Genomic DNA, 72,089 nt, shown 5'->3' with positions numbered 1-72,089 from the left:
AGCTTTGATAAAGGACTAGGGTGCACTTACTTTTCCTCTATGGAAGTTCTTTTTCCCTAACTGTGGTATAGTACATTCATTCTCTGGGAGGTTCTTGGGGAAGGAAAGCACCCTGTTGCCAAAGAGTATGTTAATTATAATATATCATATTTATCTTTTTCATAGTCATGATGTACATTAGCCTCTAAAAGACTCAGAAATTCTATATAAAAAAACTTGCTTAACTTTGTTTATTCCAGAAATTCCCCAAATTATTTAACTAAGGAATGTTCTTTTATTTTGTTCTAATCTAATTTATTAGCAGACCACAGAAACAATGTTTCCCAGAGATAAGTTTGGGAAACACTTTCCTGGGAGAAGTAATCCTTCATTCAATGAATGAATGAAATAGTGGGCTCATAGAAAGGCCCATTTCAATACACACACAAACACGCACACAAATACATTCTTAGGTATAAGTGTTCTTAATTTCTGTACAGTGTGTACCCCCTCAGAAAGCCTAAACTGGCCAGAAAAAAACAGGGTTTCCTATGACTGGTGTCAAATGCATTTACCGGACCACCATTAATCAGGGCAAGAGGTCCCAAGGAAGCTGGAAGAGTCAGACCCACATGTTTCTCCTGACAGTGCAGTCAGTGCTAATGGGATAAACATGACAAGTGTGAGCCATCGTGAGAAAGTTGGTGCTTCGTGCATGCTATTCTGCAGTCCAGGAAAATTGGGAATATTTGATTTAGGACACCAGTGAATAGGTACCAGCTATTTGTTTATATCAGCGGTAATTAATTGGTTCATATTCAAAGAAGAAGACAAGTTCCAGGGTGCCCTGTGGTCTCTGCAACATGAAAACCAGGCAGGATTGGAACGTCTCTGTGGGGCCAGGTGCCTCAGAAAGCTGTTGCCTCCTGTGCTCTTTGAGACCTTTCTCCCTGCAAAGCTTCAGGATCAGGGTCTCCTGAACACAATGCCTCCCTCTGTTCCTCTCTCCATGATCACAAAAGCCTGAGTGGAGCCATGTGTGTCATAAAAACAACAGCCACAACAATCTGTGTGTGTGCTTGTGTGCTTATGTGTGTGTACGTGTGTGTGTGCATGCACACTAGTCTGTTTATGCAGGCGTTCAACAAATATTTGCAAATATTGAACAAATATGTGTCAAGCACTGGGGATACAGAGGGCACAATTCGGACAGCCCTCTTGTCCTGAAGGAGAAGCATCTTAGCATAACAGTAAGAGCACTGCTTTTGAAACCAGATAGGCATGGCTTCCATTGTCAGCCCTGCTTATTTATCTCAGCTGAGTGACTTCCATCCTTTACTCCCCATGCCTTGCTTTTCTTAAAAAATGAGGATAGATTTCAGAGTTTTGTAAATACTGGTGATAATGTAGGCAGGTTCCAAAACCGTAGCAGGCGCTTATTCAAGAGTGTGTATTTGTCATTATAATATCAATTGTTATTTAGTGTTAGCAGGAATGGGAACTTCTGAAAGAACTCCTATATAGCAAGCAGCAACATTTCCTTTTAAAATGATGAACTAGATATCAGAAAAGGTAGTGTTAGACAGTGTCATCAAGGTGGTGTGTGTATATGTTTGTGAGTGCACATGCCTGTGTTATGTTTTAAAGCATAAAGCTTTAAAGATAATTAAAGAAAAAGAGTTGCAAATAGCACCTACAAGTGACTCTGACTAAAAATAGGCAACATGATGTGTGGAATCAAATAGAAAAATCTTCCCAATTGCTGTATGTTACATTCTTTCAGGTTACATTATCTTGAACTGCCTTAAGTGAAAGATTCCATTGGGAAAGAAGGAGAAAAAGAAAGAAAAGAATCTTCTAAGAAAAGGATAGAAACTAATTTTCAACTCCCTCAAAATACCATGTGTGGGTCACAAAACTGGGTGACCATTGGGTGAAAATGTCATTGTGGCTTTCACATGTGCACACAAGCGCTCACACACTCACACCTGCTCACTAAACATGCTGCAGGCAGTTCTCAAAGGTCTTCATGTGGATCATCTCATTTAACACTCAAATCAACTCAATAATTTACTGTTAATATGCCCATTTTACAGATCAGGAAAACTGAGATATATGAAATTTCAGTAACTTGTGCAGTTGGGGTTCTAAACCACCCGAGCAGTCTGACAATTAAGCTTGGATTCATAGCTCCTGGTTCCACTGGCTCAGTGGACGCTGACAAACTTTATAACCCACAAAGGAGGCAGAAGAGAACTCTGAGGAAAAGGTGACCCTAGGGTTGAAGAGCCTGGCTTCCATTCTGGCAGTGCCCCACCAGCTGTGTGACTCCCAGGGAGTCCAGGGTCTTACCTGACCAAGGGGCCAGTTCTATCCCCATGGTAATAATAAGAACTGAAAGTGGGGCTGTACTTTGAGCTACACAGCCAGATCCAGAGTGGGGGATGGTTTATTTTCTATCCTTTCTTTTCCTCTGACCAAAGCACCCCATGCTTGAACATGAGGTCCTGGTTTTACTTTCTTTGGCTTAAGAGCAGCGTTTGAGAGAAGTCCACGATCCGGAGACATGGGAGACAGCCAGGCAGAGGAAGACAAACAGAACTGACACAGAGCAAAAATGCAAAGGTATTCAAAATGTGGGCTCTCATTTCCACTCCCCTGCCTGAAGCCTGCCAGACACTGGGCTTCAAGAAAGAAAAAAAAAATCTAATTTGTACTGAAAGGGGCCAAAAACAACCTTGCTTTCTCCTGCAGAAGAAAACAGAAAACTCTGCGGTTTTCTCCCTTTTGGATTTCCTTTTTCCTTGGCTGTGGTTGGCAGGGTGAGCCTGGGCTCTGGGCTCAGGCCTGGATGGAAACAATAGGCCAAAACAGTGAGGGGTGACAAGCGGGATGGAAGGGGACAAGGCTGAGGTGGGGCCAACGCTGATTTAAATCCCCGTGTTTGACGAGGGACAGGCTGGCTCCAGGAAGAGACAGCCATAGGGAAAAGAAGACTTCACTTGCGTATGCTAATTGCAAATCATTTCTAATCAGGAATAGGCCTGTTTTCCTGTCCCTCTAAAATATCTTGCATGTTTCTGCTTTGCATCCCCACTGCCCTGATGTGTTTCTGACTATTTTGCCAAATTCTCCTCCCTGGACTCCTGGCTTCTAGGCTATTTCTATCTTTTTCACGTTTTCTAAAATACAACTCTAATGTCCCTCCCTGTTCAAAAGCTTCTGGTGAGGCTCCATCAGCCACAGATAACTGTCCACATTACATCTCAAGCTGCATATTTTTCTCTCTCCCTGAAATCTCACTCATCTTTCTGAGTTTGCAAACCTTTCTCCAACCTCTTGCTTTGGTCAATAATCACTCACCTCTCCTCTCGGCATCCCAGCCCCCAATCCGTCCTTCATGGCAGAGCTCTTTTCTCCTCCACAATGTCCTCCTCAGCTCCGGGTGGTTCGTCTACTCTAAAGGAAGGGCTCTTTTCACAAATGCTTTCTCACGGAGTTGTCACATTGGCCCTGAAGACTGACTGCAAGTTCCCCCAGCTTGCTGATGAGAAACCCAGGGTTCAGAGAGGAGAGAGAACCTGCTCAGTGTCACAGACCTCATAGATGTTGGAGCTGATGTACCTTTGACTCCTGGACTAGATACCTTTGTGACTGGCAGCTGCCAAAACCACACTGGAGTTTCTCTCACATTCCAGAAACTCCTAAATTTCATGCCATGCTATTTCTCTGAAATAATTAAGCACAATTTTAGGGAGTCACTGGTGCTGGAGACAGACAGTCAATGTTGTTGCCCTGGATGTTTTTGGCCTCAAGTTTCTCCACAATGGGGAGAATGTATTTTTAGCTCAGAAATCCAGCAGGGTGTGATAATTCCTGCCTTTTTTTTTCTTCAAATGCATACCCTATTGTTAAGCACAGAGGAAAACACTGATCAGGCCAAAGAGGACTCAAACATTGACATGCACGACCCAGGAGAGAGAAAGAGGCTCCACAGGGAGTGTGTCTTAGTTTTCAGGAGGGAGCTGGACCTATGTTGAAAATGCTTTGATGGTGAAGACTGTGGAGTGACTGTGACCATTTCCAATGCTGAGTCTCCGCTGGGTGACCATTTGTGTAAATTACAACCCTGACCCCACAGAGGAGGAGCCCCTGCTTCTAGACTCTTCTGCTAACCTCTTTGATCATAGTTCTCCCCAGACTCACTCATGAGGAAGGGCTGTCCATGAGAGCTGCAACAGCCCCTAGACTTGATGTCCATTCAGAGATCCAGCAAATTGTTGTTGGTCTCCTTTCAGAGACAGATTTGGACTTAGTGGTTCCCAGTAATCCCCAAGGAGTCTTTGTGAATTCATGAGATAAACTCCAGGGCATGTTATAGAACAGTGGTTTTGAAAATGTCAGGCTACCAGCATGAGCTTCACTGGAGAACTTGTTATATATGCAAATTCTCAGTCCCCATCCTGGACCTGGTGAGTCAGAAATGGGAAGAGGGGTATCATCTGTGTTTCGACAAACCTTGCAGCTGATTCTGATGCAAGTTTGAGAACCACTGTTATGGACAGACATGAACAGGGCAGGAGGCACTCTCAGTAGGAGTCCACATTATATTCCATTTCTACTTCCAAAGGCAATACCAAGTAGGCAGTGACCCACATCCCCTTCCACAGCGCTATTTTAAGAGGTTCATCTAATCGCTGATGTGCTGCAGTCTCAGCTTCTATAGCAGCTTCAACATCCTCAGCCTAGGCTGATGGCCTCTCCCATCAAAGCTGTGCTGTAGAAGACTGAACAGGTCCTTCTCAACTGGACAGTGAGTGCCTTGTGTGGGCCATGCATTGTGTTAACCTCTAGAGACATTGAGTAAAACAAGAATAACAGTGTCTGTCTTTGTGGAACTGAGAGGCTGGCAAAAATAATATACATTAAACAAACTGTGATGTGTGAAGTTGGCGCCCCAGTAGAGACGGAGAGGGAGAACTGTCAGTCCATAGCAGAAAGACCCACCTGACTCAGTTCACCATTATAAAGAGAAGGGGAGAGGAGAAGAAAGGGTGAGAGAGAGGGAGGAAGAAAGGGAAGAAAGGAAGGAAAGAAAAAGGAAGGTGGGAGTGAGGAAGGGAGGCAGAAGGAAGAAAGAAAAGGAGGTAGAAAGGAGGGAGGAAGGAGAGAAGAAAAGGGGAAGAAAGGAAGGAAGGAACAAAGGGAGGAGGGAGTGGAGAAGAGAGGAAGAAGGAAGAAAGAAAAGGAGGTAGAAAGGAAGAAAAGGAGGGAAATTATCTGGTTAAATTTTGATCCCCAAAAACAATCTGTATCTAAGTGTTTTACACTTGCCTTAGATAAATGCCTTAGAAAAGGTTTTGAAATAGAATAACTTGGCGATTTATTCTTCTTTCTGCCCAGTGAACTCCTCTGAGATGAAAAAGCCATCCTCCTCCTGCCATGTAGCAACAGTTCCCAAAATACAACAGGAATTCCTATGATTTGAGAACACTTTGTAATCACTCCCTTGCTAGCACAAAACCCAGAACCTTGGAGGCTTGTGCATAGAAAGAGGATTTTCTCAAAAAGCAGTGTGGCCAAAAGGAAACTCTACCTGACATGTAAGCTCCCCATGGAATAGTCATTTCCCCATGCCTGGCTATCCCATACTTCGTTTTGCCCATGCCTAACTATGGGAGACTGGGGAGCCACACCCTTCTTCCTTGCCAACATGACCCAAGTGTTGGTCATTGTCTGGCACCCTGTGCCCCAGGAGTGGCTGTACTCATCTTAGGCCCAGCAGGTGAATCTAAATTAGTCTTGGCCAGTGCTTGTCTGTCCAGATTGCACATAAGAATCATCCAGAGGGCTTTAAAATATATCCCCACTGGGATGACTTTTTCGGGATTCGCTTCTGTTCAATGAGATATGAAGGTAGTTGTACTAAAAGGCTTTCTTATTTTTTATAAGAGACCCATGGAGGAAAGAAAAAGTGACTGATTTCTGCCTCAAGACATCGCCCTCTGCTTTTAATGCCTGGGATTGCAGCAGCCATTATGGGACAGGCTAACCCACTGGGGATGGTGAAGCAGAAAGGTGGAAAGAGCTTAGGTCATTGAGGATGTAAGTGAGCCTCAAAGTTAACCAACTCTGAACCCTGTACTTCTGTATTTAGCAGTCATGTGGCTTTGGAAATACCAACCATGCTCTGTTTTCTTTATTTGAAAAATGAGGATAAAAACACTCATCTCATACTGCGGTTGTGCAGATTGATCAGATTAGGAATCAATACATCTGAAACGCTTGGCAGAGTGCCTGACTCTAAAAAGAATGGTAAATGATGACAATAAGTTGGTTAATATTAAAAATAATACTACTGATGATTATTGCTTATCCTAAGAAGAGTAGAGTGCGGTCATTACCTCCCATATCCATGCTTTAGATAATCTGCCTTTCTTAATGTAACTTTGAGATTATGTTAGGGTTTAGCTTGTTTTTTTATTCATCTTCTAAAGTTTTAAAAATTATTGTCATAATCTAAATATATATATATTTTTCTAATGGATGATGTCATGATTTATTCCTGGGGTAGACTCAAGATAGGTTTTTATCACATAGACTTCTTTTGAGCCAGCTCTACTTTCTGCTTTCTCAGTGAATTTGCGAACAGCGTCAGGACTGGACACCACGTGCTAGTGGTCCAGACTGGGTGGATTGGGTTGGGCACCATAATGAACGTTGACCCTCGGAGGTTGGCAGCCTCATCCCTTCCCATGTCATGTTAACCAGACACACCAGTGTTCGTTTATCATATGCACGACAATTAGAGATGAACCTCAATGGGACAGTCTCAGGACAACTTCCCATCAGAGCTATTTTCAATTTCTTCTGGCCTCTTCTCTGTGATGGACTCAGCCAGCTAGGCTGGGGTGTTAGTGCTCCCTCTTTTCTATGTGCTCTGGGGCATCTCAGGGCAGACTTTTCAGCATGGCCTCAAAGGTGAGAGATAACCTGGCATTGTGGTTTCCAAAGGAGACTCCAGAGTCAAATTCTCTGGGTTGAGTTTGTCCATCTATGTTTGTGTGATCTTAGGTGAGTTACTTACCAACCCAAGGATTGTTTCTGCACTTTTAAAATGAAGCAGTTGGACTTCTCAGCTGCAAGATTCTCAGATTAAAAAACTATCAGAGAAATCTATTTCTCATGCAGGCATATATTAATTTATTGATTTTTACAGAAAGCAGTTTCTCTCAGGGTGAAGTTTCTTAGTGCTTGAATAAAATAAGTTCTCTTCAAGTGCGTCGCATGTTTTTATAATATTCAATTGTCTTCTCATCTGGATGAAAAGACCCTAAATTTTACACAGTAAAGTTCGCATCAATCTTTTATTTCCACCAGATAGATAGCTCAAGGTTATGATGTTCTCTTGTCTTTGAAAGAAAACAAGGCCAGACAGAGCAGAATATATGAATTAGGCTCAGCTTTCCCCTTGGAGGAACAGGAGGGCGACGCTACTGCTCCTTTTTTTGTTGTTCATAATTTATTATTATAGACAGTTATAAAGGGCCTTTTCTTAAGCACTTCACAAAGCAGATTGGAACAGAAAAGCAATGTAGTTAAACGTACTAAATTGCTGATATAGGGGAAAAGTTGAGCTGGGTTTAAGGAACCCAATGTGACCAATAATATTATTCCTAGAGACAATTACTAAGACCCTGTTCCCTGGGGTACCTAATGCTTCTACTCTGAGCACCAGGAACAGAAATAGGGGAGAAGTGTGGGTCTCTCTGAACCCTCCATCCTGTTCAATTGCTGCCTTTTTTAGGATTCTTTAAATGGGAGCATCTCAATGCCAGCCACTATTGCCTTTGCTAACTTTCTAGAGCATTCTCCCCAACTCATTTTAGACTCTTCCAATGCCATTATCTTCATATTGTATTCTTTCTAGAAAGCCTCCTTTGACCAGCCTTGTCGCACAGGTTAGGAGCCCTTCTTCTTAGGCGTCCCCACAGTGTTCTGAACTTGCCCTAATGGCTCCTGTAGGAATCATCTATTGACTTGTTTGAATCTCTCACTAGCTTGGGAGCTCTGGGCGGGGGAAAGCCACGTCTCCCCTTGCTCATTACCTTATAATCAGCATTTGTGTAAGATTTGCTTGCTATGCTTTGCAGATGCTGAATAAATAGCTCTCAACTGAACAAGTGGAGTCCTGAATTCACACCTTCATCCTGCTGAGGATTCAGACTACACTGGCTTTTCCCCATGTGTGAGCTTAACTCAAGTCTACATTTTCCACGAGATGCTCACTCCGTTCATGTACAGCCCTTACTAGCTCTACCTCATGCTAAGCTCCCCCTTCTCTGAAGTCATAACTGTGCACTCCACAGTGTAGGGTTCAAGATTATGGATTTTAGAGTGAAACTTTCTGAGTTCAACTGTAACATCCCCCCAAACACTACTTGTGGGATCTTGGGCAAATGACTTAAATGCTGAAATCTTCTCTCCTAATTTGTCAGATGAAAATGCTAGAATTTATTCCTCCATGTTATTGTGAGGATTGATTATATGAATAAATATTTGCAAAGCCCTTGGCATAGTGTCTGAGCCAATTCAAATGTTTACCAAAAAGAAATAAAACACCAGCACCTTCAGTATAATTTGGAGTTTCTAGAATGTTCAAACCCTGCTGCTGAGGAGGATCTGGGGCTCTCTGGAAGCATCAGAGAGCATACGGCTTTCTCAAATACCAGATATCTGGACCACCATCCTGGAGGCAGTCTTCCCAATACCCTTCCATACACAGCCATTAAGCCTTTGTTGACTTACATTGTATGGTGTTAGGAGGTCTTTCTCACCACTAGGGCAAAAGTTCTTCCAAACCAGGAATCACAACATTTTATTTGTGTGTCCCAACACTTTGCATAGTATTTGGCTTAAAGCCAGTGCCCCATAGATGTTTGTTGAATGAGTTAGTGAGAATGGTAGACACACAACCCACTGAAGATTGGTACCCGTTGCCCCTTGAGTGAGCTCTGATCATCATGTACCTTCCCCTATTCTAAGACACTTCCTTTTAACTCTAGAATCATCCACACAACTGGCTTATCCTTAGGAGTCTGCCTCAGGTCCCCAACCATGTGCCAAATCCAAGCCCACAAAACTGATACACTCTTTGTGCCCTGACATTGACTGCATCTTCTCTCCATCCACAGTTTGGCAAATGTTTCTACAAATCTAGTGTTCTAGAGTCTGTCCTCGGCACTATGGAGATAACCAAGAATGAAAAAGGGCTTTGTCCTGGTTGAGCTCACACTCTATTATGGGTTATGTCCTGCCATAGTTGGGAAGACCGTATGCTCTTATTCCTGCCTCCTGCCTGAGACAGGCTTCAAGCCACTCTGGCACTAGCTGCATCTTAAGTGTAACCATTCCCTGAATTCCACTGTCATGAGAATAGCCCTTGGATATTTACATTAGGATAAGACTAAATTTCAGTGTTGCATGCCCCCATAACACAGACATCTTCCAAAGTGAGTTCCCTTAACTTGACCCAGCCAAGTTCCATCTCCCTTCACCTTCTTTTCTGTATCTGGCAGCCAACATTCATCATGTTCTGGACCCTGAGTCTCCTATCATCTCTCAGGAAATAAAACAAAGAAGCACTCAAGTTAGCCTTCCAAATTCTTCCGCTTACATGGTGCTTGTTACATACTTGGCTAAAGGGACTTTCTAGATTTAAACATCTTTCACTCCCCATACTTCCCTAAAATAATTTTCCCTTAAATTCAAACAGTGCAATGTGATAACTATAGCCATCCCCCCAACAACAAAAAAAGATTAATATGGTCAAACCGGTTATAAATTTTGCACTCATTTCCTCCATATTTACGAACATTCATAAAAAATTGAGAAATCTCATGAGCTATATGGATGGGTCACTGTATAATTGCCTACAAAGAGAGAAAAAAGGATTGAGGATATAGAAGTGAAAGAATAATGTATAATTCATAATATGAAGATGAAAGGTGGGTGAAGTTGAAGCAGCTCTTCCGTTGAAAATGTTTAATCATTTTTTAATATCAACACACCTTATTATAAAGACAACATGGCTTATCCAAATACAATCAGTAAAGTACTACCGTCTTTAATCAAGATATTATGCAATTCTCAAATAGTTCTTAGAATAGAGCATTTTATGAATATGGTTCAAATATGAGTTAAATACAGATTTCTTAATAGTTGAGCCATTATGTAATTAAATAATATTTATATAATGACAATTGCGTACTCCATAAGTGAAAGTTAGATTTAATGAGACATTTATTGGCTCAAATGATTAATAATAAAGCTCTCTGTGCTGAAGGTAATTTATACACACACGATATGACCAAGAAAAAAAACTCATCTTAGTGCTTACCTTGTGTTCAATGTTGGTTATCTCCTATCCAATTCAAATCAATTCCTGGTTTAAAAACATCAGCCCAAGACTTAAGGGCAATCATCATTAGGAGCGAAACAAAGAACAAAGGTTCCTTTTTAAACATGTCGAGGTTACAGAAAATTTTTGCAAAGATTTACATTTTATTTTACTAGTAAATTGATCTTTTTTTTCTAATAATTTATGGAAATGTCTCAGGAACCAGAAAAAGAAAATAATTTATTTCTCTCTCCCCTCCCTCCCTCCCTCCCTCCCTTCTTCCCTTCTTTCTTTCTTTCTTTCTTTCTTTCTTTCTTTCTTTCTTTCTTTCTTTCTTTCTTTCTTTTTCTTTCTCTCTTTCTTTTTCTTTCTCTCTTTCTTTCTCTTTCTTCTTTCTTCTTTCTCTTTCCTCCTTTCTACTTGACAAATAGGTAATTTGGTAATCATGGGGTCAATAAGTGCAAGGATATATGATTTATACTGAGTACCTGTCAAATACCAAGCACAGATTGAGAGACTTTAATGCACAATTTCAGAGGCAAGAAAACATAGGCTTTTAATGGACTTATAAATGGAAGAAAATCTTGACAGATGACTGTCATCATGATCCTCCATGCAAGTAGTATAACCCTTATGATAGGAAAGTAATATCGGTTAGGATGATCTTAGAGTATTCTAGGATATGTCTAAATGACCACTTGTAACTCCTTACAATGCCTTTGTCTACATTATAAATCACAAACTTATGTTTGAGTCCTGGATTTACTACTGTCTTCATCTATTTTGTGCTGCTTGTGGAGGAAAAGTTAAATATTAAATTTGAACTCAATTGAACATGGATACAAACAATGGTCACCAAGTCTCAGAACAAGTAGTGTGGGCCCCTTGAGGTGTTCATCCATTCCTGTGTCAGAGTAATGTCTATTTCAATCTATTCCTATATATTAGTTATTGAAAACAACAGACAATTGCAAAAACAAGTTGACCTTTTTGTGTTCCTTGAGCCCAGTTGTGAAGGACCCTCATGACTGGGCCTCATGTCAAACAACTTATTACAAAAAGAGCTAGGGTCCTAGACTGCACTGAAGCTTCATGAGACCTCTCCTCATCTGTGCATGGACGAGTGGCCAACTCTGGTGCCCAGGCTGTTGCTTCCCAGTCTGGTGGTGAATCCTCCATACTCTGGTGAGTGTAAATATCTTTTTCCTTCTCTCCTTCCCATCACAATTTGCTTATTATATCAATCTGCTTGTTATATCATTTGCTTATAGTATCTGCATTGCTATTTACATGGGATAAATATTGTTTACCCTTAGAGGTATTGTGTGTGTCTTTTCTTCTCCCCTCGCGTGTTTCCCACACAGAACACTGCTGTAACAAAGTACCTGAGACAGGTAATTTATAAAGAACAGAAACTTCTTTCTCATCGTTCTGCAGTCTGGAAAGTCCAAGATTAGGACGCCGGTGGTTTGGTTGTCTGCTGAGAGCTGCTCTCTGCTTCCAAGATGCTGCCTGTATCTGCATCCTCCAAACCCTGCATCTTTGGGAGCAGAAGGTGAAAAGGGGAGAAAGCTGAAGGCTGTATGAAGCATCTTTTATAAGGGCCTACATTCCATTCGTGATGGTGGATCCTTCATGGCCTAATTACCTCTTAAAGGTCCCCCTTCCTCTTAATGCGATCACATTGGCCATTAAGTTTCAGCACCTTGATTTTGGAGGAGACACACTCAAACCATAGCAACTAGTTTCTACCTTTGCTTTGCCCTCAGTAAGACACTAAATGCCTTACAGCCTCAGTTTCCTTCTTGGCAAAATGGTGATATTGATGTGCCCCTTTTACCTCCCACGCCTAAGAGGAACAAATACAACATTAACAATCAAGGACTGTGTTCCCATTGCTCACTTCCCAGATTCCAGATGGAAGGTATAGCACGAGGTACAATTTTATCTGTGTCTCATCCTTCATGCCTGTCATGGTACTTTGTGCAAAAAACACATCAATTAAGATTGGAGGCATTCATGGACGTATGTATTGAATTCTATCTAAAGTGCTTCTCAATGATCTCTGGCAAGTCAGAAAGAAGCAGCATCACAATGTTTGGAGACAGTGCTCAGAGCATCCAGTTTGCTGTGACATTGTTCTCTTCCAGAGAACTGTCACATCACTAGCACATTCTTATTGGCCACACTACTGGTTCTGAAGTTGGTCTATTATAAGCAGCAGCAGCTCTGATTTTGTAGTTGCCAAAATTGTTATTTTGCAGTGAAAAGTAGACTTTCCAATAAAAACAAAGTCTGGACTTAACGCTGAGGTTGGTTTGGCTTCTGTAAGTCCAAAGTTAGAGAAGATATTGAGGGTTATTCAGAAGCAGAAAGGACTGGCCAGAGTTAGTAATTTTGTAAGAAAACTTTCTGAAGATGAGGTATGGGGAATGGAATGGTTAAAAAATAATATATTATTTGTTCCAATTTTTGCTAAAATTTCATCCATGGTTGTAGTTGGGTAAAGGACTATTGATTTTTGTTTATTCTGCTTTATTCTAAATTTTCAGGCAGTAATATATAATGTTTACAAATGAGTTACATGCATTTTAGAAAGCAATATTTTTCCTGCAATACAAATTCCTTGAAGATGCTTGGGAAAGTGTACTGTTAAGTCTGGCTCCCATATTGGATTTTTGGGGTTTCAGTCCTATCTCCACCACTTAGTCGCTATATAACTTAGGGGAAAATCCCTAATGCCTCTCAGTGTTGGTTTACTCACCTTTAAAATAGAGATGATTATAATAACAACCCAATATGGTTGCTGAGCTCAGAATTTCAACTCTGTTCTTAATAAAGAGAAAATAAATTCAGCTCCTGTAACTCTAATCTAGGGCTATTCTAGGACATAGATAAAGGGGATAAGTTCTCATTTGCTATGCCTCAACATCACCTCTTCCAAAGCCTTTTGGATACACACACACACACACACACACACACACACACACACACACAGCGTATACCTGAAATTAAGGAATTTTTCCAAGAACTAAAGTTACTTATTTGCCTAGGAGGAAGCCCATTTCTTGAACATCACTGAGTTTTGGACCTTATATTTCCTGAAGTAAAAAGGTGATCTGGATACATATTATCCAGGAAGTCCAAACATCAACACTTGTGGAATTCCAGATCACTAGGTCCAACAGACCCAGCTCCTTTGTGTCAGTTGAAAAGTGGAAAAGATGATCTCATCGAGACAGATAAGGGCGGGCTGCATTCCGTGCACCAGATAGGGAATGCCATCTGTGGGTACCTTCCCATGGCCCTGTCTTTTCTAAACGAGTCTTGAAAAGTATGGGAGAGACCTCTCAGTCTTTACAAGAAGACCCTGTTTCCTTTTCTGCCTGGGAACACAGCCGGACCTTGTTTCTCAGGCTCTTCCGTGTGTAAATGGAGCTTGGGGCTGAGTTATGACTAATGCATGTGAGCGAAACCAGCAAACCTCCAGACCCAGCCTGAACGACCTCCTTCGCCACCTGAGAGGCTCTTCCCATCTGTTGGAAAGAGGCACTGCATCCAACAAGGATTCTGAGACCCGAGAGGACTGAGGAGCCACCAGACTGAAGAGGTCTTTGTCTCTGAATCAGAACTGTGGAAGACCCCATGTCAAACATCCATTTCTACTTTACTTGAGCCAGAAATAATATACTTTTAGTATGTTAAGCCACTGAGGTTCTAGGCCTATTTGTTACAGCACTCAGCTCCACCATAAGACAAAAGACAAACTTGGATTCCATCAAATGATGACAGGTGATAGACAATTTGGCAAATTCCTCCCAGTGTTAAGTACATTTACAAATGAAAACAGAGTTCACTGAGAATTGTAGGTACAGGTCTTTTTTTTTAAATTAATTAATTTGTTATTATACTTTAGGTTTTAGGGTACATGTGCGCAAAGTGCAGGTTAGTTACATATGTATACATGAGCCATGCTGGTGTGCTGCACCCACTAACTCATCTTCTAGCATTAGGTATATCTCCCAGTGCTATCCCTCCCTCCTTCCCCCACCCCACAACAGTCCCCAGAGTGTGATGATCCCCTTCCTGTGTCCATGTGTTCTCATTGTTCAATTCCCACCTATGAGTGAGAATATGCGGTGTTTGGTTTTTTGTTCTTGCAATAGTTTACTGACAATGATGATTTCCAATTTCATCCATGTCCCTACAAAGGACATGAACTCATCATTTTTTATGGCTGCATAGTATTCCATGGTGTATATGTGCCACATTTTCTTAATCCAGTCTATCATTGTTGGACATTTGGGTTGGTTCCAAGTCTTTGCTATTGTGAATAATGACGCAATAAACATACATGTGCGTGTGTCTTTATAGCAGCATGATTTCTAGTCCTTTGGGTATATACCCAGTAATGGGATGGCTGGGTCAAATGGAATTTCTAGTTCTAGATCCCTGAGGAATCGCCACACTGACTTCCACAAGGGTTGAACTAGTTTACAGTCCCACCAACAGTGTAAAAGTGTTCCTATTTCTCCACATCCTCTCCAGCACCTGTTGTTTCCTGACTTTTTAATGATTGCCATTCTAACTGGTGTGAGATGGTATCTCATTGTGGTTTTGATTTGAATTTCTCTGATGGCCAGTGATGATGAGCATTTTTTCATGTGTTTTTTGGCTGCATAGATGTCTTCTTTTGAGAAGTGTCTGTTCATGTCCTTCGCCTACTTTTTGATGGGGTTGTTTGTTTTTTTCTTGTAAATTTATTTGAGTTAATTGTAGATTCTGGATATTAGCCCTTTGTCAGATGAGTAGGTTGCGAAAATTTTCTCCCATTTTGTAGGTTGCCTGTTCACTCTGATGGCAGTTTCTGTTGCTGTGCAGAAGCTCTTTAGTTTAATTAGATCCCATTTGTCAATTTTGGCTTTTGTTGCCATTGCTTTTGGTGTTTTAGACATGAAGTCCTTGCCCACGCCTATGTCCTGAATGGTAATGCCTAGGTTTTCTTCTAGGGTTTTTATGGTTTTAGGTCTAACGTTTAAGTCTTTAATCCATCTTGAATTGATTTTTGTATAAGGTGTAAGGAAAGGATCCAGTTTCAGCTTTCTACATATGGCTAGCCAGTTTTCCCAGCACCATTTATTAAATAGGGAATCCTTTCCCCATTGCTTTTTTTTCTCAGGTTTGTCAAAGATCAGATAGTTGTAGATATGCGGCCTTATTGAAAGACAGAAGCAGAGTTCAGAACTCACAGGCTCTGTGAGGCAGCCACTCCTGAACAAGACTCCTCGGCCCCCCTGGAGGCTGACAAAGCCTTGGCAGGCAGGAAACTTCCTGGGCCAAGCCCCGTGCTGCCCTAATCACTGCTTCTGGAAAATGAGAGCACCTCCGCAAAGAGTATTTTTAGATCAGCCTAATTTTTAGAACAAACCACATCTGAGTGCTCACACTCCATGTGTACACTGTTACTGATGCATCTGCTATTTAATTTCCATTATTAATATTTACTACAATATGATTAGTCTGGTTCTGAGCCTCTGAGTTAGAGGTTATTATAACTTTCCTAAGTATCAAGCCCATAAAGCAAATACATTTATTCTACTTTCTCTCAACAGTTCTACGGAATCTTGGTGTGGAAGCCTTCTTCTCTTGGGGTGTGTGCCTTTTGGGATGAGGTTTTGGGATCTCTTCCCTTACTGATCTCCTTTTAGGTGGGTGAAGTACTTTTTCCTCAGATCTCATAAAATCCAATGCTAATGAGTGACATTAATTTCAATGAGAGTATACTATGAATATTTCAATTTGCTTCTCCTACAATACGAGCCTCTTAAGGACGGTGATTAAATCATAATAGTTTTATTTCCAGTGCTGGAGACACAGCTTGATGTATCATTTTATTTGTATTGGAGAAAGATTCATTGAGCACCTGCTATGTGCTGGGTATTGAGGTGGGCACCAGGAAATCGACGAACAACAAAAAATAGCCAGGAACCTTGTTCTCATGAAACTAATAGCCTAAAGAGAAAGGCAGACAGTTATTGAAGATTTGCAGTAATAAACACATAATCACGGATGGGTTTAGTGATCTGGAAGAAGTGAGCATTTTCTGTGGAAATGTCTTACTTTATCTTTCCCCTAATAGGCCCTTAGACATGGGTGTGAGTACAAATGTTTATTTGGGAGGTGATTTCAGGGAGCACAATGAGGGAGTGGAGAAGTGAGACAGGGAATTGAGGAAAGCCAATGAAAGTTATGTTATAGAGATAATTAATGCTGTGGACAACAGAGACTCAGCCCTGCTGGGTTCCTAAGACTATACGGGACACACCTGAGAATTGCCTCACTGTGGGCAAGGCCCAGCCCTCATGGCTCATTGATTGAGAAGTGCTTCGGTTTATTGACTCCCTAACACTCCCAGCCTGTCGTGTGTGTGTCAAGCATTTCCCCACAGCCAGAGAGACATCAGGGGGAGAGATGTAGTGGGGGCTGGCTATGAGCTGCCTCTGGGCTAGTTTATAGGGATATGGACTATTGACAGCATCTTCTAGGTGGACAAAACAAAGGCACTCCCTGATCCCCAGATGAGGAAATCAGGGAAGAGTGTCCTGATGAAAGACATGCTGAGAGCTAATGAAGGAGAAAAGGGCTGGGAATGGTGGCTCACGCCTGTAATCCCAGCACTTTGGGAGGCCAAGGTGGGAGCCCAGGAGTTCGGGACCAGCCTGGGCAACACAGAAAGGCAAGGCTTCATCTCTACAAATAATAAAAAATAGTCAGGTGTGGTGGTACATATCTTTGGTCCCAGCTACTTGGGAGGCTGAGGTGGGAGGATCACTTGAGCCTGGGAAGTTGAGACTGCACTGAGCCAAAATCTTGCCACTTCACTCCAGCCTGGTGACAGAGTGAGACCCTGTCTCTAAAAAAAAAAAAAAAAGGGAGTGGGGGAGAAAAGATGAATGTACTTGGTCTTTGGGGGATGGCATGGCAGAGCTTTTTTTTTAGCAAGAGGAAATATATCGTATTTGTTAGCATGAATATGGTTGGTGTGATGGGAACATGCAGGGCTAGGTAGGGAGGGTACGAACAAAAAGAGATGAGGGAGATACTCTGGGCCAGCTCATGTTAGCGTTGTAGCCTTTGCCTCACCCTCAAGAGCAATGGGAGGGAAGTCACAAAAAGTTCTCAAGCATAAGGTGGGTCACCTGGTGAGATCTGTGTTTGAAAACAATGTTATTAAGACATATTTGGAGCAGCCCAAGCAGATGCAATTTAATAAACATTGTCCAAGTGAAAGATGATGGAAGTTGGACTACGGTGATGATGCTAGGATGGGAAAAACATTGAAGATGTAAAATATGATGGATTGATGGTTGTGAAGGAAGGTGGAAGGCAAGACTGATCCCTATGTTTTTGGTGTAGAAACAGAGTCATTGGTGAGTGAATAAATCCTGGAAGAGAGTGAATTGGACTGACGATCAAGGGTTCATCTTAACCATTCTGAGAAATCCAGTTTTGAATTAGCAAGTAGGAAATATGTCAAGGTAGGCAGTTTCGATGATCTGTGTGGCGTGCACCAAACAGGTCTGGCCTGGAGAAATATGTATGTGAGATCATTGTATCCAGGTGTCAGCTGACGTGATAAGGAGGTCTAGCCAGGCATGTGGAATCCTGACATACAGTGAATGAGTAGAGAAGGAGGAACCTTTTCCATTCTTCTTGGCTGTCTGCTTTACTTCTAATTTGATAGGGACCCTCAGTGCTAGGCTATGAATTCTCAGATTCCCCATCCCTGTAGATCCCGGGGTAGCTAAGTTGAGTCTTAAGAAAAGATCAGATGCCTAGAAATGCAAATGGATGGATGGATGGATGGGTGAATAGATGATGGGTGGATGGATGGATGGATCCTGAATGCCAGGGTCTAACTGAAGGACTGAAGAAGGCAATGAACAAGAAAATAAAGATTGAAGGAAGAATGAATCATTGATGGATGCATGACAGAATTCAGTGGCCTCAGCAAGTGATGTTTTATTGTTGCCCAGGCAATGTGACTACATTGGGAACTGCATGGGAATATAAATGTATTAATCGCATGTAGAGGGATGTGTAGACTTTGGCTGAGCTTTCTTATGTACGCAGATGGACCTTTGAAGAAATTTCAAGTTTATTTAAAACCAACTACATTCAGTTTAATGGTGCTGTGTCCCATATACCTGCAATGGTCTGGAAATGGGATCTGTGGTTGTAACACAACTTTCCTAGAAGTCCTTTATTCATCCTAGAGGTGCAAACATGGTCTGTAGATAGAGGCATATTGGCAAGTGAAGAAAGGAACACAGTCAACCTCATGGGGCTATCTGGATAGAGCAGAAGAATGAGCTGTTGACACGGATGTGAACATTTAAATATTTACTTTATATTCTGGAACTGCTCATATACATATATTAAACAACTATGCATTTATTTTTATTCACTCAGGTATTTGCCCACTTAATACATATTTATTGAGCACATATTATGTACTAGATGCTGGGAACCCCGTGATAAGCAAGAGACGCCATCATTCCTTCTGAGATTTTCCTAGTGGAGGCTACAGATGTTCAGTATATACATAGAATTATTATACGCAAAGAAGGGAATAGTACAGAATGCCATAAGATGGCACATATGGGTGCTTACTTGACACTGGAAAGAAAAAGCATCATTGAAGAAGGGGTGGATGACCACGGAGTAGCAAGTAAAAATGAAGGCAGGCGAGAAGTGTCTAACCAGGGGGAAAGGTCCATGCCAAGACCACCATGAAAGAGGTGAAAGACTAAGTTCTGTTCCAAGATGAGGCAAGATCCTGGGGAGGAAGGAGCACAGGAAGGAAGTGACAACAGGGAAGGAGGCCAGGCTGAAGAAATGAGTAGGGGACAGATACATAATGTTTCCTGTATATGGTATTTTTCATTTTTCAAAACCTACTTATGGGCAGTTGATTAAGTAGATTTTATAAATTAAATACCTGAGAACTCTTGTATGGGAATAGAAGGCACCTTGAGGAATTTCCTAGCCTCTGCATTTAGTTACTTCGGCCGCACATAGTTATGGAGTATCTAGGAATGTGCTCGGTCATGGGTGGGCACTGGGATGAGAAGGGGAGGATGGGTAGATGAATGCTAGGGTCCAGAGGCAGGGCACGGAAGCTCCTGCATCCCAGCCTGAGCATTCACAGGGCCTTGAAGATCAGAGCAGCCATCAGTCTCCTCCTCATAACCCTTTGGTCTGCAATAGGAGCCAGCATGGGATTTTGAGTAAGACCCACCTTGACTGTCACCCCATTACACACCATCAATGTGGCCTCCGTCCTAAACCATTGAGCCTTGCTAATCTCCACCTGATAAAATCTATATGTGGGAGAGTGGGTTGAGGAGGGCATTGGCCCAGTCGCAGGTGCTTGGTAAGTGTTAATTAGTGTAAATATAGAAAATGGGTTTTTCTATGAGACTGCAGAGCACATGAAAAGGACTGGACTCTACAAGCTACAGAAAAGTCTCTTGATATGACACGAGAAGACTGTTCTCAAGAGTCACGCTTGTCTGAGAGTGGTATTGGCTGCTTTTAAGACTACGGAGACTTCTAGACCTGCAAATATTCAAGCAGAAATTGAATTCCAAGCCACTCAGTGGGCTTGGAAGGATAGGAGGCTTATCAGCATTTTACAAATGTTCTTTATATATAAGTCAAGAAAACTTTTGACCGAAGGACTTGGCTTGCAATATCCTAATATAAAAAAAGAGAAAAACACAGCTCTTCTGGTCACTGGGGAAGGGTGCCGGACCCCCGTGTGTCCCTCAACGTTTCCCCCACCACCGCTACCTCTGCAGCCTTCGTATCTCCTCACTTCAGCCATAATGGACATTCTAGAAAACCTCTGGATCCACGATCTGAAGTTTTCACTTCAGATTCCAAGCCCTGGAATTCTTGGATCTTCAAATACCCCCATCCTACTCACCTAAGTCTAGGCCACAAGTAGCCTGTACCAGCTGTGGTGGGTTGGGCATGGGTGATTCCCTGCAGTGGTTCCAGCTGCAGCTTCAGACAGGGATCTACCTCCTGTGAAGCAGACCTTCCTGCTTCCTGCTGTGCTGAGGACACAGGTCCATTTTCCTTACACCCTCTGTATCCCCAGGCCCTGCTTCCAATGCTGTGGAGCACAAATTCTGATGCCTCTGACCATCAGGGTATCTCAGCCCAGCAGAGGATCTGGAAGTGGGGCCCTGTCTCCCATAGTGAGATTTCCTGGATGGCAGCCATGTAGATCTCAGAACATTTTGCATTCTGCAGGGAATTTCAGGTTAGACTGTTTCCCTGGGTATTTTTCTGACTTAAAATCTGTCAGGTTTATCCAGGCATGATGGAGTTGATGAAAATGGTGTCTGTGTCTCTCTTTCCTCTCTTCTGAGAGGGTGTGGAGCTCCCCTGTCAGGGCAGAGAGCCCAAAGCACTCTCAGGAGTGGCTGCTGCCCCCATGCCTGCCTTGCTAACCTCTTGCCAGGTTTCTCAGAGGGAGGCATCTTATCAGCATTTACGTCTTCGAATGTTCATCTGATAAATGTTGCCCCCCAGAAATGACAGAGCTGTGGCAACAAAAGCCACTGGTTTGGGGACATTTTCTTTAGGAGTAGTTGGCAGTAGCAGATGTGAGAAGGTGAAGGCTGTTACTGCATGCATTTTCTCAGGTAACTCAAGAGTGGAAAACCAAATATCTTAGGTTCTCACTTATAAGTGGGAGCTAAGCTATGAGGATGCAAAGGCATAAGAATGATACAATGGACTTCGGAGGCTTGGGGGGTGAGGGATAGAAGACTACATATTGTGTACAGTGTACACTGCTCTCGTGACAGGTGCACCAAAATCTCAGAAATCATCACTCTAGAACTTGTCCATGTAACCAAAACCCACTAGTACCCACACAACTATTGACATAAAAATACAAAAAAGAGGAAAAATTAAAATAAAAAATAAAAATACCTTTTACTGCTTTTTTCTGTATTCTAAGAGTAATACATACTCCTTGTAGAAAATTTGGAAAATATAGGCTGGGCGCAGTGGATCACGCTTGTAATCCTAGCACTTCGGGAGGCTGACAGGCGGATCACGAGATCAGGAGATTGAGACCATCCTGGCTAACATAGTGAAACCCCGTATCTACTAAAAATAAAAAAATTAGCAGGGCGTGGTGGCGGGCGCCTGTAATACCAGCTAGTCAGGCGGCTGAGGCAGGAGAATCGCTTGAACCGGGGAGGCAGAGGTTTCAGTGAGCCGAGATTGTGCCAATGCACTCCACTCCAGCCTGGGCGACAGCGTGAGACTCCGTCTCAAACAAAAACAAAAACAAAAAACCAAAAAGGAAAAAATTTGGAAAATATAAAAATGTCAATGAAATAAAATACCTTTTTTTAAAAGGGGGGGGCCTTGGAAATGTTAAAATATTTGGGGTGTTTTCTTGCATTTGAATTAAAATTTCAGCTTAGATGAAACTATTAATACCTGTGTTAGTGTTAGTTAATCACTTTGGTCTTCTGTTTCTTCAACTGTAAAATAGGAATGATATTTTAGCTCCCAGCATGAAGGAGAAATAAATAAAAACAACTTGTTCAAAATATTTGATGCATGATTAGGCACTCCATAAAATGTAAACTTCCTTCCTATTCTTTTACCTTTTGCTTGAATTTAGAATGTGTGCAGATCTGTTTTGATGGTTCATTCATTCATTCATCAAACATCATTTTATAGCTTCAAGATACTGAACCCTCATGCTGAGAACAAGAAGTGGAAAGGCAGCTTGCTGGCCCTGCCCTGGGCCTCAAGTCTACTGTATACCTGAGCATTTGGTGATGAATAAAGTCTCAGGTGTCAGGCAAAGTTCAGAGACTTTATTTCCTCTCGTAGCTTTATGACTTTCAGACTATTCCCTCAAAATTGTGCTTAATTTTAACTTCATTAACTTCCTGCTCTGTCACAACAGTTGAACAAGAATTTCTCCATGAGCAGTATTCAAATCAGCTTTTAATGAGCTATTTAATTAAAGGCTAATTGAGGTGAATTCATTAAAGATTTCTAAATTATGCTTATCAGGGTAGCTGTGTTTTAAGATGAGTTTTAAATATTTGTTTTATATTGCGTTGTTTGATCATAAAAGTATGTATAAAATCACTTTTAAAAATAACTAATTAGAATGTGGGTGCATTTTTCTTCCTTAATACTTGAGTGGGACGGTTAGTAATCAACTTAATATATGGTTAATGTTGGGCTGAGACAATAAAAGTTTACCAGAGACTATGCCTGAGGTTGTGTTTGGTCCATAAAAAATTTCCAGGTCTCTTGAGTTATTGTGGAACTATCTTGCATCTGGTATTTTAACCACATAGTAAATCATAATGGCATAGATGCAGGGTTTTTACCAAGCCTTGATGACTTTTAGGTTTCAGGTTGACTCTGCAGAAAGGGTTGTGTCTTCACTGTGCACAACATCACTCGGGAAAGGAATACATGAAACATGATTTGGCCTCCCCAAATATACCAGTGCAGCCTCGTCGGTGAGATAAAAGTTTAGCTCAACAAACATGCACTGATGGTCTCCTGCATTCTACATAAAGTCCTGGACAATGAGGATTAACCTGTGTTTATGGTTTCAGCAGGGAGAGACATGGGTCACCAGACAGGTACCCTACGTCATGATATATTTGTCTATCAAGGCAGGGACACAGCCTCATGAGAGCCTGGTGGAGAAGAGTGGTGTGTTAGGCTGGCACCCCTGAGCCCCATGAGATGTGACTCTAAACCTTAATAGACAAGTAGGTGTCACCCCAGCAAAGAAGGAGGGAGGGTTGTGACTGGCTGAAGCATCAGCATGAACAAGTCAGACGAAAGGAAGAATATGATGAGGTTGAGGATGAATACGAGATTCCAAAAAATGCAGTCCCTGGGGAGGGACAGGAGATGGGATGAGAGAGAGAATCAGGGGATAGCTCATGTAGGGCAGAAGAGAAATGTGAAGTTTGACATTGGGCTTTAGGTGTTTCAGAGCTACTGAAAACCTTTCCCCTTTCTCCCCCAGCACACCACACATTGAAAGGCTTTAGGGAAGGGAAGTCAGGGCAAATTCATATTCCACAATTGGCAGTTTTTGGGACAGTGTTAGAGGTAACTGTCAGGGCAAATGTAAAAGGGCTGGATACAAAGGTTATATTTTACTTGGAGATTTTTGTACTCTTTAGTCGAGAGAAAGGACAGCTAATAGATTGTTGTAAATGGGAGTAAAGAAGAAGAAAAAAGGCAAGAGAAAACTAAGGGATAAATCCCACAATGTTGTGTGACTTGGATGTAGAAGGAGAAGGAAAAGGAACATCAGACCAAATTCTGGTTTTGGGTGTCTGTGTGGGTGGACAGGTTCTTGGTCACTCCATGCCTGATGCCCTCTATTCAATATTCACACTTCATTTTAAGAAAGACAATGGCCAACTTGGACCCTCAGAGAGAGAAACATCCAGGCTGGTAATGTGCTGAAATCATCTCCCATGTGCATCTACTCAAGGCTGTGGAGCTATTTAACAGGAAGCTACCAGCCTGTGAATGGCAGCCACACAGAAAGAAGAGGAGAGCCTTGTGAGTATGGGAAGACCAACTCAATTTTTTCTTTGTATCTAACCTGATCATTTAAATGGATTAGCAGTGAGACAGAGGAGAGTGCTGTGAAGTGGTGAGCAACTGGTTCCACAGAAGGTACAGGAGGAAGTTGAGGCACTTTTCTAACAAATATTCGTGTCATGGTTGAAGGTGGTTGGTGGACTCAAATGCCACGAAGGCTCCATCAGCACTGCAATTGAACGGCTCTGTGAATTCCTGATTGCACTAATTAATCAATCTTGTGGACCTCTCTGGCAAGAAATGGCCCCCTTGTCCTGGTTCTGTGTGTGAACGTGTGAGGTGAATGAAGAAAATTTACATTACAAATACTGTGGAGAATGGTGCTTGGCTAATGTCACAAACCCAACCAAAAAGTAAAACTACTTTTGTTTTAAAAAGTGACTTTGCATTTTGCATGTTGAAATATGCTCAAAGACAGGAGTTTGTCTAAGATGTAGAAGGACTGATGAGTTAGAAACACCAGTGTCCCCAGGAAGACACAGCAAGGTAAACACAGGCCCTTTTCTTGCCTCCTTATCATTCAAAGCGTGCACGCAGAATGCCTACTCTGTGACTGTGAAAGGGGAACAGAGTTACTGATCTCCTTATATGCAGAATAAGAGGCTCCCTGACAGAAATACGCCCACATGTTACATAGGGAAGTCTCTTCTACAGGGGAGAGAGATGAGAGGCTCACTTCATAGACTATATGCAGAGCTTCTCACAGTGAGTACCAGGAATGGTTTATTCATTCAGTGGATTTCACTAACCTATGTTTGCATGCATCCATTCATTCACTCTTTTTCTTATTCAGGAAATGGGATTCCATCTCCAGGCTCCATCTTGACACTTGCTCCTCCTTCACCTCACTTCCACCATTCTTTCTTGGCCAGACAACTGTGACAGCTCCTAACTGGTCTCTCCCAGATCTATTTTTGCTCCACCCTAATCTCTTCCTCATGCTTCTCTCAAAGCAGTGGCTTTAAACAAAATTGGTCCTGTGAGTAGTTTATGATCCATCAATGACTCTTTTACACTTAGACTGAAGGATTTAACTGCATCAGCCTTCACTGAGTCTTATGGACTCAGTTGTGTGCCCTCAAAACCCATAGGTTGCAGTTCTTACCCCAATAGCTTCAGAATGTGACTGTATTTGGATATAGGGTCTTTGAAGAGGTAATTAAGTTAAGATGAGGTCATTTATTTGGGTTCACCCTAATCCCATATCACTGATGTCATATAAAAAGAGGAAACTTTGACATGGGTACCAAGGAAAGGTCCTGTGAAGACACAGAAAGAATATAGACATCTGCAAGTCAAGAAGAGAGGCCTCAGGAAAAACAAACAAACAATCTTGCTGACACCTTGATCTGGGCCCCCTAACATCCACAATGGTGAGAAAATAAACTTCTGTTGTTTGAGCCACCCAGTCTGTGGTACTATGTTATGACAGCCCCAGCAAACTAACACATTAAGTTTCTCAAAATATGTGAAGTTCTGACATGGCGGAGTGCTGGGAGTGCTCTCCCTTCATGCTTTGTGTTTCTGGGTTCTTCTTACTCCTCCAGTCCCGTTGGGGATCTCACCTTTTCAGAAATGCCTTCACTGACTCGAACATGAATGGTATCCCCTCTTCTGATTAGCCTTCTCTGTGCCTCTTCCTTTTCTTTCTTATGCTCTCCCTAATTATCTGCTAATTTAAGACTCCTCCCAAAACCATAAGCTCTGTAAAGCCAACAGCCATGTCTATTTTTTTTATTGTTGTAGTCCAAGGGTTTAGCACAGGGCCTGGCTCATAGTTGGCCCTCAGTCGATTTGTTGAATAAATAAAGGAATGAGATACTGATTAAGAAGCTCTCCTATGCCAGTCATTAACCTGGTATGTGGAAAAGGGAGGTGAACTGGTCAGATGTGCTCTCTACCAGTGTGGTGATACAATCCTGCAGATAAGACTGACATCAAACATGTAAATAGAAGAAAGCATAATGAATGTTGACTTGGAAGAAGTACCCTAAGCTTCACAAGCTAAGATATCTTTGTCTTCATATACCAGTGAGTTCCTGCAGTTGGTCGGGGAAGGGGATACCCTTATTGAATTACTTCTGATGAGTTGAAATTAAATGAAATATCATGGCTCTTAATAAGATGCTTCTTCACTGAGAAACTATTCAATTTAAGGTTGGTGGGATTGTATTTGGGCACCTCGCCCTTTCTTAGTGGCAAATCTTCAAGATTCTAATTCCCAGAGGTGTCACAAATGGAGCATGCAAAAGGCAGAGCATCTGTCTTGTTCTAGCTGGAGCAGCATTAAGGAAAGAGGAGGCCAGGGAGAATTTACTACCTCCAGAGGCAGATTGATTAGTAAGAACTGCCAGGCAATTTCCATTTGCATTTTGCCTGGGTAGGACTGGGGAAAGGGAGATGTTTCTAAATGAGAACAGCCCAATCATTTTCTCCTAAAACTTGCTCCAATTTGTCTCCCTGCTCCTAGAAGTTACTACCTTGCATAATCCAGGAAGGGAGATAATCAGCACTTTGAGTTACACTGGTTTTGCCTGTTCCGTTGATAAAATGGCAAAATTCGCCTATGAAATCTTGGAGTTCATTATGGTGTCGTTTTCTCTCCCCTTAAATCAAAGCCATTTTATCTCCTTCAGTCTAACCAGACTCCAAGAAACGGCATCTATGCTTCCTCTTGCTTTCAATTATTTATACTCCTAGGCAGACAAAAACCCAGGCAATGCAATCCTTGGGTGACTTTTAGCTCAGACTCTACCAACAGCTCACCAGAGCTGAGCAGGAATTGCCATTATTCACCACCAAATGGAAAGCAGCCACTCAAGCATGCTTGAACCACTCAAGCATGCTTCAGCCATGGATGGTGAAAACACAATTTTATTGGGGATGCATATGGACACAAACTCTCACGCATGCAGGCCTTAATTGAAAACTAAAACAATTAGCTTTTAATACTTGTGAAATAACGGACTGAAGCACATTTACAGGATGACTGGGAAGCAACAGTCATAGGCTGTTTCTTTTTTAATAACATTGAGTTGTGTTCACAGTTAAGCTCATTAACAACACGAAAGCGGAACAGAGCAGGACACTGGAATGCCGTTTCATTGATTATTTGTGAACAGTCCTTGCTGCTTATTCTATGCTCAAAACCAAACCAAACCAAAACTGCAAACTAGGCTGGGAGCAGTGGCTCACGCCTGTAATCCCAGAACTTTGGGAGGCCAAGGCGGGCAGATCACCTGAGGTCAAGGGTTCGAGACCAATCTGGCAAACATAGGGAAGCCCCCTCTCTAGTAAAAAAGGTTAAAAAAAAAAAAAAGAAAAAGAAAAAAGAAAAAATAGCCCGGCATGGTGGCACACATTTGTAATCCCAACTACTCGGAAGGCAGGAGAATCACTTGAACCCGGGAGGCGGAGGTTGCAATGAGCTGAGATTGTGCCATTGCACTCCAGCCTGGATAACAGAGCCAGACTCTGTCTCAAAACAAAACAAAACAATAAACTGGAGAACAAACTTCCTGAAATAGGTGCTTGTGTGTGTTTTACTGTTTAATGACCAGATGTTGGTAACACAAGGTTGTGCCCTGAGAGGCTTTTGAGATCCACCAGGAAAGCACAGGGATTTGGCCACAGTCTGTGAGTTGGTCAGTCTGTCTGTGAGGTGGTTTGTTGATGTGGATATGGCTCCTCATCTCAAGAAGAGGTGCCCCCAAAGTGCTCCAAACCAGATCTTTGAGCCCTCAGCTAGCCAGCCCGTTCCCACAATGGCTTCTTATGTTGAAATTTTCCCTCCACATTCATGAATGGCAGTGTGAGGGATGGGGACCCTTGTTGGAACTCTATGCATGGTCCTTGCACTGCCCTACTCAAAATGCATCCAGGGTTCCTCCAACTCCTTAGCATGGAGTATAAAGCCCTCCAAGAAAATGGCCCCCAGCACCTTCCTAGCTTCATTTTTAGCCACTATCTCCCGCCAGTCACACCCAGCAACACTCGTCTTGCCTGTGTTGGTTTCGTGACTCCTCTGCACAAAGGTTCCCCTATGTTGAATTCTCTTTTTCCTCTTCTGGCAAGTTCCTACTTTGTGAAGTCCCAGCTAAGAGGATTTGCCCCCTCCCTGGTTGCCTGTAGTCCTCTGATGGTTTCTTGCTACATCTATTATAGTCTCTGTGTGGGAACTTTTCACTTCACTAGAATATCTTGAGAGCAGAGCAAATCTCAGCTCAGACATCTGCCATGTCGTAGGTGCCCAACAGTCTCTGCTGAATGAAATATAAACCTACAAGACAGACCGGTGCACCCAACTGTGGGGAGAGTGCCGTCACTGCATAAGCAAAAGAGATGCTGGCACAGGAACAAGGAATTCTATGAGTAGTTTCATTATTATTCTCATCCAGCCTGCAGAGTTCAGTAGACAATATGACCAAGGGACAACATGGGAAAGTTCATTTTATTACCATCTGAATTTCCAAAAATGATATTGGTAAAAATGCTAATCATATAAAGAATATTTTATTTTATTTTGAGACAGGGTCTCACTCTTTCATCCAGGCTGGAGTGCAGTGGCACGATCTCTGATCTCAGCTCACTGCAACCTCCGCCTCCCAGGTTCAAGTGATTTTCCCAAGTAGCTGGGATTACAGGTGCAAGGCACCATGCCCAGCTAGGTTTTTTTTTGTCTGTTTGTTTTGTTTTTGTTTAAGTTCCGGGATATGTGTGCAGAATGTGCAGGTTTTTTACATAGGTATATATGTGCCATAGTGGTTTGCTGCACCTATCAACCCATCATCTAGGTTTTAAGCCCTGCATGCATTAGATAGTTGTCTTAATGCCCTCCACTACCTGACAGGCTCCAGTGTGTAATGTTCCCTTCCCTGCGTCCATGTGTTCTCATTGTTCAACTCCCACTTATGAGTGAGAACATGTGATATTTGGTTTTCCGTTCCTGTGTTAGTTTGCTGAGAATGATGGTTTCTAGCTTCATCCATGACCCTGCAAAGGACATGATGTCATTCTTTTTTATGGCTGTATATCAACGATAGACTGGATAAAGTTTTTGTATTTTTATTAGGGACAGGGTTTTGCCATGTTGGCCAGGCTGGTCTCGAACTCCTGACCTCAAGTGATCCACCGACCTTGGCCTTCCAAGGTGCTGGGATTACAGGCATGAACCACTGTACCCGGCCCTGAAGAATATTTTAAATCTAAAAGTAAAGAGTTCCAAGTCTCATTACTTAGAAACCAATGGTTTTATCTTTCCAATGGGTGTCCATATGTACCCATATTTTTGCAAGTCACATATAATCAGACATTTTGCTCTTCTCATTTTTTAAGTCTTTTTTAAAAAAATTTTATTATTATTATTATACTTTAGGTTTTATGGTACATGTGCACAATGTGCAGGTAAGTTACATATGTATACATGTACCATGCTGGTGCGCTGCACCCACTAACTCGTCATCTGGCATTAGGTATATCTCCCAATGCTATCCCTCCTCCCTCCCCCCACCCCACAACAGTCCCCGAAGTGTGACGTTCCCCTTCCTGTGTCCATGTGTTCTCATTGTTCAATTCCCACCTATGAGTGAGAATATGCGGTGTTTGGTTTTTTGTTCTTGCGATAGTTTACTGACAATGATGATTTCCAATTTCATCCATGTCCCTACAAAGGACATGAACTCATCATTTTTTATGGCTGCATAGTATTCCATGGTGTATATGTGCCACATTTTCTTAATCCAGTCTATCATTGTTGGACATTTGGGTTGGTTCCAAGTCTTTGCTATTGTGAATAATGCCGCAATAAACATACGTGTGCGTGTGTCTTTAGAGCAGCATGATTTCTAGTCCTTTGGGTATATACCCAGTAATGGGATGGCTGGGTCAAATGGAATTTCTAGTTCTAGATCCCTGAGGAATCGCCACACTGACTTCCACAAGGGTTGAACTAGTTTACAGTCCCACCAACAGTGTAAAAGTGTTCCTATTTCTCCACATCCTCTCCAGCACCTGTTGTTTCCTGACTTTTTAATGATTGCCATTCTAACTGGTGTGAGATGGTATCTCATTGTGGTTTTGATTTGCATTTCTCTGATGGCCAGTGATGGTGAGCATTTTCTCATGTGTTTTTTGGCTGCATAAATCATACTGAATGGGCAAAAACTGGAAGCATTCCCTTTGAAAACTGGCACAAGACAGGGATGCCCTCTCTCACCACTTCTATTCAACATAGTGTTGGAAGTTCTGGCCAGGGCAATTAGGCAGGAGAAGGAAATCAAGGGTATTCAATTAGGAAAAGAGGAAGTCAAATTGTCCTTGTTTGCAGATGACATGATTGTATATCTAGAAAACCCCACTGTCTCAGCCCAAAATCTCCTTAAGCTGATAAGCAACTTCAGCAAAGTCTCAGGATACAAAATCAATGTACAAAAATCACAAGCATTCTTATACATCAATAACAGACAAACAGAGAGCCAAATCATGAGTGAACTCCCATTCACAATTGCTTCAAAGAGAATAAAATACTTAGGAATCCAACTTACAAGGGATGTGAAGGACCTCTTCAAGGAGAACTACAAACCACTGCTCAAGGAAATAAAAGAGGATACAAACAAATGGAAGAACATTCCATGCTCATGGGTAGGAAGAATCAATATCGTGAAAATGGCCATCCTTCCCAAGGTAATTTACAGATTCAATGCCATCCCCATCAAGCTACCAATGACTTTCTTCACAGAATTGGAAAAAACTACTTTAAAGTTCATATGGAACCAAAAAAGAGCCCGCATCGCCAAGTCAATCCTAAGCCAAAAGAACAAAGCTGGAGGCATCACACTTCCTGACTTCAAACTATACTACAAGGCTACAGTAACCAAAACAGCATGGTATTGGTACCAAAACAGAGATATAGATCAATGGAACAGAACAGAGCCGTCAGAAATAATGCCACATATCTACAACTATCTGATCTTTGACAAACCTGAGAAAAACAAGAAATGGGGAAAGGATTCCCTATTTAATAAATGGTGCTGGGAAAACTGGCTAGCCATATGTAGAAAGCTGAAACTGGATCCCTTCCTTACACCTTATACAAAAATCATTTCAAGATGGATTAAAGACTTAAATGTTAGACCTAAAACCATAAAAACCCTAGAAGAAAACCTAGGCAATACCATTCAGGACATAGGCATGGGCAAGTACTTCATGTCTAAAACACCAAAAGCAATGGCAACAAAAGCCAAAATTGACAAATGGGATCTAATTAAACTAAAGAGCTTCTGCACAGCAAAGGAAACTACCATCAGAGTGAACAGGCAACCTACAAAATGGGAGAAAATTTTCACAACCTACTCATCTGACAAAGGGCTAATATCCAGAATCTACAATGAACTCCAACAAATTTACAAGAAAAAAACAAACAACCCCATCAAAAAGTAGGCGAAGGACATGAACAGACACTTCTCAAAAGAAGACATTTAAGTCTTTTTTTTACATTTAGTTTTTCAAAGTGTTTAAAGCAAATATTTGTATTCTCTTTTCCATTGTACAATTAAGTGTCCATGTTTACTATATATTTTCACACTGGTCTTCCTTTACAAATGAAGGTTTTTGGTGTCCAACTACCTGTGTTAAAATCCCAGCTCCATCTTTTCAGGTCAGTGCCATTGGGGAAGTTGCTTAACCTCTTGAAACCTCAGTTTTCTGTTCTGTAAAATGAACATAATAGTAATATTTACCAAATATTATCATTATTAAAATTAAAAAAAATTGAGAAACAGTCTAAACATGATGTTCAGAACATACCAATTAATGAGTTAATTATTACTACTGTTATCATTAGAAGAAAATGGCAATTTAAAACAGAATCTCCTATTTATCATCTCTAAAATAGGGTTAACACCTATTTAATGTGCTTTTGAGTTGTTATTTTTGTCTCCAGGGAGATTAAAAGAGATGACATAGTGTAGTGCCTATGTTTCTGAAAAAGTTGAACAAATGCCTGGTCATTCAATTAGAGGTCGATGTGTGTGTGGAATCAGAGAAAAATTTACACTAATTTTTTAACCAGTGCATGACATTGCCTAAATATATGTCTGATGATGAAGGCTAAGGAGCAGTGGTGACATGAATTCAGAGACTATTGCTGTTCTAGTTGAATAGAAAAAAATTTCTAAACATGGTTTGCTCTCTGATGGTGGGAAGATCATAGCCCCATCTGAGCTTTGGTTTTCTCATCTAAGCATCACTATGACGGACCAGCCTATCTTCAGAGCCAATTGCAACTTTAAGACTCTTTTTCTTTTTCCCAAAATCTGCCATTGACACATGGATAGATTTTCAATGACAATTTGTTTTTTCTTTTAGTTGACCCTCCCAACTTCTATACCCCAGTGAATATAAATTATTAGAGAGTACTGCCATTATGAAAGTATTTAATGTTCTGCCGAGTTACCATATTGAAAAAATGCGTAGTTAAATAGGAAAGGGCGGACCACTTTGGGAAATAATGTGCTTACATTTCTTCAAAATATTCCACTGGGCATTATGTTGCCTTTGATTTATTGTACAGATGCCTACTGTATCCTATTAGAGATTGGACTTGATAAACCTAGAGGATACTTTTACAACCTCAGAGTTCATGAAAATGCACCTTCCTTATTCTGGAAAGAAGTGCTGCATGAGCAATTGCAACAATTAGCTTTTAATTGCACTTAATCATCTCCATTTTTAAGCCAAAGGAGAGGTAGATCTTACTGCTTTTCCCATGAAGTCGAAGCACAGACGTGGGAGCGCAGACACTGCTAGCTTGTGTCTTGGCAAAAATGCAGGATATGCATTGTTCATAGATGGGAGCCATCCATTGGCTGCTCAATCCGCCACTCTCTGGAATTTATATGCCAGCCACCTGCATGTAGACAACAGTGGGCCATTATGATGCTAAAGTTCAGCCCCTCTTAGAGCCAAAGTAAAGAAAAGTAACTGTGTTTATTTTAAATATATAATCAATCATAACCCTGTGAATAGCCACTTTTCTATAAATGCCTTCATATATCATCTAAAGCCCTCTTACTTCTACATAATTCTCTTTTGTTTGGTTCCTGGTCTTTGACTTTACAGTTTCATTCAGGGGATAATATAGAACTAAAGCTCCAAACAAGTCTTTCCTCTATATTCTCTCCTTGGGGCCAGCATTTGCAAGTGAAACATTTTCTGTAAATAGGGCAGATGGGGAATGGACTCATAAACACCCCAGCTACAAGGGCTGTGTGGAGTGGAAGAATAATCCAATGACTTTGGGGGAGTGAGCCCAGGGTTTGAGAGCTGACTTTTAGTATTTGCTTATTTAGTCTTTAGTATTTGCTGACTTTTAGTATTTAGATGTCATTTAGTATTTGTGTGGCTGTAGGCCAATCATTACCTTTCTGTATTTCAGTTTCCTTAACTGTAAAACGGAACCACGCAGGCCTGCTTGTGAAGACCCAAGAGTAGTTGAACACATAGTGATTCTTGAGCAATGTGCCAATAGGAAACTCTGCTGTTATTACTTCTCATTCACTTTGAGTCAGATCACATTTTCTTTTAAGAGGGTCATTGGCTGACTGACATTCACAGGCAGGTAAACAACAGGGTGAAGAAGCTAAAACTTATATCAGCATCTTATAACAAACAGTTAAAGAAAAGTGGGTGATGAGTTTTGAGAGAAGAGGGCTTAGGAGAGGAGTAAACACAACCATCTTCCAATATAGAAAATTGAGGTCATTTGCTTTTTTTTTTTTTTTTTACTTCTGACAAGCCCAGTAAAGGGTGAGTCATTATTTGAAGGCATATGTTAAGAGCTAACTACTCAGTCTACTCACAGAACAGGCTGCCTTGTAGACTGAGCTTTCTTTTGCTGAAGATAGATAAACATAAGCAGTGCAGTGGGGGGTCCCAGTAGGGATTAGAGAGAGAGCTGAATGGTATCAAAAGATGTTTCTTACTCTCAAAAGCTAAGTCTTTCTCATGAGAGATGTCAATTCCTTTTTCATAATGTTGACCATCATAAAAATTTATCCTTATCTACATTATCTAGACTCCTGTAGAAAGGGAAGAAGGCTCTACCACTTACTGAATATACTATTCTACATACCAGACACTGAATATTTGTGTTATTTCATCTTCATATACCTAATCTAGGACCAGGTACATAGGAAACAATCATCGAATATCTGTCACAAAAATAAAGGAATGAATGAATGACCTAAATTTTTTATTATGTATATTTTGCAAATGAGAAGAATGGCTTATAACAAGAGGTGACCATTTAGATTGGTCTTAAAAAACATGCCTATAATTTTAAAACATCTTTGAAGAGGAGTTTTTACCAGCAAGATTCAGAAGTCAAATTTTCTTTCTTCTGAATGGAGAGTCAGAGCTGCAAAATCAGCAATTTAGAGAATCCTGCTGTTTATCAAAAGTTAGAATGTCAGCCATCAGCAGACAGGACAAGTGCACTAATGAAAATGTATGGCTTTTCATTATTAGGCCAATTTGCACAATGCAATTGGAATTGAGTAAGTTGTAACAGCTACAAGATCTGTTTAAAACACTAGGATTGATTTTAATGTTACAATTACCATAAATCTTTAACATTTTACGTTTACAAATAGGCCTCAGAAAAAGGAAGCCTCTAGTAGGTATATTGCTAATGTCTCTGTAAATAATTAAGAAAAAAAAAAAGGCACCTAGACCAGATGCTAAACAAAATAAAATCCGTAAGTTGATTTTCAATTTCCCAGAACTAGGAGAAAGTTTATTAGGCTCCAGTTGGTCTCCTCCATCATGCCAAAGAACAGGGCCCCCACCAGACTGATCCTTTAAGCTGCTGCTTTCAGAAGGGTCTCTATTCTTAGAAGTCTACTCCAGTGATGATTCCAGGAATTACTCTCCAACAAACTTCAGGTTAAAACTCCTGAGGCCTGTAGCCAGATTAAACAGATGCATCCTTCCTTTGCCCCAAGTTTAGCCACGCAGGAGTGGGTGTGGTCCCACACATATGACACTGTTCAAGCAGGAGACTGTTAACTTACCCCCAAACCATTTTCTTTCTTCAAGGCCAGTTAATTTTGCATATACCATACCAATGGAGAGTGAGGAGGGTGTTAAAAAAAAAAAAAAAAAAAAAAAGTAGAAGGCAGTTGATGAAAATGAACTTTCATTTTTTTTTTTGTTATTTATTTATTATTTATTTATTGAGATGGAGTCTCTCTCTGTCGCCCAGACTGGAGTGCAGTGGCGCCATCTCGGCTCACTGCAAGCTCCACCTCCCAGGTTCACGCCATTCTCCTGACTCAGCCTCCCAAGTAGCTGGGACTACAGGCGCCCCCACCACGCCTGGCTAAGTTTTTGTATTTTTAGTAGAGGCGGGGTTTCACCTTGTTAGCCAGGATGGTTTCGATCTGCTGACCTCGTGATCCGCCCGCCTCAGCCTCTCAAAGTGCTGGGATTACAGGCGTGAGCCATCGCGCCCAGCCCAACTTTCGTTGTTTTTTTAGTGAATGTGTGTGCAGCAATTTGAACATTAGATTGGAAAGTTGAAAGTGAATTGGAAAAAAGGTTTTTTTTTTTAAAAAAAAATCATTTATTAATTTACTGAGTTGTGCAAATGTGCAGTTTCTAATTGGTATGTTGAGTGCCTTTCAAAAGTCAGTGGTAAAGTTGAGAGTAAAACCCCAGTGACTCTCTGTCTTGTTGAATTTCGCCAGTCTGAATAATCCACCACAAAAGTTTGCATTTTTCTTGAACACCCCAAAAAGACATTTTGGACATTTGACTGCTGTCCTCATTGACCTAGGAATTCCTACCAGGAAATTAAAGAGGATTAAGGAATTAAGAAAGGGTTGTTGTTTTGTGTGTGTGTGTGTGTGTGTGTGTATGTGTGTGTATGTGTGTGGTGTGGCAGGAGGGGCTCCATTGGTTTGTATTGTTTAATCTTTAGCAGGAAATTAAAGAGGATTAAGGGTTTTCTGCATGCCTGCATGGGAGGGAGGGGTGGAAGGGTCTATTTACATTGTTTTTCTCATTTATTTTTTCAACAATATTCATGAGCACACTTGCCCTGGAAGTGTGTCCCATGCCCTGGAATTAAACCCTAAGAATATAAAAATGAATAAGAAAAGTATGTTTTCTTTTTGAAGGAAGTTAGAATCTCTTTGAGGATATAGACCATACATACAAGTCACCATGAATGTACATAACATGATTATATATTGCAATTATGACTTGTCCTATACAGTATATGAAATGAGTAGTCAATGAATTATCTTTCTTTCTTTTTTTTTTTTTTTTTTTAAGATGAGATCTCATGATTCTCCTGTCTCAGCCTCCCAAGTAGCTGGGATTACAGGCCACCATACCTGGCACAAACTGTCATTTATTGATATTAAAGAAGTACTTTGCATTTACCTAAGTATTAATATGTGTGAGAAGACCCTGTGTGATGAAATTGAGAGCTTGAAATACAGCCCTATGAACAAAAGTCTAGGGAAGAAAGCTGATAGTGCTGTGCAAATGCGGATGAAGGAATGTTCAATTCTTGCAGACAGAATTTAAGGCACTTTCTGGAGGAGGTGGCATTGGATTGAATCTTGAAAGATTGGCAGGTGCTAGCCAAATGTGAGTGCAAATGTGACTAGAGGCAATTCTTGGCAGAGCGGGTGGCATGGGCAGAAATGTAGTGTTGGGAAAGGAGAGTGAAATATTAGGAAACCCAGAGAAATTTGGTCTGATGGTGTCAGTATCAAGGGGTGCTGGAGCATGGCAATGGGGTGAGATGACCCTGCCTTGGCTCACAAACAGGGTGAGTTGGAGCTATTTAATTAAAAACTTAGGAGTATGAACTTTATATTCTAGGTGATGGGGCTCCCAAATGTTCATACGTAGCCAAGACCCCCATTTATCAGAAATAAAGGACATGTGGTGACTCTTCAGGTTCCAGATTCAGAATTGGAGTGAACTGTAAAGGTGATTAGAAGTTGTTATCAAAAATCTTCATGACTTGGTCCTGGTCACCTTGATAGCCCAATTCCTCACTATTATGTCCCTTGCTACCAGGTAAAAATGACACCAGATTTTCTTCACTGCACTATCATTGCTCCCTGGATCTTTGTGTATTCTGGAACACGTGCCTGGGACACACTTTCGCCTCTATATCTGGCTCTTCATTCATCCTTCAGGTTTCAGTTGAGACAATCCTTCTTCCACACAGTGTTATTCAGCAAATCTGAGTTAAGATCCCTTTTTCGTGCTCCTCCAGCCCGTGGTGCTTCTCCAGTGAGGACATGTGTCACACTCTGTGGCATTGCTTGTTTAGTATCTGCAGTCTTTTCCATCATATACACAAATAAGTTGGCTGCAAACTCCTAAGCACATTGACCCCATGAATAAATAAATGGGACATGGTAGTTGGTTAATGTTCCAAGAGTCACAGAATATGGTTAAAAATAGACTTAGTGTTATTTTTAAAAATTACTTGCATATTGATTAGGGTGAAAGACATGAGCAGTCTTGTTAAGACACTTAAACACACATGAGACAGACATGTGAGGTCTGTCTTTGGTGACAGAGGTATGGCAGTGTGGCTGTCTTTTTTTAAAACTTCACCTGCTTTCTTATGCCAAGATGGTAACAGCTGTAGGACCACGTGTCCCCTAGTCTCTGCCCACCCTTGCAGTTTCTTGCATTCCTGCCATTACGATAGGATTTATAAAGACCCTTTTCAAAAGAGAGGGATCAGGAAGAGATTTGACAGAGATATAAAAATAGCACCACGGTTGAGTAAATAGAAGCTTCCAGACTGAGCTGCTGTTGAAATATAAGACAGAGAACGGCACTGGTGCCACTGAAATTCGCTGGTACCTCCGTACCTACAGCTGGCTGCAAATTCATTGGCACAGTCCTTGCCCCAGCGAGATTTTAGTGGCTGTGGGTTTAAAAGGCACTATGGGTTAATTGGCACTTTTGGGCATTTTGGGGACAGCAGTGGATTTCTCCATTGAAATGTACATTCAAATTTCACATAGCCAGGTGTGGAGAATACACAGGGGACCAAGCCTGCAGGGGTTAAAAGCAGGAAATGAAGCGGAGGTATGGAGCTGAGACTTTGGGACCAGCTTGCTCCCAGCTTGCTCCCAAAGTGTGAATGGTTAGGCCTGAAGCTAGGGTGTGGAGGAGTGGGGAGTGTCATCTCGAGCTGTTTCATAGGAAACTTATTGTGGGTTTGCTTGTCTGGACCCATCTTTCCTGGGTAGTATATGCAAGCCAAGACCATATGGCCTGAATTATTTTGCTTACTTGCCTTGTCTTACATCAGTGACACACACACAGACACACACACACACAAGCACACACACAAACACACCCCTACCTATCTTATCTTCTAGGCTCACACTGCCTGGGTCACTGTCAGGTCAAGGTTGGTCACAATCAAGGCTGATCTTTACGGAACAGGAAGCTCTTCCGTAGTCACATTTTATTGCAATCAGTAGCCAGGTGCCCAGGAAAAGCAATCAATAGCGATAGAGTAATCAGAGGAAGGCTGCAGGGGGACCAGAGCAGCCAGGAACATGTCCGGCCTGGGTATGACTCAGAGATTGACTGCTCCTGCCTCACATGCTTTCCACACAGAATTTAAGAAGATGAGAGTGGTGGACATTATACGTCTCCAAAACCAGCAGACGTAGGACATTCTTCATGAAGAAGGCATTGGAAACATTCTATAAAGATCCTTCCTGTTGCAAAAGGAAATCTCAGCACCTAAACAGCCTAGATGTGATATAACTAGAAACTCTCATCTACTCTGCATATCTTTACTTTAAATTTAATTCCATCATATTTTGTGGTGATACATATTTATGATGTTAAGACATTTGATTATATATAAAGAGCTCCTCAGCCATAACTAAGCATTAAATGAAGCATTCATATTTCCCTATTCCTCAAATATGTTGTTACATGTTTCTGGGATCACTCCTCCCTCTCTTTTCTCTGCAGTCACTAAAGAAGTAACCTAGAAAGGAGAATGTGAGCCATCCTACTTAATTTGAGAGATTTATAACTTTATGAAAATAAAGCAGTTTTCTGATGGTTTGTTTTAAACATGACTTACTAACTCTAATGCCAGGTGTAAATGCACAAATCATAAGATTTTTCCCAGCACAGACTATTCCTGAATGTCAGCGTTTTCTCTAGTGCTAAGGGCATTGAATCCTTCTATTCTAAATGACCTTCCTCTTCTGCTTAGGGGTGGGAGATGGAGCCTTTGCTCGAGGACCAGTCAAGGGGCAGCTGTGGTGGTGCAGAGGAAAGGACAGGTGGGAAGGGTCGTCCAGTGAATAATGCTAGAATGAAACTAGGAATGCTCCCCTGGGAAATGGGAGACTCTGGAGGCAGAAGGCAAAGGCAATATTGCATAATAAAGTCAAGACACAAATTCCAGATAGAAAACATATATGAAGAATGTCCAATCCACTGTCAGATATAAACAGAGGCAAGGCATTAAAGGGGCTAAGAGTGCCTATAGTCTCAACATCAGTTGTCCTGACATAATCCCCTTGTCCGATACTTACTGAACACATGTTTTGAACTAAGTCCTGTGCTGGATGAGGAGGTTATAGCAAGAATAGAAATGACTTCTCACCTCCTGAGTGACATTTATGTTACAACAGTACGTAAAGAGGATAAAGTTGGGGTTTAGTGCACTAGACTTGGAGTGGCAGAACTAGGTTCAAGCCTTGTTTTGCCACTCAATGGTCACATGCCTTTGAGCAAGTTACTTAATCTCTTTGAATCTGCTTTCTCACCCATACACTAGGAGAAGAACTATGTGAGGCATAAACTATGCATGCTGAGTACATGGTGCTGGTAGATGCTAGGCTTACAGAACATGACAGCTTATGGATATGTCTTTGGGCTCCTGGGGCCATGTTGCCCAGTGTGGGTGAGCCTCAGGTCTTGGGTAAACACTATGGTTCAGAGCTAATGACCTTAGCATGATCATTCTTTGGTAGCACTTTAGCACACAGTGCTAGTCATTAAGACTTTTCCATTCTTCACCTGCCGTAGTTACAGGGAAGTCAAACTCCAGGTCACAGAGGTTTATTTGGGGCCCCTGACATCCACAAAACCTTTATTTTCTACCACTTGAAAACTGATAAAATTTACTGGACAAGAATTTAACTGAGTCATTTTCAGTAACTGCTGTTAAATTTACCAGCAATAACCAAGTGTCTCTTCTACCTTCTGATAAACTGATACCTACCCTTTGTGGCTGAAGGGGAGATGATGTCTACAGGAGATGTGGGTAGAACCGTATAAAGCAAAGCTTCTGGGTCTGTAAATTGCGGGTTGATGAGGCTGAATTCTCCTGGAGCAATTTCTTAAGAAAACATGAAGATACCCATCTTTACTTGGCTGCTTGTTTTTCCAGTGGTGATGATTCCATTTCCCTTGATGAAATACTAAGGGATTTATATGCATTGAGATGCCTATGGGGTGATAGATGTTTATTGGCCCAAGTTTATTTCCTTGGGTCAATTTTCTACTCTTTTCATATGGGAAGAAGGTGTCATGAACTCATAATATTCAGTATATTCACATTAAGCATTAAGGTAGGATGCTTCCATTCTCCTTACTGTCAGCTGGCATTGTTCTTTCTCCATAGATTCCTGTCCCTTTGGCATTTTGTCACGTTAATGACATGACAAAAGGAAGTGGAAAAGTGACTCTTGCTTTTGATCCAGGTAGACATGTTTTGATCTGGAGGTACCACTAGGAATGTGGGAGTCAGCATCAGAATGTCTTGCCTGATTTGTTGTTGAACTTTCAATTGTTATTTTCATGTGCCTCATAGGCCTTCATCTGGATGCGATCTTTACTGTGTTTGTCTTTGAATTTCCCAACTGAAAGAATGAACTTTTCAATTCAAGAGTAAACCATAGCATATACATTTTTAACAAACATTTTCTCCCTTAATTAGACTTGTCGCTATTGTTTTGAAAACCTCCTATGTGTCAGATACTGTTCTAGACATACTAAAACATGTTATATCAAAACATCACAGCAACCCTATAGAAGAAGATGACATGATGGCTACTATCTGATGAAAGAAAGAAGGCCCAAACATTGCTCTATAGCAAATCAACAGTAAATAGATCCAAAAGAGGCAACTGTGGAATGCACTTTAATCTAAGTCAACGCAGCACCTCTTGTCTTTATGCTTCAGGTTTCTGCATACTCGGGACCTGCCAAAGAGTTCCATCAGTCTCTCCTGTGCTTTGGGTTTCTAATATGCTCTAAGTCAACACTGGGATTATGTTGATCTGTGTTAGAAGCTGAGAGCTTGAGCAAGCTGGAGTCCCCATTGCAGTAGATGATGGGAACAACCTTCCAACTTGCCATTAATAAACTGAACTGTTCATGTTTCTGTGGCATAGCTTGACATTTGGGCTGAGAGTTTGTAATGCCAATAAACAGCTCAGGATGTGATGTGATGTGTGTGTGTGTGTGTGTGTGTGTGTGTGTGTGTGTGTGTGTGTTTGACTGTCACACAATTAAAAGCTTAACTGAGAAGGCTAAAGCTTTCATTAAAAGCCATCCACTTTCGTTTATTTAGTGTTTTGGGGACCTGGAGAGAGTACAAATCAAGAATAGGCCTCCAGGGGACATCTTTTTAGACATGAGCCAATGATACTAGTCTAACTATTGGACTACAGGCAGCCTGATTGTTAGGTTAAGAAAAAAAAAAAAAACGAATTAACAAATGTGGTCATTTGAAGAAATCAGACATGTGATTATAAAAGTACCCGAGAGATCTACCAGCCCCTTCTTTGATTAATACTGCTTGCAGTGGTTGCACACTGCTCAACTTGGCATTGATTGCATTTATCAAAATTTGCCAGAGCAGACAGCCATCTCCATGTGAAAAGAATGACTGTAATGGGCCCCTGAGCCTTGCAGGGAATATCTGGTCTCCATGAATGGAAAAGGTGGACATGCTAGGGTGGTGGGCTCATGGCCTGGACTCTGTGCTTTCTTCTACAAACCATTAAGTCCTCTAAGCAGTTCTTAAGAAGAAGTTTTTACCTTTGATCCTCCACATGAGATGACCTGCATTGTATATAATCTTCAGGGTTCCTTGTTGCCTCTTATTTTCCTCTTGGTCCTGCCAGAGGCCAGAACACAGAGAAAGGCTTCTGGAAGAGCTTTCTCAATCATTTGTTTCCAAATGTTGACCCAAACTGTCCACTTTTGATTCATCTGGGCAGTGAATTTTTTTAAAAAATACACACTTCTAGGCACTACCCTCAGTGTTTTTGATTCAGTGTGACAAAAAAAGTGATTCTGATGATCCATAAGTTTTGTAAAACACTGATTTCTAAACATCATGCTGACCTTACCTATAGACACTCAATCTTTGTCCAGGTGGACCCCTGAGCTAACCAAAGGATCATTCCCTGGAAACCTAAATGCAATAGAGGCCTTTGCATGACTCTTATTACAAACCTGAAATATATCAGCCTAGTCCTCATACAATTGCCATTGCTGAATTGGATGGCAGCCAACATCTCTAACTTTAATTGAAGACTACTCTAAAACCTCAAAGAATGAATTCAACTTCTGCATTTGCAGTAAATTTTGGCAGGTAATACCTTCATATTTCCCTGTGACCCTTTCATAATGGACCAGAAAAGAAATTTCACTCAAAAATCAAGCTTCTTCTTTGACTCAGTTACAGAATTGGTAGGATTTCTCATCTCATGTGAAATAAACCATGTTTCCTTCTTTATCTTGGATGCCAGGGAGCTCAGAGCCCTACTTTATTCTTAATAGTAGAAACATTTTAACCCTTAAACTTGCCATATCCATTTTTTCTTTCTTTCTTTTTTTTTAACTATCAATTATTTCCCCTTTAAAATTCCTACTCAATATCACTTTAATAAGCCATTTGGAAACATTTTGGAAAAAAATTTAAATCTGAGGACTTGGTGAGTGCAGCATGACATTTGTGGGAAGAGGCATACAGGCCTTCCAGCATCCCACTAGAGGCAAATAAGAATATTTTAGATGGTTTCATTCATTCATTCTTTCTTTTGTCTGCTGTAGTATCTTCCCTGCCTTAGATTCCTGCTCATGACCTTTAAGAAACTGATCATGCTATTGGGCAAGTCCTTCCCCAGCACCCAGGTCACATCATAGATCTTCTTACATTATGAATATTGTTCATCAGGATGAGCTACATTTCTAATATTTCCAGGTTCATGTACATAAAACTTTAAAACTATATAGGTCTATAGATTTCTCTTATTACTTTATATATTCAAATCCGTTAATATGAAAAATTTCAAAGCCATTTTAGATTGGAAGTAATTCAGCCAGATACGATTTGAATATGAAGTCTGATTTCGGTTGGTTGAGAAATATCGAGAGGGGGCTGCACATGGCTGTTCCTATTTCAAAAGCCTGGATAAACTCACAGCCATAAAATTTGCCTTTCACAGAATTACCTCTCTCTATGAATCCGCAGTGCCCACTTAGGCCAGAGTTGAACATGAGAGCCAAAATCCTTCTGACCTTTTCCCAAATAACCCTGCAAGGGAAATTTTAAAAAATGAATGAAGTAAAAAAAAAAAAAAAAAAAAAAGAATTGCAAGCTAAAAATAAACTCTAGCAGTGAAATTCATAATTTTTAAAAGGAAGAACTCAGGAAGCATATTTCGCAGAATGTAAACATGCCCAACTCCTAATAAGTAGAGATAAATTCCAGTTAATTATTGTCAATATTCCAAAAGTTAGGGAAAAACAAACCAACTATACCGAAACATTTTATTGTAGTGATATTTATAACATCAAAGTTTTTGAAAAATCTCCATATTCAGTGACTAGTAGTGGTTACCAAATTTAACATATGCCCATTGACTGATGCTTAAAGATAACAATTTTATTTAATAGGACAGGGGGTGTCATGAGTGAGCAATTTTATATTCAGTTTGATAGTCATTAATATAATATTAATGTTGTTTGAACAGAGAAGGACATTTTGATTTAAATAAGGTTCATCCAGAATCAAAATAGAGATGTGTCTATAGCTCAGAAATTCAGATTCTTCTTTTAATTCTATTAAATTTGAGGAAATTATTTTCTTATGTCCCAATGAATCCCATTTGGTGTGAGAAAAAGAGAAATGAACATTTTTTAAGTACTTGTTAACCCACAGTTTGTTACATCCATTTTGCAATGAACTTTTCACGAAACATAATAAAATAGTATGTTTTAGTTGTCACCAGCCTGAGGATCAAAACAGGGTCACAGTAACTTTTAAAAAATGGCATGTTTTCTCTATGCACACTAACTCACTGTGTAGGAAGATCAGGGTGTTCCAAGCTCTCCCTAAATATTTCCAGGGAATGTCTAACTGAGGGGTGTCTACACATGTGGGCTCCACCATGTGACACATTCAGCTCCTGTAGCATCTCCTGGTGTCCTGGCTTCTGTGGCCCACAGTGCTGCTCGTCCTGCTGCTGACCACTGCAAAACCCCTGATGCATGGTACAGAGGGTGCTGGTCCCTAGCACTGGGTGCCATTATCCTTGTCTGCTGAAGCCACAGGTTTTGAATCTTCTCAGTGTCTCAGGGAGACTTTAGGAAGCCAGTGCTTTAGACTTAAGTAAACCTCTTTTTTTTTTGATGGAGTCTTGCTCTTATTGCCTAGGTTGGAGTGCAATGGCATGATCTCGCCTCACTGTAAACTCTGTCTCCCAGGTTCAAGCAATTCTCCTGCCTCAGCCTCCCGAGTAGCTGGGATTACAGGCACTTGCCACCACAGCCGGCTGATTTTTGTATTTTTTGTAGAGACGAGGTTTCGCCGTGTTGGCCAGGCTGGTCTCGAACTCCTGACCTCGTGATCTGCCCACCTCAGCCTTCCAGAGTGCTGGGATTATAGGGATAAGTCATCGAGCCCAGCCAAGTAAACCTCTTTTGAAAAACAAATGAAGCATATACACAGAAAAGTGCAGGAATCATAAGTTTAGAGCCCAAATAAGTTTCATAAAATAAAACACCTGTGTAAACACCATATCAAGAAGTAGAACCTTCCAACACTGTTTTGTCACTTGCCTGACAAGGTAACCACTATTTTTACATTGATGCCCATCAGCTAGTTTGGTTTATTTTTGGACTTTGTGTAAATGAAATTGTATACCATACTAATTACTCTGCTGATGGACAGGTAGATATTTCCAGTTTGGGCCCATGATGAGTCAAGTTGGTATAAACATTCTTTCACTTGCAGTAAGTTTTCTTGAAGTAAGTTTTTACTCACCTTAGTGAAGTGGTTTCCAACCTTCCTCCAGCCTCACCTCTCGCACCCAACATGAACCTGTAAGTCATCACTCGAACTATGGTAATCCCGGCTTTACAGTGCAATGAGTCTCAAATGTGGGAGGATGCCTTGGCAGGCTCGTCCTTTGAAAGAGTCTCCTGGGCAAGCACCCCACTCGCTGTGCGGAGACACAGACAGTGGGTCAAAACTCAAGGGAGTCAGGCTGGGAGGGAGCCCTGAATAGTGGGTGCTGAGTTTCTCTCCAGATCCTCCTCCTCCTCTTCCACGGTGACCTATGGGTGGGCCCCACTTCTCTCTCCTGTGGGTGGTGCCCCTTCTCAAGAACTCAAGGAGGTCCTCTACCTGTTAGACAAAGAATAAATAACTCAAGCCAGGACTCCTGGTCAATAATGAATATGGGTTCTGGTGAGGAAAATTTGAGAATGAAATAAATCACTCACTTCTGGGTTTTGACATGCATTTCTCTCATCCTGGATAAGATCAGAAGAGCAGTGGAATTCCCTGCTTTTGCATAAGACAATGATTCCAACAATAACAGTTAAAAGTTATCGAACATTTATATTTGCAGGCGCTGAGCTATGTATTTAACATCCATATATCATATACTCCCTGGTAACTTCATGAAGTAGATACTGTGATGTCCATTTTTTCAGATAAGGAACCTGGGGCTTTAAGAGTCTAAGTAACCTTCCTGAGGTCACTCTACTAGAAAGTGGTGGAGTCAATTGTTACGTATGGATTTGTGTGACTTAAGAGACAATAGTCTTATCCTCCTTGCTACATTGCTTTCTATGGAGGGATGCCTAATAAAATAATTTTTTTTCCTATGATGAAATGTGAAGGGCCAAGCATGGTGGCTCTTGCCTGTAATCCCAGTACTTTGGGAGGCCGAGGCGGGTGGATCACTTGAGATCAGTAGTTTAAGACCAGCCTGGCCAACATGGTGAAACCCCATCTCTACTAAAAATACAAAAATTAGCTGGGTGTGGTGGTGGACACCTATAATCCAGAGGCTGAGACAGGAAAATCACTTGATCCTGGGAGGTGGAAGTTGCAGTGAGCCGAGATCATGCCACTGCACTCCAGCCTGGGCAACAGAGTGAAACTCTTCTCAAAAAAAAAAAAAAAATGTGATAATGCCCAGCACCAGATGTCACTATAACTGGCACGGGCACGCAAGGCCATATTATATGAGAAGACAACGCAGTGAATGATGCTTGCACAAGTGTCTGCTGTGTTTATTTGAGAAGACAATGCAGTGAATGATGCTTGTACAAGCCTGCTGTGTTTATTTTTGGTGGTTCTGAGCTTTGCCTCTTGTCCCTGATCTTTGCTTCAAGGTGGATGACAGGATGCTTATTCTTGTTAGGGTTGAAAGAGGTGGAGTTCATATTAATGGGATCAGAGCACTTTCTCTGCAGAGTCACACCAACAGGCCTGGCCTGTGCTGACCCTGCAACATATAAAGTCAGGCTGCTAACAGGAAACACAGGGCAATTTCTGACTTGCTTTTAAGTCTACTGTCATCTGATGTTGGGAATGATACTCATTACCATCTCAGAAACAGCTACCAGGTTGCAACTCTTTCTCCCTCCTGCTGATACAGGAGGTAGCATGCAAGTCTTTCTTCTCTGGGATTGATGACTGCAATTTGTCTTTCTGGGGCTTCCACTGCTGCTTGGGCAGGCAGCAGCCGGACCTGAGAAGCCCTCCTGATGCTTTCAAGTCAGCAGATTGCTTCTGGGCTGGCCACGCTTCAGTGCCTTCCCGTTAAATACTGTATTGATTTTAGGACTTACTTCCTTGTGGCTCAGGACCCATAGTTGGCTGGGATAGGAAAGTGGGGAGGAAAGGTATAATGAGGAGAGTTGCTCAGCAGGTTTGCACACACAGCCGTAAGCTATCTGATGCTACTGATTTATTTTATTTATTTAACAAATGTAATAAGACATGGCCTCTGTTTTGACAGAGGACTCAGTGGAAGGAGAGACCTCGGGGTGAATCTGTGGATATGAGGGTTAAATTTACGGAAAACACACAAGGAAGTTGCATTAAGAAGGAACAACAAGGGATTAAATTTATAGGAAACAAAAAAATTGGTTGCATTAAGAAGAAACAAGGCATCAACCAGATGAAATTCCCTTCTCTGCAGGATACCACTGCCTCCCTGCTATTTCATCAGCTCCCACCTAGAGGACTGAAGTCATCTTCATGCATCCCTCCCTATGGCCCTGTATTTCCCCTCCTAACTCTATTTCTCCAGGCATCCTTTTAAAAAATTGTAGTAAAATACATATAATATAAAATGAACCATTTTAAAGTGTACCATTCAGTGACATTAAATATATTCTAAACATTTTGTGATCATCACTGCTAATTTCATAACTTAGAACTCTAATTCATCACCCCAAAAGGAAGCCTTGCACCCATTAAGCAGTTACTCCCCATACTTCCTCTCCCCCATTCCTGAAAACCACTAATCTGCTTCCTGTCTCTGTGGATTTGCCTGTTCCAGACATTTCATATAAATGGAATTATACAGTATGTGGTCTTTTGAGTCTGACTTTTTCACTTAGCATAATGTGTTTAGTGTTCATCCATATTGTAGCATGGAAAGGATATGGAGAAATTAGAACCCCCATACATTGAGGATAGGAATGTAAAATGGTTCAGTCACTGTGGGAATGTTTGGAAATTCCTTAATAAGTCAAACATCTAATTACCGCATGACCCAGCAATTCTACTCTTAGGTATATACTCAAAAGAATTGAAATCAGATAGCAAAATAAGTGTACACCAACGTTCATAGCAGCACTATTCATCATAGCTAAAAGGTGGAAACAACCCACATATCTATCAATTGATGAATGGATGAAAAAAATGTAGCATATCCAGGGATTCCTTTGAACAAATCATATCACTTTCCTGCTCAAACTCTTCAGTGGCTTTCCCTTCCATTTTATGTTAAATAGGATTGAACCATCCATGGCTACAAGGTCTCAGGTCAGGCAGCCCACTCAACCTTTCCAACATGCTCTCACACTATTCCTCCCTTTTCTCATTATCCTCTCACCTTGATACTCAATTTATTAAAACTTTCAAACCCTCTCCTGGCTCAGGGTCTTTGGCGATGCTGTGTCCTCAGTTTTCTTATTACTCACATGTATCTAAACTATCACCTCTGTTTTCTTTTTTTTATTTTTTTATTTTATTATTATTATACTTTAGGTTTTATGGTACATGTGCGCAATGTGCAGGTTAGTTACATATGTATACATGTGCCATGCTGGTGTGCTGCACCCACTAACTCGTCATCTAGCATTAGGTATATCTCCCAATGCTATCCCTTCCCCCTCCCCCCACCCCACAACAGTCCCCGAAGTGTGATGTTCCCCTTCCTGTGTCCATGTGTTCTCATTGTTCAATTCCCACCTATGAGTGAGAATATGCAGTGTTTGGTTTTTTGTTCTTGCGATAGTTTACTGAGAATGATGATTTCCAATTTCATCCATGTCCCTACAAAGGACATGGACTCATCATTTTTTATGGCTGCATAGTATTCCATGGTGTATATGTGCCACATTTCCATTCCCTGTGAATGTCCCTTCAACACACTTCATATTGTTAATCACTTGTTTATTTTTTCAATTTTTCAATGCCTGTTTTCCCAAGCTCTCTGTGAATGGAAAACTATGTCTGTGTTTCCATTACAGAAGACACAGTGCCTGGAGCAGAGCTGGGTACCTAGCAGTTGCTCAATAAATACTTGTCGCATGCATGAATAATTACTTTTTTAATATTCTAAGGTTAATTTATTTTTTGTTTGTATTTGTATTTTATTTTACTTTAAGTTCTGGGATACATGTGCAGAAAGTACAGGTTTGTTACATAGGTATACATGTGCCATGGTGGTTTACTGCACCTATCAACCCATCATCTAGGTTTTAAGCCCTCCATGCATTAGGTATTTGTCCTAATGCTCTCCTTCCCTTTGGCCCCTGGCATTGGAGCACAATTTACAGTAGCAAAGACTTGGAATAATTACTTTTGATTAGTTTTTGGCAGATGGTGGATTAGTCAGGCAATAGCTTCTATGCAATAAGTGGAAATCAGGAGGTTAAAAATCAAGAGGTTGAGTCTGGTTAATTTGCTAGAGAGGCAGGATCAGTGTCTATGTGGAGGAGCAATGATAGTTCAGTGGAGAAAAAAATTTTTGAAAATTGTGGCATTGTTAAGACTCAGCATGGCTGTGGATTCTAAAGATGCATCAGGGGTGTGAACATCAAATTGGGCACCAGCCTTGGGTGACCACTCAGGAAGATAAATGAAGCACTATGGGGTAGGAGGAAGGGCCCAGGTTTTACCAGCTCGGGCCTCAGAATCTCAGAAACATCTTGAACGTGATGTTTCAAGTCACGTTCGTGGATGGTGAATGTTTTTTGTTGTTCATTAAACCTCTTATTATAATTTTGAGCCAAGTGTGTTTGTCCTTCATTTCAGTTCCTGGGGTCTCAATAAAGTGAATTTTCTCAACCAGTGATGCTCATGCAACAACTGTATAGGGTGGTTATAAATATTGTCTATGTGGAGGGGCTAACATTTATTTACCTTATTTCTATGACGTCTGTGTGTATGTTTGCATGCAATTTCTTAGCAAGTATGCCTTGCCTTCCTGCTGCAGCTCAGATCACATGAAATGAAACCACTTTGGCAACTTTTTAACCATTTTAGTTCCTGACATGAGCAAGGCCCCCATATGAGAATCTATGGACTGTATGGGTATGAGACCTGTGCTCTGTGTTTTCCACCAGTCCCCTGGTGGTTTTCATGCATGGCAGAGTTTGAGCATCACAACCCTCCTGTGTGCATGATCCTAGGCAAGGGGGAACAGCCTCTGCTCTCCATCAGACACTTCTTCTAGAGAACCTATTGTCCTCTGCAGAGTAGGTTTTGGTGTTCTCTCTGTGTACTCCCCGTCTGCTGCACCCCTTCGACTATGGGCTGAGAGTACATTTGTCTACACATTTCCTTCAGTGTACTGTGAGCTCCCTGGGGAAATTTCCTGTGCCTCCCATTACATCCCTGCCCTGCATTCTTCTTTGTGCTCAGCATCTCAGCCCAAGCTTGGCATTGCAGTATGAATGTGAGAGACATTTGAAGAATAATGAATGAATCAACTAACTGATAAGTGATCAATAACCAAATAAAGTAGTATAAATGTAAAGAGGAAGGAAGAAAGAAATGTCATATATAATGGGGAGGGAGGGCAATGACTGAGCAGAGGTGGTTAAGAAATTGGGCAGAGAATAAGAAAGGAGGCAGAGAGAGCCAATATTGCAAACTTGGCCATTGGAAGTCGAGTTCATCATCTTATCACTTGACTGAAGATTTTCCCGGTTCTGGAATAGAGCCAATGCCAAGGGCTCTCCTTAAATTATCCCCCAGTGAACAGCTCATCACAGTGGGTGGAAGAAAGAGCTCAGGATGAGGACAGTCTGATTCTGAATCCTGGTTGCCTTGCTGAGTAGCTGAATGATCTAGACAAGTTTTTGGCATCTGAGTCCATTTGCTCATCTCGTCTGTAAAATGAGGGTAGTGATGACACCTACTCCACAGGGCTGAGTGAGAAATCAATGAGATGATGCACATAAAATGCACACCACAGACCCAGTTTGCATTCACCCTGCAAGAACTGTTAGTCACTATTGCTATTATGATGGTGTCTATTCAGAGCCCTATGAGGAATTCAACACCCTTGGATTCTGCCTCTGTGGTACCTCCCATGTTTTTTTCCAACTTTTATTTTAATAGCAAGAAGTTCTCTATGTATTTCTTTTTATTTGCTGCCACGAGAGATTTGCTGATAGTCATCCATTTGTATTTATCCCTAAGGCTTACTGCTTTAATTTGGTCTTTACCTCATTTTCAAGTTCATTGTAATTATGTTCTCAGCTCCAGAATTGTTTTTTTCTTTTTATTCCCCAAAGCCCCTTGTGAAGAGTACATGGAGTGAAAGAATGAATCACTTGCTCCTCTTTTCCTGCAAATAATAGTAACAAGGACATAGGAGTATCTCCTGTTTATTTCCAATAGCAGCTCAAGCTCTTTTGTCTTTTTGAGACTTGTGTCCAGGAAGGTTTGCTTTCGTCACTAATTTTTTAAACCAGGTGATCTCACACTTGAAAGAACCCAGTTGGACAGCATACCAGGTGGTGGCTTTGTGTGCATCCTCCAAGTTTGCATGCAATGGAGAAGAGTGCTAGACCAGGAATTAAGATGCGATGGAGACAGACCAGCCCAATGACCTGTCAGAAAGGAGAGAGGATCCATTCAAAGGTCACAGGATGACTTAGTAGCCAAATCAGGTTTCAAACCTCTTAGTTCAATATTCTTGGTACTGTGAGAAGCTTGGTGATTTCTAGTCTAGTTCATAGAAAATACCAAGGAAGAACAAAAAGAGCTGGAAAGATGTGTGTTCCAATGACAGCTCTGTCCATTCTTGACTCTTAACTTAATCAAGCCATTAAACTTTCTGACCTTGGGTATTTTTATCTATAAAGAGAAAGTAATAGTTCCTATTTGGTAGAGTTGTGATGAGAATTAAATGACTTACTGTGATATTTAAATAAGACTATGGGCTGGGCGCGGTGACTCACACCATAATCCCAGCACTTTGGGAGGCTGAGGTGAGTAGATTGCTTGAGCCCAGGGGTTTAAGACCAGTCTGGGAAACATGGTAAAACCCCGTCTCTACTAAAAATATGAAAGTTAGCTGGAAGTGGTGGCACATGCTTGTGGTCCCAGCTACTCAGGAGGCTGAGGTGAGAGGACTGCTTGAGCCTGGAAGGCAGAGGTTGCAGTGAGCTGAGATCATGCCACTGCACTCCATCTTGTGTGATAGAGTGAGACCCTGTCTCAGAAAAACAAAAAACAAATAAAAAATAGAAAAATAAATAACATAGTGTATGTAATGCACTTGCAGTGTTGTCATTTACCTAATATTTGTTAAGTGAAAATAATAACAATAGTAAGCTATTACTATTATTATTATTATTAGTGCCCATAGAGGCTTCTTAAGTATATTGTATGTTATGAATTGTGTTCTGCTTGGTGTTAATCCCAGCTCTGCCACTCAATAACTAAGGGATTATAGGCAAGTTGCGTGGCCCCTCTTCTCTCAAATGGAAACAAGAACTCTCTGGCTTTGTTCTTAGAATTATAATTATAAAAAAACTGTTGTTATTAAATTACACCCTGCTCCTCCAAACATTCTTTTAAAACAAATGCTAGCTAGGTAAATACTGCTATTTAACTCTCAGCGATGACTGTGCAGACTCAGCCTTCTCTGATACTGATATTGGATGAGATTGTTTTATTGTGGGTTGCAAAAGAGCAAGGGCCAGTTCGGCTGTGCATGTTATGCTAACAAAATATTATCCACAAGTTTATTGCCATTGTCAGAAACAATGGAGAGGAAGAAATATGTTAACATCACCCCCCCATAATAACTCTCCCCCAAAGAGTTGACAAAGGGGACTTACTGTTAACATTGGTGTTATTGCTTCTGCTGGCAGAGGGCTTTCCTGTCTCTCTGTGTCTCCTCCAGGGCATGCTATGGGCTGAAGTTCATCCCAGCTCATGGCCTTCCATTATTACTAATGGTGAGAACTGACTGGAGTAGGTGAACAACCATTTGATTATTCCATTTTTTAAGAAAGTGTCTCCCACAATCAGATCAAGTGCCACGTTTTCCCATGGGGGCCCCTTCCATTTGTTTTCTAATTAAACACTTGGGTTGAGAAATTGCTTCTCTGTACAGTCCTTTTTCCTTCTCCAACATGGTGAACTAAATAGTTTAGGGTCTGGAGGCATAATTTACTGACTTCATTTAAATTGGACTGGAGGTGATTCTATTTGCACAGCTGTTTTTTTGTGCTGTGCCTACTTGCCTACTCCTTGCCACATCACATAAGGTAAACTCCGAGTCACCAAGTCCCAGGTTCTTTATTAGGAACAGCATGTCTCTTCTAACCTTGTTGGTTTAAACAGGTGTGAATGGAGTGAAAGCAGATATGGTCAGTTAGATTGAGCTGGAAAAAATCAATGACCCTGGACTCAGAACACTGGAGTTCAAGTCCTGAATACGATGTACAGGACTTAAGATTAATCACTGGACTTTTGGAGTTCATTCATTTTCCTTCATTCATTTATTCAAGCCATATTTATTGAACCAGATCCTGGTCAGATCCTGGGGACATAGAATAGAAAGAGCGAGGCATCTGTTCTCTGGATCCTCCATTAAAGTGGAGCAAGATCAGAAACACACAAGTCAATAAATACAAAATCATGGCTGTCAAACATGCTTCCAAAGAGATAAACCAAGGTGGTAAGTGAGAATGACATTGAGCATGACTTTAGATGAAGCGGCCAACATAGTGCTTTTAGAATAGGAGGCATTTGGACTGAGACCTGAAGGATGCTAAAGAGTCAGCCACAGGAAAAGCTGCTGGCTCTAGCATCCTGGTAAGAGAAACAGCAGAGGCAAAGGCCTTGGGGATGAGGAGGCTGCTGAGGTGCAGTTGAGAAACAGAAATAGGCCAGGATCTTGAGCTCTGGGAGAAGTTTTGAGCAGGTATGCAGGGGCTGGAGCATGTAGGCATTTATAGACCACGCTAAGCAGACTGAAGTGTCTGGATCAGTGATTCTCAAACATGGCTGTGTATGGAACAATCCAGGATCTTTGCAAAATACTACATTATTTCTTCAGGGATTTGGATTTAATTGATCTGGGTTAAAGTGTAGGCATTAGAATTTTAATGTGTACTAATGTGCAACCAAGTTTAAGAATCAGTGTTTTAGACACAGAAATTAACTGAAAGTTTGAAGCAGGAGAGTGACTGTGGTCATATTCACATCAGAGACATCATTGAATTTTCCTCCTTTTGTAATCGTGCATAGTAGATGCTCATCAAAAGATGAGCAGATGCTCATTGATGAGTAGATGCTCATCAATTCTGAAAAAATTTTATGGCACTTTACAATTTTAAAAACACTTGGTGGCACAGCCTGTAATCCCAGCACTTCGGGAGGCCAAGGCGGGTGGATCACAAGGTCAGGAGATCCAGACCATCCTGGCCAAGAGGGTGAAACCCCGTCTCTACTAAAAATACAAAAAATTAGCTGGACGTGGTGGCAGGTGGCTGTAGTCCCAGCTACTCGGGAGGCTGAGGCAGGAGAATCGCTTGAACTCAGGAGGCATAGGTTGCAGTGAGCAGAGATGGCGCCACCGCACTCCAGCCTGGGTGACAAAGCGAGACTCCATCTCAAAAACAACAACAACAACAACAACAAAAACAACATTTGGCTATTTCACCAGTTTGAATTTTTTTTTTCCCCCTGAGGGGAGTCTCGCTCTGTCCCCCAGGCTGGAGTACAGTGGCGCGATATCAGCTCACTGCAAGCTCCGCCTCCCGGGTTCACGCCATTCTCCTGCCTCAGCCTCCGGAGTATCTGGGACTACAGGCTCCCGCCACCACGCCTGTCCAATTTTTTTTTTTTTTTTTGTATTTTTTAGTAGAGACTGGGTTTCACCGTGTTAGCCAGGATGGTCTCCATCTCCTGACCTCGTGATTCACCCGCCTCGGCCTCCCAAAGTGCTGGGACTACAGGCGTGAGCCACCGCGCCTGGCCTGAAGATTTTTTTCTTTTTTTGATGGGGGCAACATGTATCTCTAATGGATCAAAAGTCTACTTGGACACCCAAATTATTTTCCTAGCCGAAGTCAAGTGGATTGGTCTGAATATATCTTCCCCCATCAGTTAGGTCGTACATGGCATCAGTACATGTCCGTTGGCTTGTCTCACTGTGGAGGTGGAAAGCTCTTTTGATCCTCCTGGTTGAGGCTCTCACAGGGACAAAGGGTGAGAATAGGGTAGGAGATTCTCCATACTCAAAGAAAGTGGGTTGGCCATAAAGCTAGTCCATCTGAATTTATGTCAGATAATCACATCCCCTTTAAGCCTCAGTATCCTCAAAGATGCAGTGGGGAAAAAACAAGACAGATTCAAGGTTTCCAAAAGAAACACTGAGAAAATAGATCTGTGAGGGCTTTGCACATTCTGAGATCAGTGGTTCTCAGACTCAGATGTGCATTTGAATCCCCTGGAGGACATGTTAAAATGAATTGTAGGGCTCCACCCCCAGAGTTTCTGATTCAGTGGGGCTGGTGTGGACCGTGAATTTGCAGTTCTAACAGGTTCCCAGGTGATGCTGATGCTGCTGATCCTCTGAACAGACTTTGAGAACCACAGCTTTAAAATACAGATAATGATAAAGAACACTTGTTAAATCAAAGGAGGCCACAGGTGAGAGAGTGGATGAATTTATTTCTCTCTTCTCAGGATTCTAATCAGTATCATATTTTTCAAATGAAGTTGTCAAGGCAAGCTCTGGTCCCAGTGACCATGGCTTCCAAGCACCCTCGGTTTTATGAGCCAACAAGGCAGAGGAGCACACAATGGAACCCTGCCAGTCATCCTCCGCCTGCAGCTTACCCTGTTTTGGCCTCAGGAAGTCACACACAAGTCTTTTGGAAATATCTTCACTTGATTTCTCTGGTCCAGGAGCTATTAGAATAGAGATCATGATCTTGCAATTCTTAAAACTAGGTTGACATCATGTATCTGATATGGGCAGGCTGCGTGTCCTTAAAGGGCCATCACTTTTCCAAACCTCAGTTTTATTATCTCTAAAATGGGAACAAAAGTAGCTGTAGACCTCATGATGTTGTGGTGAGGAGAAGTCCAAATATAGTTCTGAAATGTGGAGAATGTTAAAAAATTCTTATTCTCTTTTTTTCCTCTCTCTCCCTCTCTGTCTCTTACTCTTAGTAAAGATATCTAGGAGATAAAAGCTATGAAATCCCCAGAAACAAGCAGAAATATACCAATATCATGCAGAATTGAGGAGGTTTTCCTGTCTCCTGGCATTCTTTCATGAATTCCAGAATAGAAACAGCTGCCTCCCTGGATCATCTCTCCTTCTTGCTTTCTACCTTTTGTCTCTCTTTCTCATTTCCTCCAGCACTGGGCTTTGTTCAGTTATTCTAAACTGTGATGCGCTGGGAATGAACATGTGATAAAGGCCTTGATGAACAGAATTTTGCTAAGTGGACCTGAGCAGGGGAGAGTCTTTCATTTAGATCAAGCAGCATGTGTAAAGAAACAAAGCTGAGTGAGGACCTGCATGGTTAGAAAATGGGAAGACATCAAGTGTCTCTTAGAGGAAATGAGGGTGCCTGAGACAGAGAGGTGAAAGCTGAAGCCAGACGTACATAATGGAATGAGACTGTCAAGAGCCCTAAATCATCCTACCCTAGTCTAAAGCCTAAGGGTCGGGAGTTAAAAACTCAAATGCCTTCAGAGGCAGGGTACAGAAGGTGAGAAAAAAAAAAGGACTAAAATAAAACAGAAGGAATTGGGCTAGTAAATGCAGTATAAAAATACTCATTTGGAACGCATGGACAAATTGGGGGGAACAATATGCACTGGGGCTTGTCGGGGGTGGCAGGGGAGGAAGAGCATCAGGAAGACTAGCTAATGAATGCTGGGCTGAATACCTAGGTGATGGGTTGATCTGTGTAGCAAACCACCGTGGCACACATTTGCCTATGTAAAAAACCTGCACATCCTGCACATGTCACCCAGAACTTAAAATAAATTTGAAGGAAAAAAAGAAGACAATTTAATGGGGCTAAAAGCTGTTTGAAGCTGGCTTCATGGCTCTATGAAAATATAATCAAACTGTCTAAACTCTAGGAAATTTTCCAAATAATGACCACCAGAAATTGTTTGAATTTTAAAATTAAAATGGCTACAGACTTTAACTTCCTTCAAAGATACAATTTATTATTAGGCACCATTCTCCTTAAAACTAAAAGTGCAAAAAACTGCTTGGACTTACAAAAATTAAAGAAAAATTTATAAAAGTAAAAAAAATACTCATTTGACCATTTATTGAAACAATTTGGTCAGGGGTAGTGGGATGCTTTAGATCAGTTCCCTAGAAGTTGATCCTGAGAGGGGGATTCACATACAAGTGGCTTATTAAGAAGATGCTCCCAGGAGATGCCAGCGTAAGAATGGGGAAAGCAGGAAATAGATGGGGAAGAACCCAAGCCGGGGTGTGATTTCAGGCCAAGGCCCATGGACGGAAGGTTCAGGCTGTCACTGTGCTGCAAGGGAGTTCTGGAGTGGGAGTGATGCTTAGAGTTTTCTCCCTTTATTCATGGGTTAAAAACCTCTCAGCACTTTGTGCTCCTTGTACCAGCAGATGAAGAGGTGGCAGGTAGCAAAAGCCAAGAGAAGTTCAAGCAGAAATTATGAAAAAATATGCAAAAAAAATCTGCAAGAAGTCCCATCAACATCCTCTATGTGCACTCTGCTTACAACCTGTCCTTCAGATACTGGAAACTGTTGAAGATGTTTAAACCAGACATGACAGGCCAAGACTCAATTTTAGCACTTTGATTCTGGACAATGTAGAGAATCATCTGGAAATGAACAAGGAAGGAGACTCAGAGGAAGGCTGCCCAGCATTTCCAGGGTAGAGATAAAGAGGTGACAACCAAAGCAGCCAGGTTGTGTGGGCACAAGGGCACACACTGAGGCAGAGTCAGCAGCACATTGTCAGGAAAAGCTGTGGGGAAGAGGAGGAAAGTCACACCATAGTTCCTCCTCTCTTTATTAAAGTATTTATTTTGGGGAAGTAGAAGGGAGATGCAAAATGTGAATCAATAAAGAAAACACAAACAAGTAAACACGCCAGTTGAGAGCATCCCAATGAAGGGATGAGTCAAGGAGCATCCCAATTGAGTCATCCCGAGTTCAGGAAGAGAGGAGAAGACACCAACTCGGTGGACAGAGCATTTCTCAACTGCTAAACCCTCCCAGGGCCCCTGCCTGCTGTACAGCCTTGAGTTCCAACTTTCACACTTGACTGTGAAAATAATGTGGTCCTAACCCTGCCAGGCTATGAAGAAATCTTCTCTTGGTTTTTGGTCACCCTTGCAAATAGGCAGGAAATACTTAGCAGCCTGGATGTAGTTCACAGTAGTATAACAGAAGTCACTGTCCTGAAATTAACAGTGAAATTATCACGAGACCCAGATGTGGACACCAGGGCTGTATTGAACTTGACATAACATATTCTTGGTCGTGTTGCCACTCTTTATCAGCATCATTTTGTATAGAACTTATATAATTCTTACAGGTCTAGGGTTCTTTTTTTTTTACATTTAAAGTAATATTTGTTGAGCATTGCCTCCATGCTAAGCACTCTATGAGACCATTTCAAAAACCTCTTATTTCCTTTCTTCCTGACAACCATCATTAGCTGAGACAACCCTGCTCCTTAAGAGTTAGATAAATTGGGATCTAACTCCAATCCATGACTTGAGGACACCCAATAGACTCTTCATGATTTTTATAGATTCCTTGAAGGCTCATTCTTGTCGGCAACTTTGACTTGGAGCAATGACATTATACCTCTTCTCTCTTCTGAGCATAAATTCCTTGCTACATAAAATGTCATCACTTATCTTGGTTTTTTACAAAACAAAACTTGAAGAAAATAATTATTTGTCTCTATAGAAGATTTTGATGAGGAGTAACATACGAAATCAACCAAAGCCAACAGTTTGTAATTGAATATTATAGATCTCTGTTACTAAAGTCTCTTAGCCTGCTTCTTATAGATTTTTCACTGGCTACAGCATCCTAGTAGTTTTAAGGCCTTTCCTTACATTATTGACTTGTTTTTCAACCACTACTATCCATCTAGCAGTGGTAGTCGATTGAATTGCTAGCCATGTACTTCTGACTCTGCCTTCTGAGCACATGGAAGGATTACTCTTCCTGCCTCCCTCCTTATGTTGGGTGGGGCTGGGAGCAAGATCAATGGGTTATAAGAGCAAATCTCTTATGACACTTCTAGACTTGAAAATTTAATTGCCTGTGCAAGAGCCTCCTGAACTCTCTTTCTGAGTGGTATCTGCTCCATCAGCCTGGCTATAAGGAAAGCCTTTCTGTTAACTCACAATGATTATGTAGAATGAGCAAGAAATAAACTCTTGTTTTAAACCATTGAGATTATAGGATCGTTAATCACCACAACATAACCTAGCCTGCCCAGATAGACCCCCTCATTCTTGACCTACCAGACTGCACTTTCCCTACTTTGGACATAAATGAAATCATGCAGTATGTACTCATCTATGTCTAGTTTATTTTGTTCAGCATAATGTTTCAAAAAATCATCTATCTCGTTGAGTATATCAGTAGTGTGTTCTTTGTGATGGTTGAATAAGAAATAGAACACTGTCTTAATAATTGTAGTTTTATAGGTCATCTTCACATTCAAAAGAATAATTTTTCTAATTTGTTCTTTTTAAATATGACATTAGCTATTCCAGGTACTTCGCATTTCCGTATAAAACTTTAGAAATGTATTGTTGTTTCTAGAAAATGTCTGCCAGATTTTGAATGAAATTAAATTAAATATTTAGCAATTTGGGGAGAAATTATATTTTTAATATCAGGTTGTCCTATGCTTGAATATGGTATCTCTTTTCATTTACCTATGACTCAAATTTTTTCAGTTAATTTGGAGTGTTTAATTTTCAAATTTTTGCCTCCACATATTTAGAAATTGTTTGTGTTTATCTTTTGACCTTGTACCCTGTGACTTTTTCTAAATTCACTTATTTAACTCTAGTAGTTTATTTGTTGAGATCTTTGGTTTTCCTCAAATTGTATGTCTTTTATTTATTTTTCTTGTTTTATTTTCTTTGGCTGGAGCCTCCTGAACCATGTTGACTAGATAAGGCATGAGTGGATAGATGTATGTTTTTTTCTACATGTAGAGGGTAAAACATTCAATATTTTACTATCAAATATTATGTTAGTTGTGGTTTGTTTAATGCCCTCTATCAAGTTGAGGAGTTTACCTGTATTCCTAATTTTTGGGGCTTTTTAAGTTTCTCTCCCTTATTGTTAATGGATATTGACTTTAACAGAAACTTTTTCAGCATTAATTGAAATGTTCATATTTTTGTCCCTCTGTTGTTCTGTTTAAGTGGTGAATGTCGTTTGTTGAACACATGGTAACTGACCAATTTATTATAAATGTTTCTTATAATACCCCTAAATTATAGGATAGAGAAAATTACAGAAACCAGAAATCAGATATTCCTATGCCTATTACGAGATTATTAAACTCTTAATATTCTGTCACGTTTCTTTTTTTTTGAAAAGAAGTAAAATATACAGATACAGCTAAAGACCTACCCACCCTCATTTCATCCTCTTTTCTTGGTACTAAAATTGATGAGAATCCTTCATCAGATTTTATACTTTCTACCTAAAGTGTCCCTGCAACTGAACATAGGATTGTTTCTCATGTTTTTAATGTCAGCATACGTGGTATCTAATTGTCTTTGACATTTTGCACTTTTAGAAGTTACTTTTGTGAATCTAATGTGAGACAAGTATCTAAATGCATTTGATTTTGTATATGAATGACAATCTTCACCACTCCACCGCCCTCACCTCCACTCAATACCATCAATTCAATTGCCTATCCATTACTCACTCATTAGAAAGCCAATTCTGAAATATAGCAAGTTCTCATTTACGTGCTTACATGTTTTGGGATTCTAATGATAATACTGTATAATATTGATGCATAAAATATTGCCTTATTTTCCCATCTCTGTACCAATACCATTCTGAAATAATTATTAAAGTTCACCTTAAATATTGTTAATGTTAGTATGACCGTCACCTTTTTTTCCTCTGTTCTTTACTTATTCATATTAACTTTAGAGTAAGGTTATCTAGTTTCCAAAAGAAACACTTTGGAATTTTAATAATATTCAATGGAGTAAAGGGTGTATTTTACTATAAGTAAAGACTTACATGAGATTAATTTAAGGAAAATCTGTATATTTTACATAGTAAATCTTCCCACCCTTAAAATGTCATACAAATATAAATATATAATTATATATATATATATATATATATTTAGGTCTTACTTTCTTCAATATTTTCTTTTATAATTATCTCATTGTGTTTTATATTTTAGTTTCTGTTGTGAATATTTAAAAATCATATTTCCTAATCTGTTTCTATTAGACACCATTGACTTTTTAAAAAATTTTGTATTTTGACACTGAACTATTACCTAACAATACTGATAAACACTCTCATTTGTTCCAATAAATTTTCTGTAGATATTTTAATATTTTCAACAAAGACCATATTATTTGTGAACACTTTTGATTACTTTCTTTTATTTGCTACATTTTCCTTTCTTTCTCCTTCCCTCTCTCTCTTCCTCTCTCCTTGACTCTGTTTTTCTTTCCTTCTTTTATTCTTTCTTTTCCTCCCTCCTTAATTTACTGGCTAAGACCTCCAGAAAAGCGTTGAATAAAAGATGTAATAGTGGGAATTCACATCTTGAACCCCAGTTTAATGGAAATGTTTTTAAAACATCACTATTTATGAGGTAACTTTTGTCAGGTTATGGGAATTCCCTTCCATTCCTCATTTCCTTAAAGTTTATTTATTAAAAGGTCCTAAATTTTATTATTTTTTTCTGTGTCTTCTGAAAAGTCATCTAATTTTTATTGTTGAATCATTGAAATTTCTAGTATTTAACCATTGTTTCATTCTTCAATAAGTCCTAGGTGGTCATAACAGTCTTGGGTTCCTTTTGTTAATGTGATAGGTAGAATTTTTACATCTATATTTTTAAGTAAGATTGTTTTATGATTTCCTATTCAATTAAATCATTAGAAATGGAAATGTCTTTTAAATCATTACAATCATGAAACAACATATATGTTGCATAGTGAGGTGTCCTGTGTTGACTTAGCTACAACATCTCTAAAATTTTGGTGGTGAAGATGGAGTCAGATTTGAATATAAAAATCAGTACTAGTATTTTTAATGAGTTCCTTTGTTACTGTTCAGAGGTTGGTCTGACACTGGAATTTCTTTTTCCAAGGGCTTCAGGGAAATGTGGGTATAGATTCTGAGGGGGGTGCGGGTCTGGGGGGTATGAGGGCAACTGGAATTTGCATCCACTTGGGATTTCTACTCAGAGGCTGAAAAGAAAGATGGCAAGGAGGTATCCACCTGCAGAAGCCTGGGAACTGAAGAGTCCAGGGTCCACAGTCTAGCTTTGAGACTTAGTATGCCTTTATTATAGTATCTGCTTTAATTTTTTAGGTGCTAGGCTCATTTTCAAACATCATGGGTTCAGCTGTGCTTTAGCGGATTAAGAAAGAGTCTAATGTCTACTCTATGGGCTCAGGGGAATCAGCAGATTAGCAGCAGCACACAGAAGCAGTGAGAAGAGGCAACAGGTGATCTGTGAGGGCAGCAGCAGCTGTGTAGAGGGTAGCCAGGCAAAGAGCAAGACCAGGGGCTGCAACGTGGCCATTGACCCACATCTGAGCAGAAAACAGTGTGTCCATTAGGCCTCTGACAGGAAATCTCATTCAAAGACTCTTAAGCAAAAAAAGGAGTTTATTATCTCACATACTTGAAAACTCCATGTATAACATGCAGGGCCAGTGTCATAATTGCTAGGGCCCAGTGAAAAACAAAGAGGTGGGACCTTTTGGAGGATGGGAAATCAATCTCTCTTTTCCATGGGGCTCACTGCTGCAATTCAAGGTATTACAGCCTCCACTCCAGGACACACTTGGGTCCTACCTAGTGGACCAACTGCTGAACACACCTTGGTGCTCCCAGCCTGGGACAAAGATGGTCACCATCTAGCTCTTCCCTAAGTTGCTGCATGACACAGGTCTTCCCCTGTTGATATTAGCCAGCCACCAAGCCTGGCAAAGGGAAGCACCTATTGCAGATCAGCTATAAGGGTGCAGGGAGCAGGAGGCCAGGTGGAGTCCACAGCCCTCGGGAGCAGAGACCAAGCTGTGGAGAACTTGTCCCAGGGAGGGAGGAAAGTAGCGGGAGGCAGAACCATTCATGAGTCATAGCTCCAAGCTCCTGGTTCACACTCCATTGTCCCATTGAATTTCACTTACTAAATACAATTCTGAAGATACATTTATTAGTAATTTTAAGACAATGGCTGTAGAGCATTAAACCCCAACCATAGGGTCACGTGTGATTGCAGTCACTACATGTCCATAAAGCTATCCCTGGTAATATGATGCAGAGGCAATATTTCCAAGAGCTCATTATCACCAAGGCCAGCCATGCTTCATCTCTCAATTCTGCTCTCCTTTGAGCTGGATTAATCCTCACAGGATACATGATAGCAGGGTGGCTGTCAGCACCTGGAGGCTCACATCTTTTCATGTTCCAGTTCAAAAGGAAAGAGCGCACCTCACCTACTAAAATATGAAAACATTCCTGGGCTTGTATAGGATTACATGCCCATTCTTGAACCAATCACTGGGGTTGTATAGGATTACATGCCCATTCTTGAACCAATCACTGTGGCCAAGTATATTGACTAGGCTGATCCTCTAAACTTGAGTTCCTGCCTGACCTGGAGCTGAGATGGAGACAATTTCAACAAAACACACACACTTTGGCTTTTAACATGAAGGGATAGGTGGATGGTATCAAAGGGGAATTCACCCTTTAAAGCTGGGCATGTAGACATTTGGATATTAAAGTAGTTTCATTGTGAAAAATGTAAAATAAAGTCAAATTATGCAAGTTTAGACTACCAATTGTAAAGAGGTGGGGGTATCAAATGGTTTAAAGAAAAAGCCTAAAATAACGAAAATCCTACAACAATTGAAGGCTGAGAAAAAAAAATTGCGTTTGCGAGTGACAGAGAAAAATTGCGTTTGCGAGTTTGCGAGTGTCTTGTGATTCTTGAGATGAAGAATTTAAAGATCACTGAGGGAAGACGTACCAGATTGAAAAGGTTGTTGAGTGATAACAAACTATCACTGCTCCACGTTTGGTTGAATTCCTGGGGGCCATTCCAGTATGAAAATAATTCCATCAATGGCATGGGTTTCATCCACCAAGGTCAGTGGTGTCTATAGGTCTATTCATAGACACAAACTGAAAATGACATTTCACCACTGGGACTGTGAGGAGAAAAATAAGGTCAAGCCAAGCCAGCATAAATTACAGGCTGTAGAAATAAGACTGTTCCTTTGAGAATAAAGTTCTTAAAAACATGTAAAGCGATCGTGTTCTTCGTGTGTACAAATGTATTGCCTCTAGACAGAAGTTTAGCTTTTTTTCAGAATATTTTATTCAAGGTCTTAAGATTCTAATGTGTTTCAAAAGTGGGTTATTAGGAAGAAAAAAACATTTAAAAAGGTCAAGTGATTTTTTTAGTAAGCAACTCAATTATTTGTGTTTCCTTTTTAAATTTTATTTTTCCATATGTTATTGGGGTACAGGTGGTATTTGGTTATATGAGCCAGCTCTTCAGTGGTGATTTGTGAGATTTTGGTGCACCCATCACCCAAGAAGCATACACTGCACCGTATTTGTAGTCTTTTATCCCTCGCCCCCCTCATACTCTTCCCTGCAAGTCCCCAAAGTCCATTGTATCATTTCTATGCCTTTGTGTCCTCATAGCTTAGCTCCCACATGTCAGTGAGAACATAGGATATTTGGTTTTCCATTCCTGAGTTGCATCACTTAGAATAATAGTCTCCAATCTGATTCAGTGATTGACTATCATTGTTTCTTAACAAACTTTGTTTACCTTTCTTTTTAAATTTCTCTCTCTCTTTCTGTCTCTTTTTCTCTCTTCCTGCCTCTCTCTCTGTGTATAGTATGCATTTTCTTCCTTCTGCAAGGATAAAATCAAGGTTCCACACTTGGGATCTGGAGAAAGCCTGTTGAATTTTAGCTAGCTACTTGGTATCTCTGTTACTTTGCACAATTGGCTTAATGGCCACTAAAATCTTGGTTTCCTCACCTGTAAAGTGGAGAGCATAAGCTCCCTGCCTTTATTGGTTGTTTTGAACATTCCACTAGATTTTATTTATATAGTTCTGAGCACACTGCCTCTCACATAAGAACTGAATTCATATATATTATTGTGCATGTACTCACTCTCAGTCTGTTTTTCAAAAATTGTTTTGACCACCATCTTTCTGAATAAACATTGTCTTTTGCTGTCGGCTTTGAATTATTGAAGTATCTCACTTTATGGCTGAGGGAGGGATCTGTGTGGGGCCCGAGTTAGGTCAACACTTCTAAAGTGAAACTCCATGGAGTAAAAGAAGCCATCTCTATTGTTGATGGGGAATGGTAGCACAAATGGCTCTAGAGATAACACTGTTTTGCGTGAGATAAAATAATTCAGACATGCTTTGATTCATCTGTTTGTAGTGTCATTTTTCTTCTTTGGAAAACTCTTCAAAAGTTGCTGAACTGGCTTCGAGATCAGGAAAATAGATGTGGAGACAGTCATTTATGAGGAACCTACTATGTGCTAGAAAATACCCAGGACATTTTTTTCTTTTCTTCCTTTCCTTTTATTTGTTTCATAATACATTTCCCCCACAACTTTATGAATAGTTTATAACCCTATGAATTGTGTATAATTAACTTCCTTCTCTATGCATGAAATTGTCACTTAAAGGGAGTCATACCAAAGGTTACTGAATCAGAAGGAGATGCCAGGAATTTGAGTCTTGGGCTACCTGACCATGGAATCTCTGCTTTCTCTACCTCAATTTTTGTAGTTGGTATTGTTGCTGTCATTGTTGCTAGTACTAGTATTATCATTATTATAATATTTTGTCATTGTTATTGTTGCAGGCAGTGAATATTCATGCTGGTACAATGTATATGACTTCTTTTTTTTCACAACTATGTTGATAGACATCTCTTAAAGAAATTAAATGTTGCCATACCCACCAGTTCAATTGACAAGAAAAATATGCTCTCATGTCAATGTAAATAGTATTTCAAAAATCCACAAAGTAGAGGTGGAAGAAGAAGCAGTTTTTAGTTTATCAAGTTATTATGTAAAAGACGTAATAATGTTATGTCTTTTATCATAAAAATATAAAAAGAATGAAGCATATTTGCAAAATATTTATCCTCCAAAAAAGCAGATAAATGGTCCCAATATCCCTTCAGTGTCATTTAATTTTCTCATCGATATTTTTTTTGAGAAATATGTATATGGTCTTTCCCTGCTGGCTCTCAGCTATGCCAACCTTGTGCTTTGAAACCTGACCAACCCACCTACATCCTGGTTCAGCAGCTAATGCCATGGAACTTTGGACCTTCAAGGACTCATTTGTTCATAGGCAGGACAGATGCATTTGATTCACTTCCTTCCCCAACTCTCTTTGCCCTCACTCATTCGTACAGCCCAGAGATTCCCAGCTCCTTCTTTTGTTTCCTTTCTTCATCACTTGCTGTATAACTGCCATGCCCCAGAACCAAAGTCTATATTGGATTATCTGGTTGGATACCAGTTTTTAAATCCTTCTGGCCATGCCAAGTTTACAAAAATTAATCCAGTCCTGGACCCTAGAACAGCACCTTGTCATGCTGTGTGTATGGGTAGTGGATGACCTCGTCAGGGTTAGGCTTGACTCCCCAGTCTGCCCTCAACCCCCAGACTCCTAAGTGAGAAACTGATAGCCATCTCCATTGAGGAAATGTGTGTGAACAGCCTAAGATTAAGTGCCAATATCTCTAATAGTGTTTTCATATTAATTAATCACAGCAGGTAGCTGGGTTGTAGTGAAGCACTGTGAGCACTGTGTGTGTGTGTGTGCACATGTGTGTGTGTTCCGCCTCAGACAATTTTTATTCCTTGAAAAACCAAAGAGTGAATGAGCCTCTTTAAAACATCATTATAGTTTCTTGACTCTTTTGTACAATCTCATATCAATTATAAGGTTTTTTTTTTGGTTGCAAACATCCACTCCTCTTTATCTTTGTTCAGCACACAAGGTCTGAAAAAATGCCGACTTTCTGTAAATGAAAGAGGACTCACGTTTTCTTTCCATTTTTCATTTACTGTCTTTCATATTTCTCAGTCTCTAAAGTCTGTGTCTGTTGAAATATAGTTTGTCTTACTCAACAGGTAGAAGCCAGATAAATCACAGGTAGAAGACAAGAGTCTTCTGATTAGAAATAAAGTTATCCTGCACCCACTTAGAAAAACCGGGTTTTTGCTCCTTTTCTATGTACAGCTATTTCAAAACGAAGTTTTGGACATTGACTCTGCAGCTGATGATCTTAAAATAGGGATTCTTAAATGGACGATCAAAATTTGCAGGATAATTATCAAATTTGTTGTTTTCTCATATCTCAGGAAGGGGGCTTGAACCATTTTTATTTGAGAAACTAATAGAAAAGTTGACCCTTGAGCCTTGAGAATGTGATGACCTCTGTAAGCTGTATAGTGAAATTGTAAATAAACGGTGAAATGAGAAGATTCCTTAAGACATAGAAGCTCAGGCAGTACAGAGCTTCAATGGGGAGACTAATGAGTGAGTGATATCTAAGAGTTCAGCAAGTTACAGGAAAAATGATGCTTAAGAAGAGACCATTTGTTTTGGTGAGCCAAGGGTCATTTGTGATATTTGAAAAAGGAATTTCAAGGTTGTGGTGGGGACAGATAAGCAATTGCAAGTGGTTGCAGAATGAGTGCATGTCATTCTTACTTACAGCTTTGCTGAACTCTTGGTAGGATATTACAGTACAAGAAATAATGGCATTTATAGGGATACTTTGAATGCCAAGGCCAGTGGTATAGACAGATTTATTTACAAACCTAAACAGAAAACATCCCATAGAGATGGAAAGGGCATCATGGTCAACCATGCCATCATCATTTTGCAATTAAGAATCTTGTTTTGAACCTAAAAGCTCTAAACAACATTAATATGGAGTCTTATAGGTTGTACACACACACATACACGGCTTGTTCTTGAGCAGAAGTACAGCCTTTTCTCAGGGATATTTTATTCAAGTGCTTAACATTTCAAGGTGCTTTGAATAGGTATTGAAAACAATGAGCCTTAAAGTCAGGGCAAGAATGATTAGTATTTAAACTGTTCAAGAAATAATGTTCCTCTCCTGCTTTTCTGCATCTGCCTTTTCCCTCACCTCATTTATTGCTGTATCTCTCTCTATGTGTCTGTTAGCAGAGTATGGTGCTGAGGCTTCAAGGCTCTGGTGAAAGCCTGTGTAGCTCTGAACACCAAATTCACTGTTTCCTAGCTAGGTGACCTTGGGCCAGGTTCTTAACATCTAAGCCTCCGTTTTTCTGCACCTGTAAAATGAAATAGCCATTGTCCTTACCTAATAGAGTGTTGTGAGTTCTTAAATGAGATAATCTATGTAAAATGCAAAATGCGTATCAGGGTGACTGATATATATTTAGCACCCAGCAAAACAGTCCCTTGAATTGCACAAAAATCCAAAGTGAATTCACATGTGAATGACAAATGTAGCTGGTCAAGTAGGAACCCCTATAACATTAGGCTATTTTGTAATTTTCAGAATTGTGTTCAGTCATTTAGGAAGGTGAGGACAGACCTGGAATCCTAGAATTTTGTGTTGCATTTATTTTTATTCCCTAATATATCCATATATAGATGATGAATCAGGGAAATGTACACACACACACACACATACTGTGCCTCTGTGACAAGCATTAAGTAAACTTAGTACACAGAGTCCCTTCATGAGCTCACTGCCAAGCTGAGTGACACATAAATGACTTTTTGGTCCCTCAATTTCTTCTGTAAACTAAGGATAATAATAGTAACTTCTTAGAACTGTTGTGAGGGTTAAATGTTTAATACACGTGAAGTGCTTGGCAAAGTAGTCACTGTATTTGTTCAATAAGATCTATTTATTATATACACACACACACACCACATTTTCTTTATCCACTCATCAGTTGATTCCGTATCTTTGCAATTGTGAATTGTGTTGTGATAAACATATGCATGCAGTTGTCTTTTTGTTATAATGACTTCTTGTCCTTGGTCTATATATAGATATACATACATACATATATATACCATGGAATACTATTCAGCCATAAAAAAGAATAAAATAATGTCTTGTGCAACAACTTGGATGGAACTGGAGGCTATAATCCTAAGTGAAATAACTCAGGAATGGAAAACCAATATTGCATGTTCTCACTAAGTGGGAGATAAACTATGGGTATGAAAAGGCATACAGAGTGGTATAATGGAAATGGGAGACTCAAAGAAGAGAGGGAGGGTGAGGGTAGTTAAGGGAAGAAAAATTATCTATTGGGTACAATGGAGGCTACTCCGGTGATGGGTACATTAAAATCTCAGACTTCACCACTATACAATTCATCCATGTAACCAAAAACCACTTGTACCCCTAAAGCTACTGAAATAAAAAAATTAAAATTAAAAAAAAAAAAAAAAAAAAAAAAAAAAAAAAGATCTATTTATTGTTGTGGCCATAAAACATAGAAAGAGCTAATGAGTACATATGCATAAAGTATTAAGCAAATAAGTAGAAACAATTAATTCAGGCTCAGACACTTGAGAAATATCTCAAGTGATGGTACCTTTGAACTGGGATTTTCACAATGGGAAGGAATTTTTCTAGTATTGAAGAGTATTCCAGGATTAGTAGTAGCAAGGGCAAAAGCATGAAGGATGGAAGAGCATGGCAGATCTGGAAGATGAGAGATATTTGATGATTAGACATAATTCTATCATGTTATAAATCACGGTGCCTAGTGCAATGTCTGACATATGACTTTTGGATGGATGGATGAAGGGCAGGAGTGGGAGGGAGAGGAAGGCTGAAATCAATGAATAGATGGATAGATAAAGGGATGTAGGGAAGAAGGGAGGGAAGAAGGGAGGGAATAAATGGATGAATTATACCATGACCCCAACCGTCTTTCAATTGTGGCTATTGGGCGCAAGTTTGAGATGATGATTTTGTACCTGATATTGGCTTAAACATCCCCCTCGAACATCGCACACCGGGGCCTGTTGTGGGGTGGGGGGAGGGGGGAGGGATAGCATTAGGAGATATACCTAATGTTAAATGATGAGTTAATGGGTGCAGCACACCAATATGGCACATGTATACATATGTAACTAACCTGCAGGTTGTGCACGTGTACCCTAAAAGTATAATAAAAATAAAAAGAAGAAAAATGCACATTAAAACAACAATAAGATACTATTAGGTTAGTGCAAACATAATTGCAGTTTTTGCATTGTTGAAATTTGCTGTTCATATTGGAATACATTCTTAAATAAATGTAGGTATGTTATACACCAAAAAAAAAAAAAATCCCCCTCAACATTTCCTGCACTCTGCTCAGACAGGCTAAATCTAATCGATGAGCAAACTTGATCCTGCAACCTCAAAAGGCAACTGTGTGAACAGCGCCTTTGAATTTGTGGTAATATTGCAGACCTCAAGATTCCCATAATGAATCCGGCTGTCGAATTTTAGAGGTTGCCAGAACTAATAGCAGAAGAGAATCCTTACTTGCCAAGGAATCTCACCTAAGTTTGTTTTCTGCTTTCCGCAAGTCAGCCAAGCACTGGCCTGGCAGTATAAAACAATGAACTTGCGTTCCTCTTTCTGCTGTTGCTTATGGCCTTAAGCTGTCGCCTTCATTTTAAAAGACCATCAAGGAAAGAGCCCTGGTTTTGTTACATCTTGAAGCGTATGTACTTGGAAATGCCTGCCACAGTGGACATTGCTAAATGCTGCAGTAGACTGCATATTTTTCCCTTCTTGTTTCTTTCCCCTTTTGATTTTTTTAAACTGCCTTTTGGATGTTTGGTGTCAACTTTTTTTTTTTTAATTTATTATTATTATACTTTAGGTTTTAGGGTACATGTGCACAATGTGCAGGTTAGTTACATATGTATACAACTTTTTTTAAAACATCAATAAGCCCAAACATTACGGCAGCAAGTTTAATATAGCTCACCTTCCCGGAACAGGCCTCAGGGAAAGCGAGAAGCCTCACATCACAACGGTGCTGAGCTCATATCTCGAAAGATGTTTAGGGTGGAAGGCACTTGCTCAGCAAGATTTTGATACCTTCAGATGTAAATGAGATGGTCCCTGCAGGACCAGGCTTGGCATGGGACCATATTGAGATATTTGTAGGGAAATGATGCTCCAATAAGCTCTGACGACTATACTGGGAGCACAAAGGCAGCTCAGAATGCTGGAAGACCACAACTGCACAATCATTGGAGTTCTGTCAGAAGGCTGAAGGTAGAACCTGAGGCCAGGGTCCTGTGGGGACTTGCTCTGCTGTGGGGAACAAACTGCCACAATTTTTAACACGCAATGGTTCACTTCATAAGCAACAAACCATGATCTGAGTTCTGGTTTTCTTTTCATCTTTTGAAGAACACAGGTTTGGAGGGCCAACTATGTTAGGCAATTTTGGTAACAAATAAGGCTAGTGTCTTCATTCATCCATTCGTTGGTTAAGCACATATTCACTGGAGGCCAAGGCTGCAATCATCCTAGTGTGTTCTGGGATACCAGGTGAGCAAAGCTAGATTCGCTCACCACAGTATCCCAGTCCTGCCTTCGTGGAGCTTCTGATCTGGTCAGGAAAGA

Source organism: Pongo abelii, chromosome 18 (assembly GCF_028885655.2).
Source record: "Pongo abelii isolate AG06213 chromosome 18, NHGRI_mPonAbe1-v2.0_pri, whole genome shotgun sequence".
Taxonomy (NCBI): Eukaryota; Metazoa; Chordata; class Mammalia; order Primates; family Hominidae; genus Pongo; species Pongo abelii.
This window is presented reverse-complemented; position numbering follows the sequence as displayed.